The sequence below is a fragment of the Felis catus genome, chromosome C2 (assembly GCF_018350175.1).
Source record: "Felis catus isolate Fca126 chromosome C2, F.catus_Fca126_mat1.0, whole genome shotgun sequence".
NCBI lineage: Eukaryota > Metazoa > Chordata > Mammalia > Carnivora > Felidae > Felis > Felis catus.
This window is the reverse complement of record NC_058376.1, coordinates 150,279,095-150,347,343: the sequence shown is the minus strand read 5'-3', so window position 1 is coordinate 150,347,343 and position 68,249 is coordinate 150,279,095. Positions and strand designations below refer to the sequence as shown.

The 68,249-nt window shown below is 48.2% G+C and overlaps 4 protein-coding genes and 1 long non-coding RNA gene across 31 annotated transcripts in view; all 5 read left to right on the top strand.

The window, feature by feature from the left end:
- The window catches only part of RPL14 (ribosomal protein L14), a 5,450-nt gene extending 4,602 nt beyond the window's left edge, over nucleotides 1–848 (top strand). Inside the window, exons 6-7 of the mRNA XM_006936517.3 lie at nucleotides 35–88; nucleotides 518–848. Coding sequence (XP_006936579.2) covers nucleotides 35–88; nucleotides 518–796 — 333 coding nt within the window. The 3' untranslated portion in view covers nucleotides 797–848. The remainder of the gene's footprint in view (nucleotides 1–34; nucleotides 89–517) is intronic.
- Nucleotides 849–4,905: 4,057 nt separating this feature from the next.
- ZNF619 (zinc finger protein 619) lies at nucleotides 4,906–16,948 on the top strand. Of its 9 annotated transcripts, none has more exons than XM_045037813.1 (7): nucleotides 4,906–5,162; nucleotides 5,498–5,588; nucleotides 5,718–5,795; nucleotides 7,140–7,205; nucleotides 10,119–10,245; nucleotides 10,822–10,938; nucleotides 14,382–16,948. In XM_045037813.1, the coding sequence occupies exons 3-7, from the start codon at nucleotides 5,772–5,774 to the stop codon at nucleotides 15,755–15,757; spliced, it is 1,710 nt and encodes a 569-aa protein (XP_044893748.1). In that variant the 5' UTR covers nucleotides 4,906–5,162; nucleotides 5,498–5,588; nucleotides 5,718–5,771; the 3' UTR covers nucleotides 15,758–16,948. The 9 variants fall into 9 exon arrangements, with proteins under 9 accessions (XP_044893748.1, XP_044893747.1, XP_044893746.1 ...); XM_045037812.1 differs by having other exon boundaries at nucleotides 4,906–5,406; XM_045037811.1 differs by having other exon boundaries at nucleotides 4,913–5,162; nucleotides 5,710–5,795.
- A 365-nt stretch (nucleotides 16,949–17,313) lies between these two features.
- Nucleotides 17,314–29,661, top strand: LOC123380175. Its single transcript, XR_006585644.1, has 2 exons — nucleotides 17,314–17,471; nucleotides 25,558–29,661. It is a non-coding gene; the product is annotated as an uncharacterized LOC123380175 (long non-coding RNA).
- A 3,494-nt stretch (nucleotides 29,662–33,155) lies between these two features.
- ZNF620 (zinc finger protein 620) lies at nucleotides 33,156–45,228 on the top strand. 4 transcript variants are annotated; one of them, XM_045037823.1, is made up of 5 exons: nucleotides 33,173–33,613; nucleotides 39,111–39,248; nucleotides 39,409–39,582; nucleotides 40,195–40,308; nucleotides 42,492–45,228. In XM_045037823.1, the coding sequence occupies exons 3-5, from the start codon at nucleotides 39,549–39,551 to the stop codon at nucleotides 43,496–43,498; spliced, it is 1,155 nt and encodes a 384-aa protein (XP_044893758.1). In that variant the 5' UTR covers nucleotides 33,173–33,613; nucleotides 39,111–39,248; nucleotides 39,409–39,548; the 3' UTR covers nucleotides 43,499–45,228. The 4 variants fall into 4 exon arrangements, with proteins under 4 accessions (XP_044893755.1, XP_044893758.1, XP_044893757.1 ...); XM_045037820.1 differs by lacking the exon at nucleotides 39,111–39,248 and having other exon boundaries at nucleotides 33,156–33,613; nucleotides 39,429–39,582; XM_045037822.1 differs by lacking the exon at nucleotides 39,111–39,248.
- Nucleotides 45,229–49,986: 4,758 nt separating this feature from the next.
- Nucleotides 49,987–64,788, top strand: ZNF621 (zinc finger protein 621). Of its 16 annotated transcripts, none has more exons than XM_019810888.3 (5): nucleotides 49,989–50,104; nucleotides 51,653–51,738; nucleotides 60,718–60,871; nucleotides 61,443–61,547; nucleotides 62,992–64,788. In XM_019810888.3, exons 1-5 carry the CDS (start codon nucleotides 50,074–50,076, stop codon nucleotides 64,050–64,052), a joined length of 1,437 nt encoding a protein of 478 aa, XP_019666447.3. In that variant the 5' UTR covers nucleotides 49,989–50,073; the 3' UTR covers nucleotides 64,053–64,788. The 16 variants fall into 16 exon arrangements, with proteins under 16 accessions (XP_019666454.3, XP_019666447.3, XP_006936572.4 ...); XM_006936510.5 differs by having other exon boundaries at nucleotides 49,990–50,104; nucleotides 60,745–60,871; XM_019810892.3 differs by having other exon boundaries at nucleotides 50,063–50,202.
- Nucleotides 64,789–68,249: the final 3,461 nt, after the last annotated feature.

Genomic DNA, 68,249 nt, shown 5'->3' with positions numbered 1-68,249 from the left:
ATGAGCGATCATATATTTACTTCCTTTTTCACAGAAAGCCAAGATGACAGATTTTGATCGTTACAAAGTCATGAAGGCAAAGAAAATGGTAAGTTTTAAAATTGTTCTAAGATTTTTATATTCTAATTTTTTTTAACATTTATTTATTATTATTGAGAGACAGAGCATGAGCGTGGGAGGGGCAGAGAGAGGGGGAGACACAATCCGAAGCAGACTCCAGGCTCTGAGCTGTCAGCACAGAGCCCAATGCGGAGCTCAGACTCCCAAACCGGGAGATCGTGACCTGAGCCGAAGTCGGATGCTTAACCGACTGGGCCACCCAGGCGCCCAAGATTTTTATATTCACACCCTAAAGTCGGTAATTCAGATTGCCCAAGTTTGGTAGACCAAAGTTGAATTCATAGGGGTCTTAGACATAAGGCTTATTTTCTGTGCGTATACATTCTATACATACAGGATGGAAAAAATAGGTTTTTGTGTGCGTATGTGGTAAATAATTTATGTTGAAATTTTTCAGAGGAACAGAATAATCAAGCTTGAAGTTAGGAAGCTACAGAAAGCAGCTCTCCTGAAAGCTTCTCCCAAAAAAGCACCTGCTGCTAAGGGTGCTGCTGCAGCAGCTGCTGCAAAAGTTCCAGCAAAAAAGATGGCCGCTGCGGGCAAGAAGGCTCCAGCCCAGAAGGTTCCTGCCCCAAAAGCTGCAGGCCAGAAGGCAGCACCTCCAAAGGCTCAGAAGGGTCAGAAAGCTCCAGCCCAGAAAGCACCTGCTCCGAAGGCATCGGGCAAGAAAGCATAAAAGCATAAGAGGCTATTATAAATCCGTAATAAAGGTTCTTTTTGACACGCTGGCAAGTGTACTTGATCTATGACATAAAGTCTGTTGCCAGGGTCAGGATTATGGCGCAGATTGATAGGATTGTTAATGTTACCATTTAAGGGATGATGGTTAAAGTGTCTCTGGTTCCCTATCATTTTCTAACCAAAAGCTGGCTTTGGAGCCTCGCTGGGATTAATGAGGACAAAACTCTTCTTTGTTTGGTGATATTAATAGGCAAATGGTGCAGAGTAGATAAGGGAAATACAGGCAGTTTAGGGTTACCTGTCCTTTCCTGAGGGGTGGGGAGTTATCCAGGTAAGTGGGGATCTTCAGCTGGAACCTGAAAGAAAGCTGGTATAAGGAGAAGGGTGGCAGGAAAGTCAAGAATGTGGTGGACTGGCTAAAGACCCCAGAACAAAATGGCAAGTTGGCGTTTGATCCATGAGGAGTGCAATAGGCCATTGAGTGTTTTCCAGTGGAGTGATCCCTCAGATTTAGGTCACGTTGGACTGAATCTTAAGGGAACGTTTACTGGGAAGGTCAAAGGTGTGGTACAGATGTGGCAGTATTCCTCAACTTGACTGGTACAAACCAAGTAGCTGTAGTGCCATGTAGGAGGCCTTCATGGATTGGGCTGGAAAGAAAGCAAGAGCCAAATTGCTAAGGTTTTCTGGTTTGTACTTTGGCTCATTGCCTGTGGAAGAAAAAGCTGGAGCAAGGTTATTCACAGGATAGGTACTACACAGACTTAACCTGATAGTCTGGTAGATAAAACCAAGATGCTGACAACCTGCATTCAGATCCTGGCTCTGTCACTTAAGTGCTTTGTGTTTCAGGCATGTTCCTTATCCTCAAGCCCAGTTTCCTCCTATGCGGTGTGCTTCATGGAGTAGGGAAGTAAATGGTGATTGGACAGCCCAGTGACTGGTTCATAGGAGCGGTGGTAGTTATGACACAGCTCTTAAGGACAGATTTGGGGGTCGTGGGTATGTAAGCAGGCACTCAAGATGCCCTCGGGAAGGAGACAAATAGAGATTGGGAAGGAATGATCAGAGGTGGGAAACCAGGAGGGGGACATGGAAGCCACAGAACGCTGGGATTGTCAACATGAGAGGGAGAGGGCAGTGAGTGCAGAAATGTTACATAGAGTTTGGAGGTTTTGATTTTGTAGTTGGAGTGATGGACACGTTTGGATGCTTCTGGAAAAGCAGCTAGTTGGAAAGGAATCGGTGACAGAATGGAGCCTAAAGGAGGAGGGATTAAGTTATACATCCTTTGAAGAGGAAAAAGAAAATGGATTTAGGAGCTAAATTTGTAGTTTCGCTGTCAGGAAATCAAGGGTGTCTCTGATCTCTGAATTTCTCTGGAGTTTGAAAGCAAGGTGACATGTGCAGAAAGGGATGAGGGAATGTAGATTTGCAGAGAATGCAGGTTTGAAATTGTCCATGGAGGAGAGGGGAGAGTGCTTCTGTCAGATAGACCTTGATTTGGATGGCCCTTCACCTCCAATCCATGAGGTGCTCAGAGGATGAGTTTAAGGCTGAGAGATTGAGAACGCTTCAGGGTGGAGGCAGTTTTGAGCTGCACCTAGAAAAGGGTGCAATAGGGAACAGCAGAACTTGGAAATTCAGTCTAGGGAAACTGCAGGGAAGTGACTGAGGTATAAGGCACTTGAAAAGGGGTAGGAAAGTACAATGGGGAGCGGGGGTGGGGTGGGGTTGGGGAGGTGTGCAAATAATAAAGATTTTTTAGCTAGGTTGTAATCCTTGGGAAAATCCATCTGGCAGCCCAGTCCAGACTCCAGAGGGAGAGAGTGAGAGGGAGAGCAGGATGGAAGGGGAGATCAGGAAGTTACTAAAATACACAGGTACATAATAGTCCACTCTGATGATAGAGAATTGCACACTTGTCCAGTTACCTTATTAGGGAGGATGACATTCGGAGAGCATATTGATTTCAGAGTCTGATCCAAGCTTAAATCCTGTCATGCATCCCTAGCCCGTTCTTGTACTTCCCATGAGCCTCATCTGAAAAACAGGGACCCTGATAACCTGCTTTATACAACACCGTGGCAAGGATCAAATGAGACAGACGTAACCCTGTCCTCTAGGTAAAGTAAGGCAGTTGGATAGTTGGCTTTTCAGAGAGCCTCTGCCCCCTACAGCCTCCAGTTTCTAGGCAGTTAGCATCTCCCAACTGTGACAACCCACAGGAATTTGTCTTGAGTTCTATTTTCTCTAATTCACATGTTTCTTTACCTCTCAGCTCTTGGATGAAATTCTGTGTATCTTCTAGTGCCCAAGTTATTAAGGTTACCTGTAGGTCCGCCAGCTAGCTGAATTTTGTGTGTGTGTCCAGAATCAACCACATGAATACATTACATCATTAATACATTTACATTAGAATTGAAATGAAAGGGCCCTTTGATTATCTCCACTAACAACTATGGTATCTTGCAAAGGAACCACTGTGTATGTCCTTGCAGACATTTTCCATGCATTTATAATCTACATGATCTAGTTTTCATGTTTCAAACACGGATCTTACACTGCATATTCTGCAAGTTTTTTCCCTTCATACGTCTGGAGATCTTATCTACTCAGCCCCTGTTAATCTACCTAGTTATCTTCTGCATAATAGTTCCTGGTGTGAATGTTTGTGTGACCTATTGAAGTTCATTGCGGAGGTTTATTTGATCTCTATTGATAGACCTTAAGAATGGTGCCAGTTTTTTTTCTGTTATAAATAGTACTTCCGTGACTATCCTTGTACGCACGTCCTTCTGTACATGTCATTGTTTATTTGGGGCACATTACCAGTCAGTGCGCTTGCGGAGTTGAAGAATGCAAGTGTTTTTTATTTTAAAAAAAATTTTTTTAACGTTTATTTATTTTTGAGACAGAGAGAGACAGAGCATGAACGGGGGAGGAGCAGAGAGAGAGGGAGACACAGAATCTGAAACAGGCTCCAGTCTCTGAGCTGTCAGCACAGAGCCCGACGCGGGGCTCAAACTCACGGACCGTGAGATCATGACCTGAGCCGAAGTCGGACGCTTAACCGACCAAGCCACCCAGGCGCCCCATGCAAGTGTTTTTGAATCACTCTTCCTGGAGGTTCTACCAATTCAGACTTGCTCTGTCAATTTTGACTTCTATCAAGAGTGAACGAGGGCATTCCTGCCTGACAATCTTGAATTCCTGATATCTTACAATTTGCCAATCCAACGTGTGAAAAGTTCTTCCCCGTAATCTCCTTTTTTGCCACAAATAAAGTTTCCTTTGTGTGACAAACCCACCTGGTATAGTCTCTACCTGTAACTCAGCAAGGAATGAACTCATCTTAGTTCCGTTACAGTGCAGTTTGTGGGGCGAAAGGGACAGGGCACCCCTGGAAGGTGGGACAGGAGGGTGAGGGAAGGATGACAAGATCAGTCTGGAACATTTTGAATTTTAGGTGCTTGTGGATTAGCCAAGTAGAAAGAAACGGTAGGCAGGTTGATACACAGAACTCCAGCTCAAAACTACCTGCATGATGCCTGGCCAATAGGAAGCGCTGCTGCTGTGACTATTATTCTATCTGGACTGGAGAGATAGGGGCGTGTGTTCTAGGAAAAGTGGCAACAATAGGCAGGAATAATAATAATGCCATCAACAACAGTGCAAGCGCTTACTCTGACGGTGAGAACCAGAAGTTGCATGAGTTGACACACTCAATGCGCTGAGTTTATGAGTTCGAAACTACTGCCATTCTCAATTGAGAAACGGAGGCACAGAGTTTCAGTACCTCGCACAGGCCCTACAGTGGATATAGGTGGTGGCGCCGGGATCAGAACGGGGACAGTCAGAGCCGGGACTTGGAGGTCTCAGGGCGCAGTCCGGTAGCCGATGGGCGGAGAATGGGGCCAGGAATTCAGTAGGAGGTTAATTACTGCCGGCAGGCGTCACAACCCGCTCGCAGACCCACGCGGAGCGCGGTGCGGACTCGGCGTCCCCGAGGAGCTGGTCGCCCGCTGGGGCGCGGAGCCCCGGAGTCCGGGCGGGAGGACAGCCGGCACCCGGGCGCGCGGGTGGCGGGTCTGGCTCGGGACCATGGAGAAGACCAGCCTCCGGCCGTCCTAGAGCGGCGCTGCGCTGGGGAACGCCTCCGCCCGCGCTTCCGCCTCGGCGGCGGTGGGCGGGGGCGACCGGGTCGTCGGCGGCCCCTCGCCGTGCGGTGGCCCGCCCCCAGCCCCTGTCCCGAGGCTCGGGCGTCAGGGCCCACAGACATCGCCCAAGGGGCCCTTGCCCGCCGAGGCGCCACCAACCCTCCTGCCCCGAAGAGCTGGCCTGACGTCCCCCGGCTCGCGGTACCCGGGGTGGGGGGGGCGGTGACGCGTGGGGTCGCCCACTTCCCGCGGTGGAGTGTTCAGATTCGCGTCGGGTGTCCGGTCAGCATCGCCCCCTGGGACGTTGAGCGGCGCCCCCTTTCCCCGGGGGCAGATCACCACTTGGATTTTGCCGTGCAGCCCGTGGTTGGTCCAGGGCCCAGTTATCCTACCTTTTCTCCCAATGCGCATTTGGGATCTTTGCCACCATCGCTAGAATCATTCGGTACAAACTTACTGGTAATTCATTCATCGTGGGCCAGAGATTTTTCTTGAGAGCCACAAATCCACGGCAGCTCTTGACTCTCGCTTCTCAGACATCCTTTCGAGGAATCTTCAGCCTCGCCAGGCAGCTTTGTCGAATTTACACAGGAAACAGATTCAGCACCCCAGGAACCACTGGAGGAGGTGCGTTGAGAATACCCAGAGTGTCCTGGAAATATCATTTCCAATGAGAGAGGCAAGGAGACTGAGGGGGAAGAGGTGGGGAACAAGGCGTGGTCAGCCTCATTGTGATTCTCTCTCTTAGCTCCGCAGGTGCTTGCTTTTCCGAACAGAGAGGGCAGTGCATGAAGCCAGGGGTCATCAGCCATGCTCCAGACTCTGTGGTCCCAGGTGAGCTGAGCTTTCTTCCAGCTTTCCACATCCAGAATAGATAAGAACAGTCAGTACAGGAACAGTAAGTAGCCTGACCTGGTTAGTCCCATGCTTAGCTTTGCATCCATCAGTTGAGTAGGGCAGAAGAGGATGTGGTAGGGGAGGTGATGAGGGTGAGCAGGTAAACTTGGGAGGATCAAGTTGGTTGGGAAAGAGGGAGGCACCAGACAAGAAATTCTCCTAGAGGGGCCCCTGGGTGGCTCAGTCGGTTGAGCACTGGACTTCGGCTCAGGTCATGATCTCACGGTTCGGGAGTCCAACCCCACGTCAGGCTCTGTGCTGACAGCTCAGAGCCTGGAGCCTGCTTTGGATTCTGTGCCTCCTCTCTCTCTGCCCCTCCCCTCTCTCTCAAAAATAAATAAACGTTAAAAAAAGAGATTCTCCTAGAGAGTGAGAATCTGCATCCATGCAAATATGGAGCTTGCAAGTACGGTTCACAGATGAGCAGCTACCAAGGGGCATGCCGGAAAGGCTCCATCTTAGGCCCCAACCCAGATCTCCTGGATCAGAATCTACATTTGTACAATACCCGGGGAACGAATGGGCAAGTTAAAATTTGGGGCGTGCTCGTGTGCATCCCACCATACAGAGGAAGGCCACCTCCTGTGTTTAAACAGGTGCTCCCACAGGGGGAGTCTGCCGTGCCCATCGCAAAGTCCGGGTACAGTGAAACCACCGCTGGGAGCCTGTGGAGGGTGTGGATTGACGAGGGAGGTGGATTCTTGGAGGAATGCTGAGTGTGGCGCTGAAGCCAGTGTCTCTAGCCCATGTGCCTCCAGCTTAACCTCTAGGAGAGCCTGAATCCTTGGTTGGCACAAATTCATGCAGCACTGGAAGCTGTTCTCCTTCCAGGGTGTTCTTGGCCCTAGAGGATGATTGCATCCAAGTTTTCTCCAGCATCCTAGATCACGTAATGTGAAAGCTGGGTGTGTCATGTCATGGATGGGTCGTGTCATTAGAATAATAAGAATAATGTGTGCGTGGCTCTTTTTCTGGGGGGCACTGGCCATCTTCTTCAGTTCTGCTTAAGTGTCAGCACGTGAGCCAAAATCAGTTCCAAGTCAGGAAATGTTTAAGCATCTGTGGGGGGCAGTCTCTTCTCTCTTGGTGCTTTACGTGGTGCACAGCAGTCACTCAGGGTTGGGTTCCAGTAAGGAAACCCTAAGTGACAGCGGCTTAAACGAGATAGAGGCTTCTCTCCCACGCAAAAGAAGTTGGAGGGAGGCGGTCCAGGGATTTTGTGACAATGGTACTATTGTCACACACCCAGGCTCTTTATCTGTTTCTGCTTCGTCATCCTAGCACTGGCTTTCGTGCTCAAGGCTGCTTCATGGTCCAAAGTGGCTGCTTGATCTCCAGCTATCATGTGTGAGTTCCAGATAGAAGAGATGACAAAAAAGGCAACCCGCTCAGCAGTTTGCGCTCTTTCAGGAACCTTCCCCGAGAGTTCCCACCAGTTTTTATACTTGTGTTTTTCACTGGCCTCCCTTATAGTTGCCGGAGGAGGGAGCAGCTCCAGGTGAAATTAAAGATTCCATTATAAAAAAAGAAAGGGAGGGGAAAAAATAGACACTCTCTCTCTCTCTCTCTCTCTCTCTCTCTCTCTCTCACACACACACACACACACACACACACGTTTAGACAACTGCCAGTCTTATCTACAGGCTCCATGAGAAATGTTCCCCTAATCTCATCTGTAGTTGTTGTAAATGCTCAGGTTTCTGTGATGCCATTTGCCAGATGATATTTCAGTTCTTTATACGTATTAACTCACTCCACTCTTACAAGAGCCTTGCAGGAAAACCGAGGCAAAAAAAAATTTGAGTATCTCCTCCAGGGTCACACAGCTGATGGCTTGCAGAGGTGAGATTTGAAGCCAGGGAGTCTGGCTCCAGAGCCAGTGTGTCAACCTCAGCGCTATTGACATCTTGGGCCAGATAATTCTTCGTCGTGGGGAGCTGGCCTGTGCGCTGCAGGATGATGGGCAGAATCCCCGGCCTCTACCCACGAGGTGCCAGCAGCACCCACACCACGCCGTGGTCGGAACAATAAGAACTGTCTCCAGACACGCAATGCCATATCTCCCGTGGCGGGCATGTCCCCATTGAGAAGCGCGGCTCCGAAGCCTGTGCTGTTTGCACGGTGATGTGCCGCCTCGGAACCTACTTCCCGTGTCGGGGAATCACCAGCCCCGCTTCATCCTGGAGAAGGAGTAAGTGCTAGCAAGGGACAGAAGCAGAGCGATCAGAGACGGAACGGGATGCTGAGAAGCCGAGTGCTGTCGAAAACAAAGGAAGAAAGAATGCGCTGATCATTAGAGAGGGGTCTCAGAGGTGTGGAGGGGTAGAAGCATGATGTGAGGAAAGAAGGTCAGGGCCATGTTCCCAGCTGTTGAGTCTGAAGGAGATGAAGACAGAAGGTTAGTTACGTTTGGGGTCAGTGAACTATCTATTCTGCAGTGTCCACTAAGGTAGCTATATGTGCCTGTTTAGGTTAATTAAAATGAGGGGTGCACATGGGTGGCTCAGTCGGTTGGGCGTTTGATTTTGGCTCAGGTCATGATCTCATGGTTCACGGGTTCAAGCCGCATGTCGGGCTCTGTGCTGACAGCTCAGAGCCTGGAGCCTGCTTTGGGTTCTGTGTCTCCCTCTCTCTTTGCTCCTCCCCTGCTCGCGCTCTGTCTCAATGTCTCTCCAAAAACAAAATAAAAAAAGAATAAAAACAATTAAAAACATTTTTTAAATGAGGGGTGCCTGGGCCGCTCAGTCGGTTAAGCATCCAACTCTTGATTTCAGCTCAGGTCATGATCTCACGTTTCATGGAATCGAGCCCGGAGTTGGGCTCTGTGCTGACAGTGCAGAGCCTGCTTGGGATTCTCTCTGTCTTTCTCTCTCTGCCCCTCCCCTGCTCACGTGCACTCTCTCTCTGAAAATGAATAAATAAATATTTAAAATAAATAGACAAAAATAAAATTCAGCTGACTAAAATGAGAAATTCAGTTCCTCGGTCACACTAGCCACATTTAAACTTTCTGATCAAGGTGATACCTGGTTTCTTCAGTGTATAGATAATTATCTTTCCCTTGCAACTAATAAGAAATCTATAGGGCGACATTTAAGATCACACAACTATCCTGTTCATTGTCAAAATTTCCTCCTAGATTTAGCATCCATTAACGATTCTGGTCCGAACCAATCTTCACCACGATGTCTGCAGTCCTGTGGTACTTATGAGCTCTGTCTCTTCCACCCAGCAGATGCTACACACAGGTTGTTGACGTGACAGACTGGGGCAGAGTAGGGTGTAAGTCAAGGAAGAGACGTTATAGTGCCACTCTTTTGTATAAGTGGTCAGTTCATTTTGAAATGTTTGCCTCCTTATTCGACCTTGTATTAAGTGCTCAAAGAAAGAGGGCCCCCTTTTGTCTATTTCCAAGTGCTTAATATCACTGATTCCCATCATCTGCGATAGAGAGTAACTCTTCCTTCATACATGCGTTCTGACGATTGAGTGAATTGATGTAAAAGTAGTTGGCCGAGGACAAGGCACAAAGGCCTGAACAACCTGTGATGGTTTCCCTCTCCCCGGAGAAGGTGGAAATGGCCCCAGGGGACACAGCCAGACGCACCTGGTGCAGAGGACAGTGTTGCCAGGTCGGACAGAGCTTGGGTGATCTGGAAGCAGGTCCCTGCTCAGGGATGGAGACTGGCGCCCTGTCTCTGGAGCCAGGTATGTTAGGAGAGGAGGAGATAACACTGCACATCGCCTTCGAGAGACGGTAAGGCAAGACGGCAGAAGGAGGGAGAAGCACCAGAGTGAAGGGAACTCTGTGCCCTTGGAATTGTTCCTCTGTCTACACAAAGACATGACTGGGAAAGACCAGAGAGAACCTGAGTGGAGGGCCCTAATAGGGGCTCCAGGATGGATGGAGTCAGGGTAAAAGACAGATGGCCTGCGATGGTCATTTTAGAAAACATGCCGGGAAGATTGACCCAGCTCATGGAACCAGACGTGGGGTTGATGTGACCACCAGGCAGGCAGCAGCAGGTGCTGGAGGGTGTGCTTGGATTGGGGCCCCAGCGGTTGCACATTGAAAATGTGCTGAGGGCCGTCCGTGGCTGGGGTGCTGTGGCGGATCTCCTTGCCAGTGCAAGCAGGTACTGTGCGTGAACAAGTACTTGGGGCTCAGAGCCATGGACTCCAGTAGAATCAGGGCTACCCCGGAGCTCAGGCCCCTCCTGGACCCTCACACAGGGCTTGAGTGGGGGCCTGTTGTTTCAGGAGCCAGTGACCTTTGAGGACGTGGCCGTGTACTTCACCCGGAACCAATGGACTGGCCTGGACCCCATGCAGAGGGCCTTGTACCGGGAGGTGATGCTGGAGAATTATGCAAATATGACTTCCTTGGGTAAGTCCTCCCTTCCGTCTGAACCAGCTCTGCCCTCAAGGCCCTTGGCTTCCTCCTTGGTGGATCTGGGGTCTCCCATACCCCCAGGACTGATGCTTCCGTGAGCCGGGCTCCCTAATCCCTAGTTTCGGGAGTAGCTAATGGAGAGCGATCTGGGATCACTTTGGTTTTCAGCAGGACTTGCCTCTTCCCTGTTTCCTGGTGGGGACTCTCCTGAAAGGGGTTTTTGCTCTGGGCGCAGACAGCTGAGAAGGTTCCTGGTGGCCCCATTTTCATTGCTCCACTCTTCCAGTGCCCTGGAGTCCTGGGCCCCGTCTCCCCTGTGTGAGAGTCTCCTAGGACCCCCTGTACACGCTGTAACGACAGAGCTTTCTGTCCTCTCCGATGGAGCCAGAGTAAGACCCCCACCCCCACCCCTGAGCAGAACAATTTGAGCGTCCCTTAGATCTCAAGATTGTCTCAACACTGACCTCCCTTGGTGTCCTGCGACTTTTTCACCTGACAAAGCAGAAGGTGGACCGAGAAGGGTCAGCAGGGTCTCTCCTCAGCTTCCTGTTCCTTTTCCTTCTCCTTCAGGAGCATTTCCATTCCCCAAACCAGAGCTGATACTCCAGCTGGAGCGGGGAGAGGCACCGCGGGGCCTGGATCCCTGGACACCCACGGGGGGAGCGGCCCCGGGAGATGTCCGCACAGGTAAACAGGAGAGCCTGCCACTGTCCTCTTCTGCTTGGCCTCCTCCCGTCCGTTAACAATTCGGCCGGAAGAAGGTTTGGCTTCTGTCATACCCGCTCCTGTGGGCGTGGCAACGGTCACTCTCATTCAGAAAAGTGCCCCTTGCTAGCCTTCAGCCCCAAACTTGAAAAGACCCGTCCAAACATTTCATTTGCTGTTATTTTTCCTTGTAAAGCCACAGGGTTTCAAAAATATGTGGTGAAAATAGGCTTTGGGGGGGGGGGTCGGGTCAGTTTAGGAATATAAATGCAATACAGTAAGAACTTGTTTCTGTAAGAACGTTGTAGGTATGGGTGTGTATGAAACTGTACATGAGAATAGAATTATTAGGAACTCCTAAACCCTACAGATTAGCTGTCGAAAGATAGCCTGTGTATTTATTGGGAATGAATGGTTTCCCTTTTTGAAAGATACCATGAGAACCATCCAGAGATTGGGTGTTCAGCCTTTCTCACTCAGTTGGCCCTGTTCGCATACTCCCTCCATCCCATATGCTATTGCAAGTCTTAGAAACCAAATGCCCCTTCCTGATTCAGCCCCACTTCGGCCTTCGTCGGGGCCTTTGGGTTGACTCAGCACGTGCCGTCGTCTTAATTAGAAACCTCTCCCAGGAGCGCCTGGGTGGCGCAGTCGGTTAAGCGTCCGACTTCAGCCAGGTCACGATCTCGCGGTCCGTGAGTTCGAGCCCCGCGTCGGGCTCTGGGCTGATGGCTCAGAGCCTGGAGCCTGTTTCTGATTCTGTGTCTCCCTCTCTCTCTGCCCCTCCCCCGTTCATGCTCTGTCTCTCTCTGTCCCAAAAATAAATAAAAAAACGTTGAAAAAAAGAAATTAAAAAAAAAAAAAGAAACCTCTCCCAGCGGTCTGCCTGCAGTTCAGTGCTTCCCTCTGCCACAGCTACACGTCGTCTGTCTAGTCTGCCAACGGCTTTAACCCAGCACGGTCAGATAGAACACCGTGGAACAGAAATGTTCTGCATCTGCGCTACCCAATCTGGTAGCCCTTATCCTCATCAGCACTTGAAGTGTGGTGAGTGCGAATGAGGAACTGAATTTTAAATTTGGCTCCGTTTTAATTAAATTTAAGTAGCCACGGGCGTCTAGAGACTTCCTTATGTACAGTGCGGCATAAAACAATTACAGGAACAGCCTCCCCCTGCCTTTTTAGCTTCTGGATCAGTGGTTTCAAACTCCAGTGAGCATCCGAATCTCATGCAGGGCTTGTTAGAGTGTGGACTTGCTGGAGACCAGCTTTAGAGGTTCTGATTCAGCAGGACCGGGGGTGGGGGGCCCAGGAATTCGCATTACTGACAGGTTCCCAGGTGATGGTGGTCCAGGGACCACACCTTCAAGACTACTGCCCTTGAGAATCTCAAACCGTATCTTTTTTTTTTTTAAAGCTTATTTATTTATTTTGAGAGAGAGAAGAGAGCGAGTGAGAGAGCACAAGTAGGGGAGGGGCAGAGAGAGAGGGACAGAGAGAATCCCAAGTAGGCTCTGTACCGCCAGCATAGAGCCCAATACAGGGCTCAATTCCATGACCATGAAGTCATGACCTGAGCCAAAATCAAGAGTCGGATGCTTGGGGCGCCTGGTTCCCCAACTGACCCTTGATTTCGGCTCAGGTCATGACTTCATGGTCATGGAATTGAACCCCGTATTGGGCTCTATGCTGGCGGTGCAGAGCCTCCTTGGGATTGTCTCTCCATCTCTGTCCTCTCCTTCTCTCTCTTTCTCTCTCTCTCTCTGCCCCTTCCCTGCACTCCTTCTCTCAAAATAAATAAATAAACTTAAAAAAAAAAAAGTCAGAGGGGCGCCTGGGTGGCTTAGTCGGTTGGGCATCTGACTTCCGCTCAGGTGATGATCTCACCGCTCGTGAGTTCAGGCCCCATGTCGGGCTCTGTGCTGACAGCTCGGAGCCTGGAGCCTGCTTTGGATTCTGTGTCCCATTCTGTCTCTCTCTGCCCCTCCTCCACTTGTGCTCTGTCTCTTTCTGTCTCTCAAAAAATAAATGTTAAAAAAAAAAAAAAAAGATGCTTAACTGACTTAGCCACCCAGGTGCCCCTCAAACCGTATCATTTAAACTCTGGGTTGCATCTCATCATTGATTTGTGCTTAGCATTTAAAAATTACCCTGGAAGTTGGGGTGGGGGGTGCCTGGCTCAGTTGGTAGATGTGTGACTCTCTTTTTTTTTTTTTAAGTTTATTTATTTATTTTGAGAGAGACATTGTGTGAGCAGGGGAGCAACAGAAAGAGGGGGAGAATCGTAAGCAGGCTTTGAGCTGCCAGTGCAGAGCCTGATGTGGGGCTGGAGATCATGACCTGAGCCAAACTCAAGAACCGGAAACTTAACCAACTGAGCCATCCAGGCACCCTGAGCATGTGACTCTTGATCTCAGGGTCGTGAGTTTGAGCCCCATGTTGTGTGTAGAGATTACTTGAAATAGATTAATTAATTAATTAATTTAAAAGATTTGAAAAATTACATACTTGTGAAAAAACCCTAGTTATTCTAATAGAGAAGACCCCTTTAAAAACAAATTAGTCTGGGGGCACCTGGGTGGCTCAGTCGGTTAAGCATCTGACTTCAGCGCAGGTCCTGATCTCACAGTGGGTGAGTTCAAGCCCCACGTCAGGCCCCATGCTGACAGCTCGGGGCCTGGAGCCCTCTTCGGGTTCTGTGTCTCCCCCCCTCTCTGCTCCTCCCCTGCTCGCACGCTGTCTCTCTCTCAAAAATAAAATAAAAACGTAAAAAGAAAAAAAATTTAGTCTGGACTATACTAGACTTAAATAGACCAAAATAGTATAAAATCTGTCATACATGCATCACTCCTTTTTTTTTTTTTTTTTAACATAAAATCTACACCCTTTTCCTTTCAGAGGTAAGTGTCTCAGAGTACACGGTGTGGGTTTTGAAATCATGGTCCTCCTGTGGACCCTTCATGATCGGCAGTATGGCGCATTGTTTTCTCTCCAGCCGGGCTTAGGACAGAATCCTCTTTAAACCCATCCCACCCCTGGGCCTTGGGGTCCACTGTTGCACGCTGCATCTCCCAGCCCCGGGCGCTGGGTGGCCTGGGGCTGCTCACCCAGCTCTCTTCTCCACCTTAGAGATCTCCTTCTCCCCGTCAGCTCCCTCTTTCTTCACCGCTTTCCCTTCCAGCACCTTCTCCACCCCGCTCCTGTTACTCTTCACTCCTCTGGGTGGATAGCTTCTGCTGCCCGCGAGCGAGGCTTTTCGTGTCCAAATGGCCTGGCTCGCCTTCTCCGCCCCCAGGACTTTTCTCTCCCTTCCGGGCATCCTCAGGTAGCCCTGTCTCTCTCCCAACAATACTATTACCGCCTAATCCCTTTCCCGTTGTAGCCTTAGTAAGTGCCTCCTCTGTTTCCTTTTTTTCTCATGCCAGGTGGTAAAAACAAGACTGCGAAGGAGGAGCAAACCCCAAGGCGGGACGTTTCTGGAGCATCGGCGGCCCAGAGACCGGCGGTGGAGGGGCTGCTCCCGGACGGTCCCCAGCAGCCTCACCTTAAAGCCAGCTTGGAGGAGCCACCGCTGTGTGACCTGGGGGCGGACACGGGCTCACACGGAGGGGGTTTCACGGGCTGGCTGGTGCAGGGGTACAGACCCTCCGCCAGGGAAAGGGAGGAGCCAGCCAGCACACCGCAGGGAAGCGCCGGTGCCCGTGTCCTGACGAAGCCGGGCCTGCGCCGGGGACCGGCGGTTTACGCGTGCGGCGAGCGCGGCCGGTGTTTCGGCCTGCCTTCAGACCTGCAGCGGCATCAGAGCGTCCACACGGATGACAGGCCCTTCGGATGCAAGGAGTGCGGGAAGGCCTTCAGGTACAGCTCCAAACTGGCCCGCCACCAGAAGAGCCACACTGGGGAGAGGCCTTACTCGTGCCAGGAGTGCGGGCAGGCCTTCGGCCAGAATTCCCACCTCCGGCAGCATCGGAAACTGCACGGCGGCGACAAGCCCTACGAGTGTCAGGACTGCGGGAAAACCTTCAGCTACAACTCCAAACTCCGCCGCCACCGGCGGGTCCACACGGGGGAGAAGCCCTTCCAGTGCGAGGCCTGCGGCAAGGCTTTCCGGTGCAGCTACGACCGCCTCGTGCACGAGCGAATCCACACCGGGGAGAAGCCCTACGAGTGCCAGGCGTGCGGGAAGAGCTTCAGCTCCGCGTCGGTGCTCGGCCAGCACCAGCGAACCCACACCGGGGAGAAGCCGTACGCGTGCGAGGAGTGCGGGAAGGCCTTCGGCCGCAGCTCCGCCTTCCTCCAGCACCGGCGGCTGCACACGGGCGAGAAGCTGTTCAAGTGCACCGAGTGCTGGAAGACCTTCAGCTGCAGCTCGCGCTTTGCCGTGCACCGGCGGGTGCACACCGGGGAGAGGCCCTACGGCTGCCAGGAGTGCGGCAAGGCCTTCAGCCAGAAGGTCACGCTGGTCCAGCACCGGCGGCTGCACACCGGCGAGAGGCCCTACGAGTGCGCCGCGTGCGGCAAAGCCTTCAAGTGGAGCGCCAGCTTCGTCCAGCACCGCAAGCTGCACGCGCGCCGGGGGGCGGCGCCGGGGCCCGGGCCCCGCCGCCCCGCGCTACCCGCCCCCGCCCTGCCCGGGGCCGCCCCGCCTGCCCCACACCCCGCGCCGCGGCCCCCGCCCGCGCCTGGCTTCGTGCTGCGCCCCCGGGCCGCGGCGGCCGGCCCTTCGCCCGGGCGAGTAGCGCACGGCCTTCGGGACCTCACTGCCCCCGCGAGCCCGAACCCCTCGCCCCACGCCCGGTGAGCTCCCTCACGCTCTCCACCGCCCGCCGACCCACCCGCCCAGAGTCCTGTTGCCCCGGCCCCGCGTCTCTGTCGTTGCTCTCCTGGGCTCGTGTAAGTCGTCGTTGCTTTCCCAGTTCCACGTCTGGTCTCACCCTTAAGGACCGTGTTGGATTCCCCGCTTCCGACCCCTGGGTAGGAAATGGTGGCAGCTGTCCCTTGTGCTGTTCGGGATGGGCCGGTAGCTTCGGTCTGCACGTGCCTTCTCTACTGGATTTGGAGGAGTTTACAGAAGATCTGGGGGGTTTAGGGGCGCGGCATGCCAATGACACGGCCTGCTGTAGTTCAAGAAATTGGGGAGGGGCACCTGGATGGCTCGGTAGGTTAAGCATGGGATTTGGGCTCAGGTCATGGTCTCTGTTCCAGCCCCGCGCAAGGCTCTCTGCTATCAGCACAGAGCCTGCTTTGGATCCTCTGTCCCCCCTCCTCTCTGCCCCTCCCCCACTCGTTCTCTCTCTCTCCCTCCCTTCCTCCCTCAAAAATAAACATTAAAAACGGGGTGGGATGCAAAGCCCATGGGAGGTAATCGAAGGAGGTATGCAGTGATTGCTTTCAGGAATTAAGGAGGGCCATTTGGTGGGGAAATAGCAAGGCTCACTGTGTGGCATCTGAGCCTGGGACTTTTTGTTACCTTGATAATGACCATTATGAGGATCCTGTGTAACTAAGCAATAGACCGAGGAGATAACCAGTAAAAAGAATAGGAGGTGATGAGTCAGCATTGATGGCAATAATGTAAAATTACGTTCCTAGACTTGATTGGAAGGGGATGTGGCTTTTCCGTTGGGTTCCTTTTCTGTCCCTAGCCACATCTTTTTTTTTTTTTTTTTTCTTTTCTTCAGTGCCCACTCAAATGCGTAGGTACGGAAAGTGATTAGGGCCTGTGCATTGAGAGCAGATGCCTGGGTGTAGCCATCTCTCAGTTATACCTGGAGTGAACTTGTTGGCAACACAGCATCGAGCCTCAGAGGGAAGGAGAGAGACCTAACCCTGACCTGCTGTAGCTCCTGCCTCAAAGGAGAGTTTATTCCTAACCATACACATACTCTGATGTGTTCTCACACCTACTCCACATCCTCTGTGATACAATCTGAGTTTTTGATTTTAAGTTAATTTTATGATGAACTATTTTGAGAGCACCCAGAAGGGTTTATGGATGCAAATGTTACCAAATGGTATGATGCCACCGGTGTGGCTATACTTCCTGTCTAGTGGCATGGTCCTTCTCAGAATCATTGTTTCAGGACGACAGTAGCAACATGGAAAGGTACTTTAATTAACTAAGCAGGAATACAACACTAAGTAAATGATATATACACTGTTACTGTAACACCATAAAATGATGTCTGCAAGGGAGAGCATAAAGCACCGTTTTGGTTTTGGTCAGTTTTATTGAGATATACTTTATAGCCTTTACCCTTTTTTTTTTTAATTTAAAGTTTTTTAAATGTTTTTATTTCTTTTTGAGACAGAGACAGAGCATGAGCAGGGGAGGGGCAGAGAGAGAGGGAGACACAGAATCCGAAGCAGGCTCCAGGCTCTGAGCTGCCAGCACAGAGCCCGATGCGGAGCTCGAACTCGCGGACGGTGAGATCATGACCTGAGCTGAAGCAGGATGCCCAACTGACTGAGCCAGCCAGGCGGCCCGCCTTTACCCTTTTCACGTCTACAGTTTGGTGAGTTTTGACAAATGAATACAGTTGTGTAACCAAGATAAAAAAAATTTCCATCACCCTCAGCACAGGGAGAAATTTAAATGTTTGTGGGATGTTGGAGATATTTCTTTATTTTCTTCCTTTGTGCAATACACAGAAGTCAGGAGAAGAAAAGGCAGAAACCAAACGTATCTTCCCAGCTGTAGTTAGAGGTTCCAGAATATGCAAAGATCCCTCACCTAGAATCACCATTAAGAAAAGCAGTCAAAATGTAGGAAAATGATAATTACTGGCTTCTTTGCCATATTTCTCTCTCGTACACACAAAATTATATATATATATATATATTTATAGTATATATGTTATTGATATTTAATTTATGGTAAATGTAATATATATATAACATCCATTCTATTTCCCGCAAACACCATTAAACAGGGCCTCGCGGCTTCTCGGAAGATTATAGCATGGAAGGGTGGGGGTGAGAGACCTCAAAACTAGCCAAATTTCAGAAAAACATAACTTCTAAATATAGTTTGGAAGGGTGGAAGGTAACAGATTATAGATATTATAAGATGAGAAGAAAGCAAGGAGTGTAGGGAAAATCAGTATCAGCTCTGGGTTGAAAAATGACTTTCGATTCCTCACAGCTAATAGAGTTACGGGTTTCTGGCGGTGATGACTGGTATTCTCTCGTCTGTTTCTTCCCTTGTTCATGAATTCCACAGGCATTTAGAGTCTCCCCCATTGTTGCACAAATGTTACTATACAGCTTCCATAGCACTTACTAGGGGCCAAAAGATGAATAACGTGCCATTCTTTTTAATGCTGGGAACAGCGTTGCCAGGTTGTCTGGCACTTAGAAGGCACTTGTTTTGTTTTAAGATTTTATTTTTGAGTAACCTGTACACCCAACGTGGGACTTGAACTCACGACCCTGAGATCAAGAGTCACGTGCTCTTCTGAATAAGCCGGCCAAGCGCCCCAATAGTAGGCACTTGGTGTTTTTTTTTTTTTAAGTTCATTTATTTTTTTGAGAGAGAGCGTGAGCACATGAGTAGGGGAGGGGCAGAGAGAGAGAGAGAGAGAGAGAGAGAATCCCAAGCAGGCTCCTCACTCTGTGCTGAGCCCCACACAGGGCTCAATCTCACAGACCGTGAGATGATGATCTGAGCTGAAATCAAAGAGTCAAACACTTAACCGACTGAGCCACCCAGGTGCTCCAGTAGGTACTTGTTTTTTGACAAGGGCCATGTGTAGCTCACTGAAAGGACAGATATGTAAAAATAAACTCACATCACTTAAATTCCAACATACGGTTCTTCCAAGAGTTCTGTTTTCTCTGAAGGTGAACTGACTATGTCTAAACGTACTGACTCCCCCCGCCCCCCCGAAACTTATTATGTTAACATGAGCCTGAGGACTGCCCACTTCCTTTAGGAAAGGGATATGGGTGTCATATTACCTGAATCATTTAGTTCTGAGACTTTTACCTTTATCAGTGAGTTGGCTATGTTATTTAGGACTCTTTAAAATGAACAGAAGCCTGCAGCGCCTGGATGGCTCTGACTCTTGATTTCGGCTCAGGTCATGATCTCATGGTTTGTGAGTCCAAGCCCCGCATCAGGCTCTGCACTGACAGTGTGGAGCCTGCTTGGGATTCTCTCTCTCCCTCTCTCTGTCTCTCTCTCTCTCTCTCTCTGTCCCTCCCCTGCTCGCTCTCTCTCTTAAAAAAAAAATAAATAAATAACAAACTTATTTCAATTAGTGTAAGTACACTTAATTATAAGGATTCCTAAATGTATCCTGGCACCAAAGGCAAGAATGTGCAGCAGGAGATTTGGACCCTGGAAAACCCAAGCAGGAGCAACAGGCAGTCCCCACTCTTTCTTCACGTCTGATCCCTTCTCCCGTCTTCAGCTCTGCTGTCTCTATCCCCAGGCACACGGCAGAGGTTGCCCCAGACTTCATGTTTACAACTCTATCCTGGGACTAGCCCAAAGAATTTGCCAGACTGTGACAAATCCCTGGGAGAGAGAATCTGATTTGCCCAGTTTAGGTGTGTTCACTTCTCTGGCCAAGAGATTGGGTCACATAGTGTGGGTGAGGCTGCTGGGGTCCCACTCTGGTAAGGGGGAGTTAACTGGGCTAATCAGACACCAGAAAGATAGCTTGCTGACTTCTGAGATCACAACGTTTTCTCTTGTTTCCATTGTTCCGGGTCTCCCGGCAACTAAGATAACTGAGGAGAAGCTTCTGGATATTTTTTTCCCAATGCCTGGAAGCTTTTAGGAATTTAGCTTTGACAGCCCCCTTATGGGAGGTGTTGATCATCCTCCATTAATGTTTCTTGGTTCACAGTGCACTCGCAGTCTGTGCATTCAGATCTTTTTTTTTCTTTTAAATTTTTAAAAAGTTTATTTTCAAGAGAGAGGGGGAGACAGCGACAGCAAGAGCAGGGGAGGGACAGAGAGAAGGGGAGACACAGAATCCGAGCCAGGCTCCAGGCTTGGAGCTGTCAGCACAGAGCCTGACGCGGGGCTCCAGCTCACAAACCCTGATAACGTGACCTGAGCCAAAGTCCAAGGCTTGACCGACTGAGCCACCCAGGCGTCCCTTCAGATCTTTTGTGAATGGCTTGTGACTGGCTAGTCTGGGGTGGAAGAGCTGGTGGGGCTACAGGAAGTGAGGTTGTGAGTCTGGTTTCCCTACACTCTGTGCGTTTGGGATCAACAGGCACTTCTGGCCCTGGGCTGAGTGAGGCCGAATCGCTATGGCTCCCGGGCTTTTTCCTCTGGGGCCTGGAGTGTGTGTAGCCCACTCAGCAACCGCAAGCCTGGTGCCCTGGTTGGAGCTCTTGTCTGGTTCGACTCTGGTCGTAGTTGTTGGTTTTCCTTGTCTTTCCACAGCCACTCCAACATGGAAGCTGGCTGATGATAAAAACAAGGTGGCTGCCCGGTTTCTCCTTAGCTACCACTGCCGGGCCTCCACAAGGAATAGACTTCTGGCAGGTTCTCCCTTGCACCTGCCTGAACTGCCCCTGCCACAGCCCTCGTCCCCTGAACCGGAGATTTCTAAGTAGCACCTTGGGAGAGATCACGTTCTGTACATTCCCTGTCTCCTTTACCCTAACAGAGATCGGGCATGGTGTGGGCGGACCTCCTCCCGCAGTCCGGCCAGTCCAGTCTAAATTGCAACGCACTGGACTGTCCTCAGCGTTTAAAGTGTGAGGTCGGGCTAATTCTCTAGTTTCTGGCCTTCTCCCCAGGTTAGTACTCAAGCATATCAAGTCTTGCCCTGTTCACAAGGCCTCAGAGGTTAGCGGGAACAGAGACGGAGCACCGACTACCCACTGTTCATTAATCTTCACCGGTCCAGACCCTGGACTGGGTTCCGGAAATAGTGAGGGCTTAAGAGACTCAAACGGCCGTTGCCCCATATGACGCACACTGCGGGTCAGTGTCTGGCTTTTCGATCACAGTTGCACGTGGGACCCCCCAAACATTTGCAAAGTCGTTCCCGGCCTTGCTGCGGCCCCATCTGTGGCCAGCCGCTGAGGCCTGTGCAGTCGGGGTGGCAACGAGACTTCAAGACCGCCGCTAGACCTCTGCAACGCTGCCACCTGCAGCGAGAGGGCGCCGCTGTGCAAACGGGGCGCGGGGGCGTCCAGGACCGCGCACCACACGGACGGAAACGTCCAGACTTCCTAGAGGGGGAGGAGGGCTCCTCGCTGGTTCCTGGAGACCCCGAGCTCCCCCAGTGCGGGCGCGGCGGGACTCAGGAAGCCGATTCACTGTTACGAGGCCCCTCGGCCCTCGGTGGTCTGGGCTGGCCAGCCTTGACCTGGAAGTGCCTGGCCGAGGAGGCCCCTTACCTGCGCCCCGGCCCGCGGAGGGGGCTCCTTCGTCCTCGGGAGCACCTGCCGCGGCTCGTTCCCTGTTGCGCCTGGGTGTTGGCGTCTCCAGCTTCCCGGGGGACCGACCCGGTCAGCGCCCACTGCCACCCAGCTGCGCGCTTGAGCATCTTTTTCCTGCATTGACCCGTGGGCTCGCCACCACCTGCATTTCGTCCTGTAGCCCTTCTCGGTCCAGGCGCCCTCTGCCTTCTTTCTGTCCAGAGGCTGCGCCTCTTGGTCGTGGTGTCAAAGATGAACAAAGCCGGACAGGTTTTAACCAGTAATAACTATCGCAGGAGAGAAGAGAGCCCAGGGTGACTTGAAACTCGACCTTGGTACGGAAGTGACCGGACCTTTTAAAAGAAGAATGGTGGCGGAGGGGGCGGGAAGGGGTGGCTTAGTATGGCGTCAAGGATGTCATGTGGAGCCCATGAGGGCTTGCCCACCCGGCTCAGAGAAGTTTGGTTCCAGCACTCCCACAGAGCCTGGGAGACAGGGTCCCTATCTTCAAGTGTTGGCTGGAACAAACAGTACATTCTTTTGGCAGCCTTAAATTTTCTCAGTCTAAGAGGGGCTAGGGTCATCCTTGGGATGTGACCTTGAGCTGTTAGAGACTATTTTTTGTTGGTCTTTACAGGCTTAGTAGAGAAAGGGCTCGGGGAGCCTGGCTAGAGTTGGGTCAAGGACAGAGTCTTTGTCAATGGTCAGGGTCACCGAACACGTTCAGTAAAAACGATTTTCTACTCCAACCCAGGTAGTCACTTAAGCCAGGAGTTTCCTCCACTTGGTTCTGGAGAGTGGGGTGTAGCGGTTAATTTTGAGAAGCCTTGTGCCTTGCCAGCAAGTGGATGGAAAAATAAACTGAAGGAGCAGTTGTCACTGTGGGTGAGGGTAGGGGCCAGGCTCCCCTGGAGTGGTAGGACAGTCATTGTTCTAAGAGCCCAGGAGTCCAGGGATGGTGGGGAGAGATGGGCGAGCAGTGCACTTGTGGGCTGCAAGATAGGGGCAGTCTCACTTGGAGGGCTTCTGCTGTCTTAGATCTGAGGCTCTGCCTTTTCCAGAGTCAGAGAGCTGTGCCGGAAGCTGGGAGTCAGCAGCCATGCTCCAGAGAATGTGGTCTTAGAGGTGATCCTGATAGGCTTTCTTGGATCAGCTCTCAGAGAAGTCCGTACACTACTTAGGTCTGGCCTGGCTTTCCCCTTGCTACGTAGTTCTGGAAGGTGTATATGTGTCTATTCACAGGAGGGTGTGTTTGTTTGGGGAAAGCAGTTTGAGGTGAGATGAGATTATCCAGGGAAATATCTATGATTAGAGAGAGGACATGATGTTCAGAAGATCCATTTAGATGTGTAAGGTGGAAGCACCTGCCAGTAGAAATTTCTGGGAGCTATAAATTCATATCACTTTTTCTTAACGTTTATTTTTTATTTTTGAGGGCACGCACACAGGCGAGCTGGGAAGGGGCAGAGAGAGAAGGAGAAAGAGGATTTGAAGCGGACCCTGTGCTGATAGCAGGGAGCCCCATCGGGCTCAAACTCATGAACCGTGAGATCATGACCTGAGCCGGTTAAATGTTTAACCAACTGAGGCACCAGGCACCCCATAATCCATATCACTTTCAACAAATGAATCTACCAACAGGCAGGAAAACCCTTGTAGGGGACTACGTTCGCTCTGTAAATTGTTTACGTAGAATAGCATAAGTTAAGACCTCTTTGTTCATTCACCAGATATATACTGAGCACCCTGTGTGCAATGCCATGAACTAGGCTTTGGGAGTACCAGGAGAACAATACTAATAGTTACATAACGTACTGACGGAGCTCTTACTTTGATAGATTCATTCATTTAACCAACATTTATGGAGTTCCTACTTTGTGCCAGTGGTCCCCAAAACTGCCTTCTTGGAGCTCTAGGTTCTACTGGGGGACACAGACAACATATCTGTGAACGTATAATATGCTATCAGGGAGCGATCCACGTTAAAATGGAAAGGTAAGGAAGGGGACAGAAAGTGACAATAGTGCATTGAGTGAAGGGCCATCCTTTTTGAGCAGAATAGCGTGAGGGAGCGAACCAGGCAGAGGGAACATCAGGGTCCAAAAGTGTGACCTCTCAAACTATTTGAGTTTTTTAAAAAAAATTTTTTTTTCAACATTTATTTATTTTTGGGACAGAGAGAGACAGAGCATGAACGGGGGAGGGGCAGAGAGAGAGGGAGACACAGAATCGGAAACAGGCTCCAGGCTCTGAGCCATCATCAGCCCAGAGCCCGACGCGGGGCTCGAACTCCCGGACCGCGAGATCGTGACCTGGCTGAAGTCGGACGCTTAACCGACTGCGCCACCCAGGCGCCCCAATCAAACTATTTGAGTTTTTAAGCAACAGAAAGAAGGCAAGTATTTCATAAGTGCAATGAGCGAGGCAGGGTAGCTAGAGATGAGATAAGAAAAAGAGAAGGACAGAGAGGGAAAGGGACAGAGGGAGAGAGGCGAGCCACTTCTTGTGTGGCTTTGATATTGTGTCCTTGGGCATGGCCTCCTGCACCCAGAGTTGTAAAGGAAGGTCTCACTGAACAGGTGATGTCTGCTCAGAGATCTATGGAAAAGGAAGGACCAGGGGAGAGACCGTCAGGCTGGTGTGAGAGCAGACACAGAAGCCGTGAGGTAGGAGAGAGTTGGATTTGTGTGGAGGAGAGAAAGGAAGCCAGGTGACCAGACACAGAGCCCAGGAAGAGTGTCACACTGGCTGAAGTTGTAGAAATGCAGAGGCCAGATCTGTAGGACCTTAGCTCATGGGAAAGACTTTGGATTTCATCATACGAGCAACGGTTGGCCATTGAAAGGTTTTTGAGTGTTTCATGAAGACTTTATGAGATTGCTTGGGCTCCTGGGGGCACCTGCGTGGCTCAGTCAGTTAAGCCTCCAACTCTTCACTTTGACTTCAGGTCATGATCTCACGGTTTCTGAGTTCGAGCCCTGCATCAGGCTCTGCACTGACAGTGTGGTGCCTGCTTGGGGTTCTCTCTCTGCCCCTCCACAGCTCATGCTGACTCTTAAAAATAAATAAAACCTTAAAAAAAAAAAAAAAAAAGAAAGTCCGTTGAGGTTTAAGAGGCTAGTTAGGCTATTGCAGGAGACTCTTCAGGAAATGGTTGCTCCCTTGTTATAGGATGTATTGCTATCTGGGTCCAGCAAATTCCCTTTCTTATTTTCTCAGAATATTTTTAGCTGGTCTTTTCATCTATTCCTCCATATAAATTTCAAAATCCAGATTCTTTTTTTTAAAGTAATTTATTTATTGTTTAATTTACATCCAAGTTAGTTAGCATATAGTGTAACAATGATTTCAGGAGTAGACTTCGTAATGCCCCTTACCCATGCAGCCCATCCCCCCAGACTACCCATTTAGTCTGCCCCTCCAGCAGCCCTCTGTTTGTTCTCTATATTTAAGAGTCTCATATATCAAAATCCAGATTCTTTAGGACTTTGGAATAAAAATGACTTCCATTGGGATTGCCCTGATTTATGGATCAATTTGAGAAATGACAGTTTCATAAAATTAATGCTTCTAATTCAGCAACATTTTTTTTTTAAATCATTTGTTTAGGTCTTTTATGTTCTTCAGTGAAGGGGTATGTTTGTGTGTAAACTATAGCTCTTGTCCGGTTTCTAATTGATTTGGGGGATATAGTATTCCTTTTTCTTTTTTTTTTTAATGTTTTATTTATTTTTGAGGGACAGAGCATGGGTGGGGGAGGGGCAGAGAAAAAGAGGGACAGAGGATCCGAAGTGGGCCCTGTGCAACAGAGGGCGCAATGCAGGGCTCATACTCAGGAACCATGAGATCGTGACCTGAGCTAAAGTCACTCAACTGACTGAGCCACCCAGGTGCCCCAATATAGTATTGATTTTTCTCTTTTTAAAAAAATTTTTTTAATGTTTATTTTTGAGAGAGAGAGAGAGACAGAGTGTGAGCAGGGGAGGGGCAGAGAGAGAGGGAGACACAGAATCCAAAGCAGCTCCAGGCTCTGAGCTGTCAGCACAGAGCCCAACACGGGGCTCGAACTCACGAACTGTGAGATCATGACCTGAGACGAAGTCGGACGCCCAACTGACTGAGCCACCCAGGCGCCCCTGACCATCCAATTTTGACAGCTCATTCCTCCCTCTGTGCCTAGCTCAGGGCTTGAGTAGGAAGCTTTTGTTTCAGGAACCAGTGACCTTGAAGGACAAGGTTGTGTACTTCATCCAGAAGCGATGGGCCAGCCTGATGCCTGCTCAGAAGCCCCTGCCTGAGATTTGATGTTGGAGATTTATGGGACTGTAGCCTCTCTAGGTAAGGCCTCTCTTTCCTCTAGGACTCAGTCTCTGTACTTTGGAGTTTCCTGGTTCCATTCCTCTTGTGAGCTGAGGTGTCTCTCCTCAGTTGTTACCGTTGTTGTTTTAATGTTTCTTTATTTTTGAGAGAGAGAGACAGAGTGCAAGCAAAGAGGGCCAGAGAGAGAGGGAGACACAGAATCCAAAGCAGGCTCCGGGCCCCGAGCTGTCAGCACAGAGCCCAACATGGGGCTTAAACCCACAAACCACGAGATCGTGACTTGAACAGAAGTCGGATGCCCAACCGACTGAGCCACCTAGGCGCATTGGTTCTCTTTAGTATTAAAACAGACGTCCCCAACTCCCTAGTTAGAGGCTCTGCTCTGGGAAAAATGGGAAGTGAAAAGTTCCCTGATGCCCTCCTTAAACCTCATCCTTGTTTTCTTGAGAGGACCATCTTGGTCCTCCACTGCTACTCCTCTATTTTAGCACACACTCAGATAGGGCCCCATAAGTTCAGTTTCTTCCTTAGTAAGACAGTTGGGCTCTTGCTTGTTTTAAAAGTTTATTTATTTTGAGAGAGACAGAGTCAGTGAGCAGGGGAGGAGCAGAGACAGGGGAACAGGATCCAAAGTGGGTTCCACGCCGACAGCAGAGAGCCTGATGTGAGACTTGAACTTGCAAACTGCGAGATCATGACCTGAGCTGAAGTCGGGTGCTCGACTGACTGAGCCACCCAGGTGCCCCTGTTGGGCTCCTTCTTTAGAAGGCTCCTCTTTCCCTAAGGCCCACCTACCTTGTTCTCCTGGGTGGTCAGTTCCCTTTCCACTTGCTAAAAACAGAGGAGGGGCTAGAAGGAGTTCCAGAGTCAGGTCTGATTCCCAGCCCCCTCCTGTTCTGATAGCCCTGCGGGGGCACGGAGAGGTACCACGGGTCCGGACCCCTGGGCACAGGCTGACACAAGGGTCCTGAGAGATGTCAGTGCAGGTGAGTAGGAGGACCTGTGAGCTGCCCTCCCTACTCAGTCTCTCCCTTTGTTTTAATCATTTATCACCCAAAGGGGTTTTCTTTCTCAAATGGCTGCTGTGGGGGATGAAAATGGTTACTCTTTTTTTTTTTTTAAGCTTATTTATTTCGAGACAGAGAAAGAGTACGAGCGGGGAGGGGCAGAGAAAGAGGGAGAGAGAGAATCCCAAGTAGGATCTCTACTGTTAGTGCAGAGCTCGATGCGGGGCTCGAACTCACAAACTATGAGATCATGACCTGAGCCGAAGCCAGACGCTTAACCAGCTGAGCCATCCAGGCGCCCTGACAATAGTCACTCTTAAACAGAAGTGTTGTAGTGGGGCTCCTGGGTGGCTCAGTCAGTTAAGCATCCGACTTCAGCTCAGGTCATGATCTCGCGGTCTGTGAGTTCGAGCCCCACGTCGGGCTCTGTGCTGACAGCTCAGAGCCTGGAGCCTGCTTCAGATTCTGCGTCTCCCTCTCTCTCTGCCCCTCCCCTGCTCATGCTCTGTCTGTCTCTGTCTCATAAATAAATAAAAACATTAAAAAAAAATTAAAAAAAGAAAACCAAACAGAAGTGTTGTAGAACATTTGGCGAAGGCTCACTGGAGCACCAGCCCTGAACTGGAAAGGACAGTCCCCAGGGATGCATGCGTGCGAGAGTTCTGCACATTCTGCCACATATTTGTGTTGCCCTCCTCCCTCCCCGCCCCCCCCATACGTTTTTTCATGTAATGGGATATGTTAATGTTCTACTCTTTTCAACACAAAGGTGTATTTTAATTACAATTAGAGGAATATAGTCTTCCGTGAACTAGCCTGGGGGAACATACGTAACATTATCATTCATTGTTTCTATGAGAACATGTAAGGTCACTAAACGTTGAACGTTTTGAGGCATTCATGGTCATAACTGGGATGGAAATTAGCTTTCTTCATTTGAAAGAAGTCCATTAAGAAAGATTTTTTAAAAATCCAGAGAGTATTTTGTGGCCTTTCCTATTCTTGTCAGTCTATTCCAATTTCTCAAATTATACAGAGTTTTCATATAGCATTTCTCCTTCTAATTCAGCCCTACTGTTACCTTGAAGCAGTCCCTTCTCAGGAAGGACCCCATTCTAGGAAGGACTTAAGACTATTTTGGTGAGAAAACTTCCCTGCATCTACTGTGAATTCTCTTTTTGGGTTTCTATGTAGCCTGTTAATGACCTTCACAGGGGGATTCAGGGGGCTTTTCTTCCATTTGTTTATAATGGGTATGCAATAGGTAGAATTCAAGAGAAAAATCAAAATTCAAGCTTAGTGCATCCAGATGTAGTTTGAGTCAATCCCAGATCATCTCTAAGAAAAACCATTAAACTGTAGGAAAAAAGACAATGATTTTGATTTCTGGAAATTATATTTATTGGCTGTGTTTTCCTGTAGTGATTAGGAAGAAAACTTTTTTTTTAAGTTTATTTATGTATTTATTTTGAGAGAGAGAGAGAGAGAGCACAAGCAGGGGAGGCTCAGAGAGAGGAGAGACAGAATCCCAAGCAGGCTCTACATCGTCAGCGCAGAGCCCCATGCAGGGCTCAGACTCGAACTGTGAGGTTGTGACCTGAGCTGAGACCAAGAGTTGGTGGTCACTTGACTGTGCCACCTAGGTGCCCCAGGAAGAAAACTTCTACGTAGAGAGGATCTTTGGTGCAGCAAGTAGGGGTCCAGGGAAGCTAGGGACGCACCATGTTTTTTCACAGTCTGTAGGAGAGAGGAACCCCTGAAAAACCATTGTGTTGTAGCCATTTAGAGCAGGAGAGAAAAATATGGGATCTCTGGGGTCCTGTTTGGTGGACAGGAATTTGCCCTGCTCATGACCCATCATATGGGGACAGGAATACTGGGAAGGCTGAGACTCTGTGCCTTGAATTGTTTGTACTAGTCCTTCGTGGGCCGATGGTTTATTTATAAAGAACTTGATTGTGGGAGTAAATTTCAGAAACCTATTCTGCAGTGAGTTAGTGGTTTTTTATCAATGACAAGACAAGATAGAATAAGAGCCCATCTAGAAGAATGCATTAGATATTATACGGGAAAGATAACATCTTTGATGGAGAGAAAAACTGTACAGAAAAACTGTACAGATAAGAAAAAAAATGTAAATGATTGCCTCCTCAGCACTTGACCGAAAACGATTTTTTTCAGGTACTCAAGGACTAATGGAATTAATTTTGGAAATAGGATTTAAGCTTACAGTCAGAACAGGAACATTGGGTAAATGGTAGCAAAATGAAAGAAGATAAGCTAACTGAGCAGGAAGAAAAGGAATTTCCTTGAAGAAAGTTCAAGTCCATAAAAGCCAGGCCAGGCAGATATAAAAGGGAGCAGGGAATTCATACATATATATAAAATGTGTGTATATAAAATGTGTGTGTATATATATGTATAATGTATGTAATGTATAATATACATGTATATAAACTGGCCCTGAAGATGTGACTAAACATCATTATTGGAGCATGTGCTCAGCGACAGAAGGAAGAATGAGGAGGACATAGTGTCCAGAAAAGCATGGGTCCACTGTGGGGAAATTGTGAAGACTCACTATGACAGTTGTGCAACAGGACTGGAAACTTGTGTCCTCATACTGTTAGAGTGGGCAGTTAGTTAGGTTCTAACAGGATACTTGGAGGCCAGCCCCGAGGAAGTCATGGCCAGCTATTGGGAAGGTCAGAGGCCTGTCCTGGCACCACTCCACCACAAGCCAGATCAAACCAGACAGACCCAAGATGGCGGATGCCATGACAGGAAACTCCTGATCAAATTAGAAGAAGAAGCTCTAAACACTGCTTCCTTCCCCAGGTAATGAATATTACACCCCTAGTTAACAACTGTCAATCAAAGATAGAAACTGAATCCCCTGGGCATGCAACTCTCCCTCTCTCTCTTTCTCTCGCCCACTCTCACATCTTGAGTGTACTTTTCGCTTTAATAAACTTTTCCACTTGTGTCACTTGTCTACTGTGCTGTGTGTCTGTCTTTGAATTCATTCTCATGACAAGACCAAGAACTGTCAGCAACTCCTTCGGGTCTGGCTGGGTCAAGGCCCCAGGGCCCGGGGTCTCCCCAGTTCACCAGGCAACAATACCAAGGAGGGTTTGTGGAAAACCTAGGCTATCATAAAGTCGAAGCAGTGAAAAATAGAAAAGCAACTAGGAATTTTGAAAAAGTTATGCAATATAAGAAATATAATCTTTGTATACCATTTGGCTCTGCAGTGAGCACTGTTTACATGGCATAGGGAAAAAGTCTTTCTGAGTTGCTGGAATGAGATAGAGATATTGTTGGGTGACATCTGGGCACTGCAATCATTATTGCCACCTGACAGATTCTGGCTGTGTTGCAGGGACCAAAAGGGCCCAGAATGTGTAAACATTCCTTGACATAGAAGTGCACACATTTGTGTGTAAATTCTGATTAGCTTACCTTGAGTATAAAAGCATGGCTCACAAAAGATGAGTTTCTCCAACACAGGAGGACCCACTTGAGGATCCTCTATGTGTAACTTGAGCTGCATCTGTCGTCTGATACACTGGGTATATACCAAGTTCACCTGGTATGCCAGGACCCGGTAAGGCTCTGCTGAGCTGTGCTGCACCTTCTGCTTTCTGTGGTTACCTTATTTCCCATAGGATTTTGTAAAACTTCGCTAGTTAAATCTTCCCTAACCATATGTAAATGTTGCATGAAGCTTTCTCAGGACATTTGTCATTTGCTAGCCTATAGCAGTGATAATTTGACATCGTTTCCATCAGTTTCAGATTTCTTTTGTCTTTACTTTTTTTGGTATAAGTGTTCAGATAAATGGACATTAAATATTCTACATACGCTTTGTAAAATCTTTTAAAACATTTTTTTTATGTTTATTCATTTTTGAAAGAAAGAGGGAGGACTGGTCCACAAGTAGGGGAGGGGCAGAGAGAGAAAGACACACACACACACACACACACACACACACACACACACACACACACACACACAGAATGTGAAGCAGACTCCAGAGAGCCCAACGCAGGGCTCCATCTCACGAACTGTGAGATCATGACCTGAGCCTAAGTCAGACACTTAACCGACTGAGCCACTCAGGTGCTCCTTGTAAAGTCTTAAGTGTGTTGTATGTAACGCTTTCCTAAGAAAATGCTAAATGAAGATGTTCACACAGCCATTTTGCAGAGTTATTAATGAAAAAAATGACTTTTTGTGTTAACATCAAATGTTGAAATAATTGTGTTTATCTCAATAAAATTTGTGTTCTGGCATAATTTATAATAGAGCTTAGAAATGTATAAAATCTTTCCCACGGAGATTAATAGTATGATAGTTTGACTTACAATAAGTGCCTTAAGTCTTTTTGTTTTTAAACACATTGCCTCATAGGGAAGATGCTCTTGTGTTTTTTTTTTAAGTTTATTTTTATTTATTTTGAGAGAGAGAGAGAGAGAGAGAGCGAGCGAGCAAGCAGGGGAGGGGCAGAAAGAGGGAGACCGAATTCCCAAGCAGCCTCCGTGCTGTCAGTGCAGAGCCTGATGCAGCGCTCGAACTCACGAACCGTGGGATTATGACCTGAGCCAAATGCTTAACCGACATCAAGCCAGATGGTTAACTGACAGAGCCACCCAGCTGTCCCTGCTCTTGTTTAAAAGTCCTTAATACAGACTGGCTGGGTCCAAGGACCCAGCAGGGGTCCCACGGGACCAGCCAAGAGGGTCCTTGGCTTCACCCAGAATGGAAATCAAATGTGAGCCAAGACAAGATGAGAGCAGAGTTTATTGAAGACCACAGAGACAGAGTATAGATACATACAGAGTGTCTGGGTGACTCCAAAAGGAAAGGGAAGGAAAATGAGTCTTGGCTTTGCTTGGAGCCTGGCGTTTATATCGAAGACAGTTGTCTTGTATACCTGTCTTCTTAGTAATCCAGGAACAAAGACGAGTATTGAAGTGTCCTCCCTAATTCACTTACGCCCTGGAACCAGGGGTCTTGGTGAGTCATTGGTCCTGGAAAACTTTCACATGACTCCACTTGGTTCTTAGATGTTATCTGTTGTGTTGGAAGACGCCAGAGAAATTAAATCCTTGACCTTTACAAGGAGGACGTACATTGTTCTATAATGCCTGCAATAAGGGAGGGATGTAGGTTGTAACAAGAATAGAAGCAGAAAAAGGAGTGAAAAAGCAGCTTTCACGGGGTCTCTTTAGTTTCCCTGTCTCAGCCTGATCCCAGATCCTTTCCCTGATTCCATGTAGCCATGTGATTCTCCTTCCTCCCCGCCCCAGGCAGAAATCTGGAAGTGCGTTTTCTCAAACTGGTGAACCATAGATGTCCTTCTTTCAGGGATACCATGCAAAGCTGAAGGGGCAGGAATGATCCACCCAGTTCTAGAAAACGGGGATTGTCAAAGCATGCATACTGAACCTCTAGGCTCCTCTCCTTGCTCAGCTTCCAGAATGCTCAAATCATTCCTTCTAATCTTGGAAAACAGGGAGTGGAGCCAAGGCTGAAGATCACCTGGCTCCTGGGGTCCCAAACAGACCAGGTTCGGCCACTCACCCACTGACAAAACCCACGGACAGCCTCCAAGAAGAGCTTCTTGAGATAGGGTGGAGACGTTTGCTTGGATTGCAAATATGTAATGAAGACCCATCACGGAGGCTCTCCTATTGGCAGGTCTATCTGTGCAGGGGCGTACCCTGACAAGTCTTTGAAGGCTGGCAGGGGACGAGCTATATAAAACATTTAACTTAATATGAGGGACACAGTATTCACAGGGAAGGCTGCTGAGCCATCAACTGAAATCTGTTTCCACGCGGGGCCTTGAACATACATCCAGGGATAGGGTGGGAAAGGGGTCTAAGGCTAAATGTTAATAGGTGTTTCCCTAAACGGTGCCACATAGTGGCAGTCCCAGCAGCACTTGTATCTTCAAAAGCAAAAACACAATTAGAAAACCAAACAACTCGCAAGCACTTACCGTGTGCCAGGAACTACTATAATTACTTTGCCAACCCACTAACTCACTTAATTATTAAACCTCAAAAGCCCTTTGAAGTCGGTATCACTATTAGACCCATTTCGCAGATAAGGAAACAGGTAAAGAAATTTGCTGCTCCTCCCACAGCTAAGAAGTGGTACAGCCAGGTTCGTGGACCTAGGTAGTCAATGCTCTCAACCAACACCCAGTTGGCTGTTGGAAGTGATGGGTCCCACTCTTCCCCCCACTGCAGCGCAGCCACAGAACCCAGGCAGGCTTTGGCACAGGTGGAGCAATGGTCCCTTCAATAGCCGAAGGGCTGCCAGAAGTGGCAAACGCCAAGGAACCCTGGGTGATTCCCCGTCTGTGGCCTGTGCAACTGGTCTGTGGCCCGAGCCGGCTAGACGACATCTTCCGGAGGAGCTGCCGCGAGGGGGCGCTGCAGGACCCGAGCCTGGAGCCGGTAACTCTGGCTAGACGTTTCCCGGAGTAGAAACCGTGGCGGTGGCCGCCGGGCTGGGGAACCACGGAGACCGGGAAGTTTGCAGCTTCCTAGAGAGGAGGGGAAACGGCCCTACGCGCTTCCGGCGGCGCGGGTCCTAAGCTTTCCCGGGAGCCCTGGCCGACCGCCTTCTCGCGCGTTCCCTGCGTCCGGGGCGCGCGGCATCAGCGGTCGCCTGGGCTCCGCGTCCCGGGAACGGGCTAACGGGGTCGCATCCCCGCGGAGTTCTTCAATGCTCGGTTCTCCGATCCCTGTGCCTCTGTGGTGAGGGGGGTTCCAGGACGCAGGGAGCCCCCGGCGGACGGACGGCGTTTGCGGGGTGCCCGGCAGCAGCTGTCCTGCCCGTCCTTTATTTTCTCTTCTGTCTCACCTCGAACCCCGAGGGCGTGTGAAACGGGGACCCCAGCCATGCTCCAGATCACGTGGCACCAGGTGAGCGAGCCTCCTCTCCGCCTCTGTCGCTCCCCCCTCTCCCCTCCCGTAACCGGCCCTCCCACCCTCTGATGTCAAGAGAGCAGCTGTCAGCCTGCATCCGGAGCCTGAGTTGTGCAGGTGTTCCGGGACTGGGGTCCTTGGACCCAGCGTGGGTAGAAACGAGACGGGACCCAAAATGTAAAGTCCCAAGAAAGGCTTTATTGGGGCTTATGCTCGAGCGCAGAAGAGCAGCACAAAGGGAAGAATCCTCAGGCTGACTCTCCGAGGAGAGGTCTGGGAGAGTTTTTTTTAAAGGTACTTCGGTGGGAAGGGGGGGCTGTCTACGCATGTAGGGGCGGGCATTTATTAGCACCTGCGCACTTCAAGGTCATGTTTCTTCATGCATCGCGTGCGTAATGATCGTGTTGAATCTGGGCCCCTGGGCATGATTTTTAGTATTATAATGGGGGGGAAATCGTGGAAGTTCGGCACTGGGGGTGGGGGGGTGAGGGGTGGGGGTGGACCTGGCTGGGTTTGCTCCTTAGCTGGTGCTTTGCTCTGCGAGCAAAGTAAAAATATCCGGTAGGGAGTTCTGCAAGAAAAGCGCTGACAGCCGGCAGGCGGCGGGGAGTTTCACAGGTGCACATGGGGCTTGTTCCCAAGGTTCCTTACTGTTTCGCAGGCTTGTATCTTTCATTTGCATCTGTCACCATCGGGTGTGTTTGGACAGGGGAGGATGAGTTGAGAGGGACGGACAGATGAGAAGGCCCAAACGAAGACACGATCAGGATGGAAAAACAAGTGTAGGGGATTGATTGGGATAGGCTGAAAAGTAGAAATTCATTAAACGGGAAATTTGCATCATTGCATACAGTGAGGACCCTTTTCACCTCTGTCCACAAATTGAAGTCCTTCCATGGATAAAGTAATTCTAGTATTGTCATTAGTTTTTGGTAGATTCCGCTGGATGTTTACATAGACATGCCATCTACAAATGAAGACAGTTGTCTTTCTTTCTTTCCTGTCTGGATACCTTTTATTCCTTTTTCTTGCCTAACTGCACTAGCTAGAACCTCCATTTCAATGTTGAGTAGAGGTGGTGAGAACAGGCATCTTTGTCTTATTCTTGACCTTAGGGTGAAAGCATTCAGTATTTCACTATTAAGAATGATCCTCACCATAGGGTTTGTTTTGTTTTGTTTTCTGTAAATGCCCTTTATCAGATTGAGAAAGTTCTCTTCTATGCCTAGCTTGCTGCAGGAATGGATGTTGAATTTTGACACATGCTTTTCCTATGTTGGTTTAGAGGATTATATGATTTTTCCTGTTTTAGTTTCTTAATGTGGCAAAGTACATTGATTTTTTTTTTTTTTCAAATATTCAACCAACCTTGCACTCCTTGGATAAAAACTACTTGGTCTTGATGTATTATTCTTTGACTATATTTTGGATTCTATTTTGTTAAATTTTTGTGTAGAATTTTTGCCTCTATGTTTGTAAGAGGTATTGATCTTCGGTTTTCTTTTCTTGTAATGTCCTTGTCCCATAGAATGGGAAGTATTTCATCCTTGTCAATATTTTGGAAGAATTTGCATAGAACTGATTACATTTCTTCCTTATGTGTTTGGTAACCAGTGAAATCATCTATATGTGGAGTTTTCTTTTTGATAAGTTTTAAAATACAGTTTCAGGGGGCGCCTGGGTGGCTCCGTCGGTTGAGCGTCCGACTTCGGCTCAGGGAATGATCTCGCAGCTTGTGAGTTCGAGCCCCGCATCGGGCTCTGTGCTGACAGCTCAGAGCCTGGAGCCTGCTTTGGATTCTGTGTCTCCCTCTCTGTCCCTAACCCGCTGGCATTCTGTCTCTGTCTCTCTTAAAAATAAATAAAATGTTACAAAAAAATTTAAAATACAGTTTCAGTTCCTTTGTAGCTATAGGGCTATTCTGTTTCTCCTTGAATGAGTGTTGGTAATTTGTGTCTTTCAAGGAATTTGTCCGTTTTACATTGTGGACATTAATGGCATAAAGTTGTTCATAATAATTACTATCCTTTTATTATCTGTAGTGGTCACCTTTTTTATAACTAATATTGCTAATTTATTTCTTCTCTTTTTTTTCTGATTCATCTGACCAGAGATTTAGAAGTTGCATTGATCTTCACAAAGAACTAGTTTTGGTTTTGCTGATTTTCTCTCTTTTTCTGTTTTATGTCACTGATTTCCACTTGGATCTTTATTTTGTTTGTTCTGCTAAGTTTGTGTTAAATTTGTTTTTTCTCTCGATTCTAAAGGTGAAGGTCACCTTTCTCTAGATTCCAAAAGGTGAAGGTCACCTTTCTCTAGATTCTAAAGGTCACTGGCTCAAGACATTTTTTCTTTTTAAATTTTGTAACACAGGCATTTAACACTATAAATTTCTTCCTAAGTACTGTGTTAGCACCATCCTTCATTTCGGTACATTGTGTTTTCATTTTCATTCAGCTCAGAATACTTTCTGAGTTCTTTGTTTTATTCTTCGATCTATGTGTTATTTAGACGTGTGTTATGTAGTTCATAAATATTTGGCAATTTTCCTTGCGTCTCTGCTATTTCTAGTTTATTTATTTCTTTAAAAAATTTTTAATGTTTATTTTTGAGAGAGAGACAGAGGTGAGCAGGGGAGGGGCAGAGAGAGAGGGACACACAGGATCCAGAGCAGGCTCCAGGGTCTGAGCTGTCAGCACAGAGCCTAGGACGGGCTTGAACTCACAAACTGAACTGTGAGATCATGACCCGAGCTGAAGTTGGACGCTCAACTGACTGAGGCACCCAGGCGCCCCTCTGTTATTTCTAATTTAATTCTGTTGTGGTTAGTGAACACTCTTTGTATGACTTGATCCTTCTGATTTCTTCTTTATAGCCCAGAGTATGGTCTACCTTACAAAAGGTTCCTTGGACACCTGGAAAGAATGTGTATTCTGCTGTTGTGGGTGGGGCGTTCTGTAAATGTCCGTTAAGTCAAGTTGGATAATAGTATTGTTCATGTTTGCTATATCCTCGTTGAGAGGGGTTATTGAAATTTCCAGTTGCAATTATGGATTTGTCTATTTCTCTTGCAGCGTCATCAGTTTTTTGCTTCATGTATTTCGACGCTCTGTTGCTAACTGTAGAAACACGTAGGATGGTGGGGGTTTTTGTTTATGCTTTTGTTTTTTAAGTTTTATTTATTTAGGTAGTCTCTATAGCCAACATGGGGCTTGAAGTCACAACCCCGAGATCAAGAGTCGCATGCTCCCGGGACTGAGCGAGCCAGGAGCCCCGGCATGTAGGATTGTTAGATGCCCTGATTCCTTTATGGTTATGAACGACTATCTTTCTCTCTTAATATCCTTTGCTCTGAAATCTACATTACCTTAAATTAATATAGCCACTTCAGCTTTTTTTGGCTAGTGTATTTTTTCCCATCTTTTTGCTTTTAACGTATTCCTGTCTTTATTTGTAATATGCATTTCTTAAAGTCAGCGTATAGTAGGCTGACCTTATAATGTTTGCCTGTTGGGATGTTTAGATTATTAATGATGTGGTTGGATTTGAGTCTGTCACCTTCGTATTTGTTTTCTAATCGTCCCATCTGTTCTTTGTTCCCTTTACTCCTCTTTTCCCACCTTCTTTTTTATTTATTTATTTATTTATTTTTTACTTTTATTTATTTTTGAGAGACACAGAGAGACAGATCACAAGTGGGGGAAGGGCAGAGAGAGAATGAGAGACAGAATCTGAAGCAGGTTCCAGGCTCTGAGCTGTCAGCACAGAGCCCGAGGCAGGGCTTGAACCCACAAACTGTGAGACCATGACCTGAGCTGAAGTTGGACGCTCAACTGACCGAACCACCCAGGTGCCCTTACTTCCCCCAAATATTCTTTAAAAACAAATTTTTTTTTAAGATTTTAAAGTAATCTCTACACCCAAAGTGGCACTCGAACTTACAACGCTGAGATCAAGAGTCACATGCTCAGCTGACTGAGCCTGCCAGGTGCTCCCCCCCAAAATACCCTTGAGTGTTTTCTGGAATAAAGTTCAATTACTTAGGAATACATTTGATCCTTTTTGGTCTTGATTTTTATGATTTGGTACTAGGATCTGGAGCGGTGCATGGCCTAGAAATAATTATTCTCCACGACTGAGGCAAGAGTTTCCTGAGAGCTCTATTCAATAGCCCATGAATTATGGATTTTTTCCAGTGGAAATAGGTACTTTTACTGGCCCTGTGTGAACACCAGGCTTTGTGCCCTTCAGTCTTTTCAGATGAAAAGGGCCCTGGTCATTGTTCTGTTGGATACTCTGGGGAACCCCTGCCCATAACCCCCCTGGGTTTGCTTCTCTGTGCAGCTCTCTCCATGGTGTCCTGTCTCTAAACTCCCACAGTCTTGGTCTCCTCAGAATCTACCAAGGAAGCTGCCGGGCTTTGCCTCGTTTCCCCTCCCTGTGATGCCCCCTGGAAACCCTTCCAAGACAAGCTTGAGGAATCTTAGGGCTCACCTCTTTATCTCCCATCTCTCGGGGAATGTTGTCCTTCATTGCCATCAGATGTCGCTAACCTGGGAACCTGTTTGACGTAATTTGTCTTGTCTCGGTTTAGGCAGGATGAACCCGATCCCTTTGACTCCATCTGGACGGGAAGCAGAAGTTTTCACTCAGCATTTTTAAAAACGTTTTCCCGTTTGGGGCGCCCGGCTGGCTCAGTCAGTAGAGCGTGTGACTTGCTCTTGGGGTTGTCAGTTCAAGCCCCACGTTGGGTGTAGGGATTACTTAAAAAATATATATATTTAAAAAATAAACAAAGACTTAAAACAAAAGAAAATGTTTCCCTGTTTGTTTTCGCCGAGTAGTCTGTTGCCATCTCGACTCCCCAGTCCTCTTGTGTGTGTTGTTTTTCCTGCTCTGGAAGCCTTTAGTTTTTTCTTTTTTTTTTTTAAATGTTTATTTATTTTGAGAGAAAGAGAGAGGTTACAGGGCGAGCAGGGGAGGGGCAGAGAGAGAGGGAGACAGAATCCCAGGCAGGTTTTGCACTGTCCGCATGGAGCCCAGTGCGGGGCTCAAACTCCTGAACCGCGAGATCAGGACCTGAGCTGAAATTGTCAGTGGGACGCTTAACCGACTGAACCGCCCAGGCATCCCTAGGTTGGTTTGTTTTGTTTTGTTTTGTTTTGTTTTGATGTTCTCATTTTTCCACGACTGCTCAGTGATACGCCTCTGTGTAGGTATTTTTCATTTACTGCCTTAAGTACTGTGTGGCTCCTCACTCCTCCCTGGTGTTTTTAAACGGATGGAATATTTTATCAGGTTTTAAAAAGCAGAGCACACTTTAAAACTCCTGAGCTCATCTCTGGTTTTGTTTGCTTCCCCCTCTGCCGGCGGTTAAGGTTCAGCTTTCTCTGCCTCTCTAATTTAGTTGCTATTCATCCTTCTGAAATTCTGTTCATGCGCCGAGTCTGTCTGACCCTTCTCCTGCTGGGCCGTTGTGTTATTGTCACTTCAGTGAGATTCGGGAGGGAGTGAAGTGCTATGGGCTGTGTTTATACCGCTGCCCCCTGTGCACGGACACGCAAAACCCCTGGAAGGGAACCGCAGGGGCCGACAGGCACGTAGACCCTGGCCCGGCAGAGTCAGCACAGAGGTGAGCAGGAGAAGGAAGGGCTGTTGGTGGGGAGGACTGCAGGGCGTCCTGGGCTGGCCTGCGGCTGAGGGCAGTGCTGCCCCCTGCGGGGGGGAGGGGGCCCCCGAGAGCTGTCCTTGGCAATGCCACCTACCCCGTGGGTCTCTGCCCCGATACTTAGGCTCCTCGGCCCTCACACAGGGCTTCAGCAGGAACCTGCTGTCTCAGGAGCCAGTGACTTTTGAGGACGTGGCCGTGTACTTCACGCAGAACGAATGGGTCATCCTGGACCCTTCACAGAGGGCTCTGTACCGGGAGGTGATGCTGGAGAATTATGCAAATGTGGCTTCCCTGGGTAAGGCATCTCTTCTCCTTGCTGTTTTCACCCTCTGCCCTTTGTGCGTCTGCTTTCTTTCCTCCTTAGACGTCACGGCCTCTCTGACCCTCACGGGCAGTTGCTACGAAGGCTGAGCTTTCCCGGAGGCTCGTGGGTGAGGAGAGTTTCGGATTCTCAGGTTTTGGAATCCACTGTCCCTCTGACCCTGGGAAGGGGCTCTGTCCCATGCATGGAGGGAAGGGAGAGCTCAGCAGGGCCCCTGGGCCTCTGTCTTCCAAGTTCTCTGACGAAGATCTGGGACTCCTTCATGTGAGTGGGGGGAAAAGTTTTTTTTAATGTTTATTTATTTTTGCGAGAGAGGAGAGAGAGAGAGAGAGCGAGCCAGCAGGGGAGAGGCGGAAGAGAGGGAGAGAGAATCCCAAGCAGGCTTTGCACTGTCAGCACAGCACAGAGTTATTCCAGGACTCTGCCCCCCTTTGTGGGAATTTTCTGTCCTCTAAGATGGTGTAGACTGACTTCTCTTTGTTTTCCTCCCTGGCTCGGCGAACGAAGAAAGGTAAAGACAGCCGGGAGGGGATGCTGCTCTCTGATTCCCTTCACCTTTTGTTCCTGTTTCTTTCTCCCCGGCAGCTTTTCTATTCACCAGACCTGTTCTGGTCTCCCAGCTAGAGCGAGGGGAACTGCCATGGGGCCCGGAACCCTGGGAACCTGCGGGCAGGGAAGTCCTCGGAGGCATCTGTCCAGGTGAGCCTGAGAACCTACCAGCTGCCCATTTTGCTTAGGCTGCTTGCTTATTTTCCCATTTCAGTGCGTGCGCAGAGTGTTTCTTCTCTTGCGCGACTGTTTTCTTTCCTCTGGAATCATGACGTGGGATTCTGTGTTCATAGTGGTAGCCGCCCCCCGCCAGACGAAGGGCCGGTCTCTTCCAAGGAAGGTGTGGCTGCGGGATGCCTTTGCGTGTTTGTCTTTGCCTCTCCGCCTCACCGCCTGCCAGGGGATAGCATCTGGCTCAGCAGCTGTTGAACCATGACAGCCCTTTGGGGTCCTGTCTCGTGGAAACAGTTAACTTTTCCACCGGTTTGTTTTTGCGGAGACGAGAATGTCAACCACCTCGGAGGGAGAATAGGCTTCTGCGGCCTATCTGACCGTCTGCAGCTTCAGAATATATTATTTCTATGGGGAAAGTTTTTTTTAATGTTTATTTATTTTTGCGAGAGAGGAGAGAGAGAGAGAGAGAGCGAGAGAGCCAGCAGGGGAGGGGCGGAAGAGAGGGAGAGAGAATCCCAAGCAGGCTTTGCACTGTCAGCACAGAGCCCAGTGTGGGGCTTGAAGCCACGAACCGCGAGATCATGACCTGAGCCGAGACCAAGAGGTAGGCGCTCAACGGACTGAGCCACCCAGGCGCCCCACATGTTTTTAAAGTAAACTCCGCACCCAGCTTGGGGCTCAAACTCGCAACCCCGAGAGCAACGGTTGCGTGCTCCGCCGACTGAGCCAACCGGGCACTCCTCTATGGAAAATGAAATTACGGGTTCCCAAACACCGACGTAAGTAAAAAGAAAAAACAAAATTGTATAATTGAAAAAGTTATTGGAAGATAAAGAAAAATTCGTTTTCCTAATGGGAATGGGAATTCGTTTTCCTAATGGAAGAACGCAGACATCAGCACATCAGCACGACACTCCCCCTCCCCCCCCGCTGTTTCCCTTGCATCAGCGGCCACCCGAAGTACGTCACCTTCCCTACACTTAGAAAGACTTTTATTTTAATAGCTGAACTCTCGAAGCAAAACTTGTTACAGAAGAACAGTGGACGACTTCCTCATTTCGAAAGGTGTTGACCCAGGAATTAAAAGTAACGACACACCGTATATTTTTGCCTCTGATACTCCGTTTCACCCCTCCTCCGCCTATTAACATTGGGGGGCTCTTCAGACTTCACAGGGAGTGACCATTAATAATGCCCAGCTCCCCAGCTGCCCTCAGCCTTGTGTTAAGGTTGTGCCCTTTGGGTGTGATCCCAGGACTTCAGGCTCTCTGGGTAAACAGTGTTTTCTAAACTGTTGGCTTCTTGACGCGCGAGTTTGCACTGGCCCAGTGCTGAAGGCCATGTTAGCCTGCAGAAGGCCTTAGCGGCAGAGGGAAAGTAGCCTTTGGTTTTCTCCGTCTGGTTGGTTTTAGGATTTCACGTTCCTGCTGTCGTATTAAACCCTACATATGGCCCGTGCAGCATTGTAGGGAGAGCACAAAAGTCATCACCAGGTCCTGTCCATCCTTAGAAGGGTTCTTCACATGCGCAGCACTCGCCCGTTTTAGAGGCAAGGCTCCACCTCTCCCATCCTCCCAGCTGCCGTGGGGTTAGCCGGACCCGGTCCCCTCAGTCGCACCGTGGGGGCCTGCTGCTTTGCTAGAGCCAACTTGGTGACAGAGACCACTCTCTTCTCAAAGATTAGGACGTGGACAGTGTTGTAAAAGATGAGCAGCCCTTCAGGAACTTCCGTTGTGGGACCCTTTGCAGTTTGAGGTGCTTGGCCTGTCCTTTCTTTGATCTGCTGGATTTCCTCTGACCTCGGGGTCTCTAGTCATCCCTTCTCTGTGTCTGCCCTCTGACCTAACCTGTTCACTTGGGAGAACACCATTGGTCTTCCTGCCCGGCTAGGTCACAGTCTTTGCCGTTCTCTAGCCTTTGTCCTTTTTATGGGAGTTCCCCCCGGCCTCGCTTGCGTCCACCCGTGGAGTCTTCGTTTCGCCTGTGGCGCTCTGCTGTGTGGTGATGTTCGGTAGCCATTTTGTGTGCATGTTAGAAAATGGCCACACAGGGTAGATTAGAACCGCTTGGCCCCGTTTCCCCTTCGGCACAAGTACTTTCTTTCTGCGATATCAGAGGCTGACACTTGTGTATTTTTTTGTTTTTGTTTTGTGATACAGAGCTCTGTAGCTCTGAGACCAGAGCTGAGAAGGAAGAGTCGAGCCCAAAGGAACACATTCCCGAAGAAACGGAGTCCCACAGACTGACGTTAGGAGGGCTACCAGGGAACGTTCCCCAGCACCTGGACTTGGGGAGCAGCCTAGAGCAGCAGCCTGGTCACTGCATAGCCAAGAAGACAAAGTCCAAGAGGAGAGCTTTCACAGATGGGCCAACCAGCTGTCGCGAGGCCTACGCCGTGGAGAGTGGGGAGAAGTGTGAGAAGTCTGGGGAAAATGTTAGCGTCAGCACACGAGTGTCTACAGATCAGACTGTGCCCGGTGGTCAGGTATCATACGAATGTAGAAGATGTGGCAGATATTTCAGTCGAGTGGCGGATTTTCAGGGATGTCACGCCAACGAAAGGTCTTTTAAATGCAAAGAATGTGGAAAAGCCTTCCGATATAACTCATTACTTATTCGGCATCAGGTAATTCACACTGGAAAGAAACCATTTAAATGTAAAGAATGTGGTAAGGGCTTAAGTTCGGACACGGCCTTGATTCAGCATCAGAGAATCCACACTGGAGAAAAGCCCTATGAATGTAAGGAGTGCGGCAAGGCCTTCATCAGCAGCTCTGTCTTCCTCCAGCACCAGAGGTTCCACACGGGGGAGAAGCTCTATGAATGTCATGAATGTTGGAAGACTTTCAGTTGTAGCTCCAGCTTTATCGTCCACCAGCGAGTGCACACCGGGGAGAGACACTACGAATGTAAAGAGTGTGGGAAACGATTGAGTTCCCCCACAGCCTTGACTCAGCATCAGCGCATTCACACCGGGGAGAAACCTTTCGAATGTAAGGAGTGTGGGAAGGCCTTCAGTCAGAAAATCACCCTGGTCCAGCATGAGCGGGTTCACACTGGTGAGAAACCGTACGAGTGCGAGGTGTGTGGGAAAACCTTCAGCTGGTGCGGGCGATTCACCCTGCATCGGAAACTACACACGCAGAAGGTACCCGTGCAAGAGTAGGGCTGTCCGCAGCTGTGGGTGCCGTGCCTCCTTGTTTCTCCCCACTCTCATGCTCTTCGTCAGTACGCTCTTGACAGCGAGGAAAGAAACAAACCGCTAAGTCACGAGTGTACGAGGACGGGTAACTGGCTGATACCTCGCGGGGTTAGTGGTGTCACTGAGTGTCCCGCGAGACGGATGAGGGAGGTGTGGGAGGACCTCCATCAGAGAACACCACTGTGAATTATCAAGAGTCCAGGCTTAAAGAGGAGACGGCAAAAAGTTTCTAGAGAAAACAAAAGACCGGGAATGTGAATGCATTGGATTTCATAACAGCAGTCTTGAAAGTTAGAGGACCACGGTGTAGGCCTTCAAAATTCAAAGGGAAAATAACTTCCACCCAGAATTCAGTATCCCCAAGTGTGAGTTTGGTATAAGGTATTTCAGATCTTTTAGATTTGGAACGTTTATGTCCCATGCATCCCTTCTCAGGTGTGCGACAGCAAACAAGGGGTCACTCAGAAAAGAAATGGACACCCTGTCAGTGTCTTTGTATTAGGAGTCCCCTAAACTCAGAAACAGAGGGCCCTTGTCCCTGTGGAACCATGTGCATGGTGGCGGACATTCCTAGTAGGGTGCACATTTTCAGAGACCTACCTCGGGTGCAGGCCCACCCACACTGCTTACTCGTCAGTTACTTCTCACTACTCAGTTGCAGCCCGTGCCTTTGCAAAAGTTGGGGTGTATGTACCCTTTGAGTCAGATGCAAGGCCCTATTTATCATACACTCATCTATCTCACTGCTGTTCTGTATCATGGAAAAAGTGACCATTGTTTTTGTGTTACGAGTGGAAACAAGGTGAGGTGTCCATGTGTTCTGTTGTAGCATCCCTCTTTTGCGAGCCGCTTGACTTTACCCGATGCGGGAAGCAGAGTCGTGGGTAACAACACCGAGACGGGCCGGCTTTGTTCGGAGTCTTGGTGAAGTTACAGACCCAACTAGTTTCCTTAGTAAAATCTGCTGACAGTCTACCTCAGAGGTTTGTGTTGAGGATTCACTGCATTAATACATGTCGGAGTGCTTAGAACAAGGACTCGAACGTAATGAACAAAAGTGTTATTTATTATCATGATATCATTGCCGAGCTTTGCCGTCCGTGTGCACCAGTGAAGCCGTCACCATGGTCAGGATAATAAACAGCCATAACCCCCCAAACATTGCTGATGCCCCTCTCCTAGCTTCCACAGCAGTTGCTGATCCGCTGTCACTTTGGATGAGTTTTGCTTCTCTAGGATTTTATATCAACAACATATTGTATGTACTCTTACTTTTGGCCTGGTGTCTTTCACTCAGCATCATTATTTTGAGAGTCACCCATGTTGCATATGCATTGTATCAGTGGTTATTTTCTTTCTTTCTTTCTTTCTTTCTTTCTTTCTTTCTTTCTTTCTTTCTTTCTTTCTTTCTTTCTTTCTTTCTTTCTTTCTTTCCTTTTCTGTCTTTTTCTGTCTCTCTTTCCCTCTCTCTTTCCCTCTTTATCTCTCCCCCTCTCCCTCCCTCCCCCTTCCTTCCTTCCTTCCTTCCTTCCTTCCTTCCTTCCTTCCTTCCTTCCTTCCTTCCTTCCTTCCTTCCTGGCAGTATTACACTATAGATATACAAAAATTTGTCCATTTATCTCTTGATGACCATTTGGGCTGTTTCCAGTCTTGGGTTATTATAAATAAAGCTGCTATGAACATTTGTGTTTTAAGTCTTTGTAATGACATATGCTTTTATTTCTCTTGGGTAAGTAAGAGTAGTAGAATGCCTGGGTCATAAGGTAAGTATATATTTACATTTTAAGCATCTTCAAAACTGTTGTGCAAAGAAGATGTATCATTTTATATCCCTGCCAGCATTGTATGAGACTTATATTTCCAGTCCATCTTTGGCTATGCTCAGTAGTGCCTTTTTTTTTTTTAATTTTAGCTATTCTAATATAACTATAATTTAGCTATTCTAATATTTACATGTGCTTCTTTGCCTTCCATTATGTCTTAGGTCCAGTGTCCATATCTTTTGCTTGTGTTTTTATTATTGGGTTGTTTTCTTTCTTTTCTTTTCTTTTCTCTTTTCTTTTCTTTTCTTTTCTTTTCTTTTCTTTTCTTTTCTTTTTTTTTCTTTTCTTTTCTTTCCTTCCTCTTTTTCTTTCTTTCTTTCTTTCTTTCTTTCTTTCTTTCTTTCTTTCTTTCTCTCTCTCTCTCTCTCTCTCTCTCTCTCTCTCTCTCTCCTTCCTCCCTCCCTCCCTCCCTCCCTCCTTTCTTTCTTTCTTTCTTTCTTTCTTTCTTTCTTTCTTTCTTTCTTTCTTTCTTTCTTTCTTTCTTTCTTTCTTTCTTTCTTTCTTTCTTTCTTTCTTTCTTTCTTTTTTACATTTATTTATTTTGAGAGAGAATGAGCACCCAAGCAGGGGAGGAGCAGAGAGGAAGAGAGAGAATCCCAAGCAGGCTCGTGCTATCAACACGGACCCTGACGTGGAGCTCCATCTCACGAATCCTGAGATCATGACCTGAGCTGAAATCAAGAGTCGGATGCTTAATTTCTTAATCGCTTAATCCAGATGCCCCTCAAAAATTCTTTGTTTTTTTGTTTGTTTATTTTGATGGAGAGAAAAAGTGTTAGCAGGGGAAGGGCAGAGAAAGGGAGAGAGAGAATCCCAGGCAGGTTCCTCACTCAGTGCAGAGCCTGCCTTGGAGCTCAATCCCATGAATGTGAGATCATGACCTGAGTCGAAATCAAGAGTCAGAGGCTTAACTGTGAGCCACCCACGCACCCCTGGGTTGTTTTTATTGATTTTTGGAGATCTTTTTTGGAGAGGAAAGGTCTTTATAGATTGTGGATACAAGTCCTTTTTCAGATATGTGATTTCTAAACGTTTTCTCCCAGCATGTGGCTTATCTTTTGATTCTCTTAAATCTTTTGAAGAGCAGAAGAGTTTAATATTGATGAGGTCCAATATATTAGTTTGTTCTTTTATGGATTATGCTTTTAGTGTCATATTTAAGAAATCTTTGCCTTACCCAAGTTTACAAAGATTCCCCCCCCCCATTTTCCTTCTAGAAGTTTTATATATTTATTTAGAAAGAGCGTGTGTGTGTGTGTGTGTGTGTGTGTGTGTGTGTGTGTGTGAAGGGCAGAGAGAGACAGAGAGATAATCCCAAGCAGGCTCCTTCCTGTCATCATGGAGCATGGTGCAGGGCAGGGCTTGATCCCGCAAACTGTGCGATCCTGACATGAGCTGAAATCAAGAGTTGGATGCTTAACTGAGCCACCCAGGTGCCCTTCCTTATAGAAACATCATAGGTTTTATGTTTAGTTCTATCTTCAAAAATTTTTTTTATTAAAAAAAATTTTTTTTCTAGAAAGACAGTGGCACGAGCAGGGGAGAGAGAGCAGAGGGAGAGAAACTTAAGTGGGGCTCAATCTCATGACCCTGGGATCACAATCTAAGCCAAAATCAAGAGTTGGATGCTCAACTGAGCCACCCAAGTGCCCCTATTACTGTAGGTTTTCTAAGTGTCAAAGTCATACAGTGTCAGTCGTCCTATTTGTATTTTGCCAAAGTTGTTTTGGCCATTCTAGGTCCTTTGCGTTTCGTGGATTTTAGAATGTTTGTCAGTTTCTACAAAACATATCCTGGGATTTTGATTGAGATTGTATGGAATCTATAAATCAATTGTGGGGGAGAATTCTCATCTTTATATAGTCTTTTGACTCAAAAACATGGTAAATCTCTCCATTTATTTGGATCTTTATTTCAGCAGTGTTTTGTAATTTTTACTATATAGGTTTTCACACCTTTTTCAGATTTGTCTGTCATTTTTTGATGCTATTATGATAGTAAATTTCCAAATGTTCATTGATGATATAGAGAGATGTAACTGATTTTTGTGTTTTGACCTTGTATCATGCCACCCTGCACGACTCAGTTATTCTGATAACATTTTTAAAAAAAATCTGTAGGATTTTCTAACATTGAAAATCATGCTCATAAATAACCATTTTACTTTTTTCCAATTCTGGGTTTCTTTTTTTTCTTGCCTTATTGCTCTGGCTAGTGGCTGGGGATGGTGTGTTGAGGTAGAACCAGTCCCTGTGGCATTGGCCAGGTGAGGGACATCCAGTTCCAGACTTTTAACTTTGCTGAGGCATGAGCAGACTCCCTGATAGCTGTAAGGGCCCAAGTGTCCCATCTCTCTGGGTTCACCTTGCTGCCTAGCTGCCGGCATGTCAGCACTGCCTGTACTCCGTCCCTCTGGTAAGGCTGTTCTGGGAAAGAATGGGACCCCTGTTGCTCGCTCCCAGTTTTCTTCTCTGGTTGCCCAGGATTCCAGTTATTCTCATAACTTGGGGATTTTTATTTGGGTCTACCGAAGCTTCCTTATTATTCTCCCTACACTGTAATACCAGATAGAGGAACTCCATGTCCAATATTGTCCCCGTTCAAGCTAGATCTAATTTTTTTTTTAAATTTTTAATGTTTATTTTTGAGAGAGGGAGACACAGAATCCAAAGCAGGAGGCTCTGAGCTGTCAGCAAAGAACCCAACGCAGGGCTTGAACCCATGAACTGTGAGATCATGACCTGAGCCGAAGTTGGATGCTTCACTGACTGAGCCACCCAGGTGCCCCAAGCTAGAGCCAATTGTAGTAACTGGCTAATACTTTTTAAGGGTCTGTGATGTAGGTTGTGTGTGTGTGTGTGTGTGTGTGTGTGTGCGCGCGCGCGTATGCACCTGTATATGTGTACCCATCTCTAGATTCATGGTCGATGTTCATTTTGGTAGGTTTAGAGAAGGGACAGTGTGAAAATAGAAGTCCTCGTGCTATTGTTCCTGGAAACCTAATTAATTTAAAACAGTTGTACGTAAGCTTTACAATAAAAATACCGTAAGTTTTGTAAAATACATGGTTTCTTTGATGGGCCAAATCTCAGGGTTAGGCAGCCTCCATGTGGTCCCCAGTGATTCTAATCCTTGCATCCATGCCCTTGTGCATCTTATCTAATAATGTATTATGACTGACCTGTATTGGTAGTATATTGAGGTGATGACTTCCAAAGTGAGGTCATAACACTAGCTGGCCTTGGCCTTGTTTATTTTTAATTTCATTAAAAAAAAAAAAAATATATATATATATATATATATATATATATATATTTAAGTAAACACTACACCTAGTGTTGGGGCTCAAACTTACGAGCCTGAGATCAAGAGTTGCGTGCTCCATCCACCGACTGAGCCAGCCAGGTGCCTCTGGCCTTGGCCTTTTGGACTGTGTACCTTAGGTGGAACCTTGCAGCCATGTGGTGAGGACACCCAGCTGAGTGCAGAAGCCTATGTGGGAAGGGACTGAAGCTTCATACCAAGAGCCGGTATGAATCTGCCAGTCATGTAAGGGAGTCATCTTGGAGGCAGAGCCTCCAGGCTCAGTCAAGCTTTCAGGTGAGTGCAGCCCCAAGTGACCCCCGAATGGAACTTTATGAGAGATCCCAAGCTGTTACCTTCCAGCCAGACCACTCCTGAATTCCTGGTGCACAGAGACTTTGAGAAATACTGTGTATGGCTTCCAGCCACAGAGTTTTGGGGGGTAGATACCTATTGTACTCTCCGGGACGGCACTTCCTGATGCTATAGTTGGTCAGTAACAGCCTAATTCCTGTGGAAGTGTGACAGCACTCAGCCGGCCTTACGGGTTAACTTGCTTCAAGTTAACACTCCTTCCTTGCTGACCTCAGGCCCTTGGCCTGTAACAGAGCTAATTTACTTTGAGATTTGCAGACCACTGGCCCTGAGGAGTGAAGAACCAAACCTGCCCAGGCCCCAGAGGCCCGCAACTCTGAAGCCACCTTGGCTTTCTGAGGAGTCCAGCAATTTTTTTTTAGGTCACACAAATGATTTTACCAACCTCCCCTTGTATCTGTAGACCTTGCCCTCCTTTGCAGAAAGAATAGAGCACTCCAGCGCATCTTGAAACAAGAACCAGACCCCCACGCACAACCCTTGAGCACTGACTATGTTTGTAGCAGGCATCTTCAAGTCAGCACGTGATCAAGAAATGCTAGAGGCCACTGCACTCCCTTCGCTGATTAACTACCCCAAACCTCTTAAAGACCCCCTGGGCCAGGCAGAAACCTGGGTTTGGGGACAAAAGCCTGCCTTCTTCCCAGATTGCGGGCCTTCTGAAAAAAAGCTCACATTCCTTTCCTCCAGACAACAGGCAGCCAAACTTGGGTTTGGTAACAAAAGCAGAAAGTCCTGTGATAGAGCCAGACATCCAGCTCCCGCCAGTGGGAGGCGGCGCGTGTCAGAAAATGTGTTCAACAGAAACATCAAAGTAAAGGTCTGTTGGCTTTGGGAACCGTAGTGGTCACTGGAGTACGGCTACCCAGTGATTTCAAAAGCTTGGTCATTGTATTAAGGGCACTGATTGGCCGACGTTCACGGGTGTCCGCCACCGATTGGCTCATGGTTAGAACCTTGGGCTGCCATTGATTTGCTAACTTTCAGCAGCAACGGGGAACCACCCAAGCGAGGCGGTCATTGGATGATTTGCAGAGCATGTGCACTGAACCAGTTATGCAGATTAACGGTAATTACTTGAATATGAAAAACGTAATTTTAATCTGTTAATTCTCAATTCTTTTAACTTCACTAAGCCAAACCTGCAGGAGAGACTATTTGTGGAAGGTATGGTTTTTTTTTTTTCCAGCCAATGTTTACATTGAAATTATGTAAGTGCCAGTTACTGGGTGATAAAAATAGCTCTAAACTCCAGATTTGTTGGTAAATTTGGAGAAGCTAAGCAGAAGGCATTTAAGCCAACACAGAAGAACATCATTTAATATCGGACATGCCCTGTATACAGAGGATGCCTGGCAACCTTAGTCACCATTATTTTGGTAGTTAAATGAGTCTGTCCTAAAAGGCACCCCACACGTGCAGGCCCAGGAAGAGAGAGGGCTTTAAACGGGAGGATGGAAACCACAGTCTTCCTAAGGGCGGCCCAGCTTGGGCCTTTAAGAGGGGACACCCGGAGCCAGCCTCCCCATACCATCACAGCCCAGGTGAGCCTCGGAGTAAAGCCGGCCGACAACTGCCGGGCATTCCGTTAACTGGAACCCCACGTGGGCCTAGAGGAGGCACCGGAGCCGCGCGGCCCACGAGCGAGGAGGACGTTAATACAGTTGCGGCGGGAGTAAGACCCAGGCAAAGAACGCTCCGGCCGCGGCCAGCCCGCAGCTCCGCCTCTTCCGCGGGGCGGGGCGGGGCGAGTCACGTGGGCCAGGCCGCGGAGACCACCGAGATGGGCTGCCTCCGCGAGGCCTAGAGCGGCCCTGGGGCGCCCGCGCCCACTTCCGCGTCGGCTTGCAGCTGCCAGCTTTTCCGTGTTCCGAGGGGGAGAGCGTGGGCTCCGGCGAGTTCTACGTGCCAGGTCCGCCCGGCCCCGGCTTAATCGCTTTTCCTGGCGGCTCGTCAGCGTCCCCCTCCCCTAAAGTCGGGCCCGGTGTCGGCTCATCCCGCTCCCTGATGCGGAACTCCGGCGTCCGGGCCTCGCAGAAGCCGCCCGAGGTGGCTGCGCGGCCTTCTAGAGCCCTGGTCCAGCCCCCTGCCCACCGAAGCGTGATCCTCTTTTCTGTCCCAAAGAATTTGGCCCAACAGCCTCCCGCGCCCTCTACTGACGTTTCTGTTTGGGGGTCTCTGATTCCCTGGGCGGAGATCCCGGTCGGGTCTCCGGTCAGCATCAGCCACTGGAACACCGAGTATTTATTTTACTGTTAATCCGCATCTTGCCATCTCTGTCCCTTCTCCTCTCCATCGGCTCCGCTTTAGGGGCAACGTCATGGTTCCTGTAAGCGCGCTTTTAGGTTTGTTCAGACCGAACACCGTAGGGATAGGATTCGTCTTGGATCCCTCAGTCCATTTCGTGTGAATGGTCTCAGGAACGTTCATGGACTGAGCAGGCAGATGGAGAATTGTCCTGAGGACCAGAGCAATTCATGAGGTTGTTGAGGCCATCGGCCACAAGGGGGTCTGATAGAGTCTCCTACCAGTGCTGGAAATGAGACTGGGAAGGCTATAGGCCGCTGTGGGTGTTGCAGGACAGGGTCCATTGCACTCATGGCTCTTCTTCTCTTAGCTCCTAAGGTTCTTGCTTTTCCAAATCAAGAAGACAGTGCTCGAAACCAGGGGACATCAGCCATGCACCAAACAACTTGGCCTCAGGTGAGCTGAGCTTCTTTCAGTCTTTTAAAATCACATTAGCTGTCCGGTAATCAGGAAGGGACCGAGAAGGTCCGACTTGGCCACGCTATGATTTCCTCCTCAAATTGATCTCCACCGCCCTGGCTGTAAATAGTGGTGGAGGAAATCAGACTTTTGTGTATGAGTGATGAGTTTGGATTGTGTAGGGTTAAGTGGGAAAAGAGGCACCCAAGCTAAGAAGTTCTCTCTGAAGGTGGAAATCCAGGTCATGTGGTGCACATAAAGCTTGCCTGCTGACATCCAAGAAATTTCTCTATTGAAAAGATTGTCCCACAGACCGTAGAGGTATCCCAGAGAAACCAGCATTGTTCCTTCCATAGGCACTTTATAAATGCTAGGGGCACAATATTGGATAACAGACAAGTTTCCTTTTCTCAGAAGATACTGCTGGCAAAATAGTCTTTAAATCAGTAATTACATGTTGCTAAAGTACGGTGCTTCGAAAGTGTAGTCTACATCACCTGGGAAGTCATTAGAATCGCAAATTCTCACGCCCCTGCCCTAGACCCAGGATCAGACTGCAGAGGAGGGTGAGTGGGGCCAGGAATCTGTTGTAACAAGCTCTTCAGGTGATTCCTGTGCACTTACCTTTTCTAATTTGAGGAACCCCAAAGAAGCTCCCTCTCAAGGTAATAGGGAAGCCCTCATGGAGGAGGTAACATGAGGTTGAGATCTCAAGGATGAGATGGAAACAGTTTTGGAAACTACTGAGGAGACAGCTGAAGAGGAGCTTTCTGGAGAAAAGAATGGCAAAGGCCCTGAAGTCAGGGAGAAAGCCGGGTGTACTCTAGAAACAGGGAGAGATCAGAGAAAGTAGTTCACTGAGGCTGGAGAGGTAGGCTCATCTGTAAAGACTTTGGTTTTTATTCTGAGTTCAGTGGGAAGGCACTAAAGGATTTTAAGCAGGGTAGGTGAGATGGTTGGATTTATTTATTAAAAAGATTTTCCAGGGGCAGTTGGCTGGCTCAGTCGGTTGAGCATGCAACCCTTGATTTTCAGGGTTGTGAGTTCAAAACCCCATGTTGATTACTTAAAAAAAAAATTTTTTTTCCCCCAGTACTATTGGTGAGTTGGTTGTAGAAGGGTATGAATCAGTTAGAAGCATACTGTAGTCTGGGACGCCTGGGTGGCTCGGTCAGTTAAGCATTCGACTCTTGTTTTCTGCTTAGCTCATGATCCCCTGGTTTGTGAGATCAAGCCTGCACCGGGCTCTGCCCTGATAGTGCAGAGCCTGCTTGGGATTCTCTCTCTCCCTTTCTCTCTCTGCCCCTCCCCTGCTCATGCTCTGTCTCTCTCTCTCTCTTTCAAAATTAAAAAAAAAAAAACATATTGTAGTCCAGATAAGAGATAAATATTGTCTTTTTTTTTTAAATAGACTTTATTTTTAGAGAAGTTTTGGGTTTATAGTAAAATGGACTGGAAAGCACAGAGAGTTTCTATATACCCCTTGCCTCCATAGATGCATAGGATAGCTCGTTATCTTTAAATATGTATATAGATCGATAGATAGATAGATTGATTGATTGCTTAAGTAAACTCTGCCCCCAATGTGGGGCTCAAACTCATGACCTCAAGATCAAGAGTTGCATGCTCTACTGACTGAGCCAGCCACGCTCCCTTAAGAAATTTTTTTGAGTGTAAATTGACACACAGTGTCACCTTAATTGAAGTGTACAACATAGTGATTTGACAAGTTGATACATTATGCTATCCCCACCACAAGCATAATTACCATCTGTCACCATGTAACATTGTTACAGTGTCATTCACTATATTCATTATGCTGTATCTCTTATTCCTGTGACTTATTCATTCCATAAATGCAAGACTGTGTCTCCCACTCTCCCCTCACCCATTTTGTCCAACTCCCCACCTCTGCAACCATTAGTTCTCTGTATTTATAGATCTGATTCTTTTTGTTTATCATTTTTTTAGATTCCACGTATGAGTGAAATCGTATAGCATTTGTCTTTCTCAGTCTGATTTATTTCACTTAGCATAGTACCCTCTGTCTCCATTCATGTTGTTTCAGATGGCACGATCTCATCTGTTTTTATGTCTGCATAATATTTCAGTGTGCGTACATGTGTGTGTGTGTATCTCACATCTTCCTTATCTGTTTGTCTATTGATGGACACTTAGGTTGCTTCCATATTGTGGCTATTTAAATAATGCTGCCGTAACATAGGGGTTCCCCAATTTTTTTTTGAATTAGTGTTACTGTTTCCTTTGGGTAAATACCCAGTACTGAAATTATTGGATCATATGGTATTCTATTTTTATTTTTTGAGGAACTTCCATATTGTTTTCCACAGTGGCTGCACCCAGTGCACAAGAGTTCCTTTTTCTCCATATCCTTGCCAACACTTGTTATTTCTTATCCTTTTGGTTTTAGCCATTCTCACACATGTAAGGTGATACCTCATTGTGGTTTCGATTTGCAGATCCTGATGATGAATAATGTTTTTGTTTTTTGTTTTTTGTTTTTTGTTTTTTAATTTTTAATTTTTATTTATTTTTGAGAGAGAGACAAAGCACGAACAGGGGAGGGGCAGAGAGAGAGGGAGACACAGAATCCGAAGCAGGCTCCAGGCTCTGAGCTGTCAGCACAGAGCCCAACGCAGGGCTTGAACCCATGAACCATGAGATCATGGCCTGAGCTGAAGTTGGACGCTCAACCGAGGGAGCCACCCAGGCGCCCCTGATGAGTAATGTTGAGTATCTTTTCATGTGTCTGTTGGCTCTCTGTAGGTGGTCTTTGGAGAAATGTCTATTCAGGTCCTCTGCCCGTTTTTTAATCAGATTTTTTTTTCTTTTTTGGTGTTGAGTTGTATAAGTTCTTTATATATTTTGGATATTAACCTTTCAATGGATATATCATTTGTAAATAATCTTCTCCCGTTCAATAGGTCGTCTTTTTGTTTTGTTGATGGTTTTCTTTGCTGTGCAAAAGCTTTTTATTTTGGTGTAGTCCCAGTAGTTTATTTTTGTTTTTGTTTCCCTTAGAAGACACATCTAGAAAAATGTTGCTGTGGCTGATGTCAGAGAAATTACTGCCTGTGTTCTCTTCAAGGGCTTTTATGGTTTCAGGTCTCTCATTTAGGTCTTTAATCCAGCCTGAATTCATTGAAGATACTATCTTTTCACCATCGTATACTCTTGCCTCCTTTGTTACAGATTAATTAATATAACTGTGGATTTATTTCTGGACTCTATTCTCCATTGGTCTATGTGTCTGTTTTGTACCAGTACCATACTGTTTTGATTACTACAACTTTGTAGTGTATCTTGAAATCTGGAATTATGATACCTTCAGCTTTGTTTTTCTGTCTCAGGATTGCTTTGGCTATTCTTAGCCTCCTCATAATCAACATTGCCCCACCAGAGTGGTACTTCTGTTACAATGATGAACATACCTTGACACATCACAGTCACCCAAAGTCCACAGTTTACATTAGGGTTCACTCTTGGTGCAGAACATTCCATGGGTTAAAAATGTATGACATGTATCCATCATTATAGTATCATACAGGGTAGTTTCAAGGTTCTAAGAATCCTCTGTGCTGTACCTGTTCATCCCTATCTCCCTGGCAACCATTGATCTTTTTACTGTCTCCATAGTTTTGTCTTTGCCAGAATGTTATGTAGTTGGAATCCTACAGCATGTAGCTTCCACAGATTGGTTTCTTTCACTTCGTTATATGCATTTAAGTTTCTTCTATGACTTTTCATGGCTTGATAGCATTATTCTTTTTAGTGCTGAATAACATCCCATAGCCTGGATGTACTACGTTTTATCCATTTGCCTACTGAAGGACATCTTGGTTGCTTCCAAGTTTTGACAGTTGTGACTAAAGCTGCTGTAAACGTCTGTGTGCAGATACAAGTTTTCAACTCATTTGGGAAGATCCCCAGGAGCATGATTGCTGGATCATATGGCAAGAGCATGTTTAGTTTTGTAAGAAACTGCCAAACTGCCTTCCAAAGCGTCTGTACCATTTTGCACTCCCACCAGCCGTGATGAGAGTTCCTTTTGCTCCCCGTCCTCTCCAGCATTTGGTGTTTTCAGTGTTCTAGATTTTGGCCGTTGCTGTAGGTGTCTAATGGTATCTCAGTGTTTTAATGCACATTTTCCTGTTGACATATGAGGTGGAGCATCTCTTCATATACCTCTGTGCCATCTGTATATCTCTGCGAGGTGTCTCTTCTGGTCTCTTGCACATTTTGTAATGGGGTTGTTTGTATACTTTTGGCCTTTTCAACTATTTTCTCCCTGTTGGCCTATTTTCTCACTTTCTTATAGCATTGCCCTATTTTTTCTTTCATTTATTTTTTTTATCTTTCTAAAGTTTATCTATTTTGGGAGGGAGAAGGAGAGTGTGAGTTGGGGAGGGGCAGAGGGAGAGTGAGAGAATCCCAAGTAGGCTCACACTTGTCAAGGCAGAGCCTGACACGCTGCTCAATCCAAGAACCGCGAGATCATGACCTGAGCTGAAATCAAGAATCGGACGCTTAACTGACTGAGCCACTCAGGTTCCCCTTTCTTTCAGTGTTCAAAAGGAAGATTTGGGTGCCTGGGTAGCTCAGTTCGTTAAGCATCCGACTCTCGGTTTGGGCTTAGGTCATGATCTTAAAGTTTTGTGAGTTCAAGCCCCGTGTCAGGCTCTGCACTAACAGTGTGGAGCCCGCTTGGGATTCTCTCTCTCTCTCCGCGCCCCCCCCCCTGCCCCCGCTCCCCCGCTCATGCTGTCTCTCTCGAAATAAATAAACAAACTTGAAAAAAAAAAAGAAAAGGAAATCACAGTACAATAAAAGATCTAAATCAAGGTCTCAGAATTTCGTATAAACACTAAGACAGAAATCCAAAAGTATCGGTATTGCATCTCAGATTTTCCCCATTAATTTAAAACCTTAAATTTACAAGCCTAAGAAGTCATTAAATGAAACTAGAATTAACAGACATGCCAAATGCTTCCCTTTTAGCTGTAGACACAGCTCCCATATTGAGTTTTACCGAAAAAAACACGTCTTTAAATGTGTATCCAGGGTTCAGTGTAATGTGGTAAAAAAGCAACATTGAATAGAATTTGACTGTATTAACCTAAATACACTTACTGCTTATGTACATCCTACAGTGCAGCTGAGAAAAGCTGAAAATTGTTTACCAGTGGTAGTTTCACTCAATTGTTCTTTGATGAATGTTTGGCTTCGAAAGAGGAAGCATAAATCTGAGATATTGGCTTTTTAACTAAGGTTTAATTCCTGCTCATCTTTTCTTTTGAAACTTCTTTTCTTCAAAATGTTTTGGGTAGTCTTCTACATTTACTTTTCCAGATGACTTTATTCTTCTTACTATTATTAAAAAAAATTTTTTTTAACATTTATTTATTTTTGAGAGACAGAGAGAGACAGAGAATGAACAGGAGGAGGGGCAGAGAGACAGAGAGACACAGAATCCGAAGCAGGCTCTGGGCTCCGTGCTGTCAGCACAGAGCCCAATGCGGGGCCCGAACCCACGGACCGGGAGATCATGACCTGAGCCGAAGTTGGATGCCCAACTCACCAAGCCACCCAGGTGCCCCTATTCTTATTATTTTTAAAATTAGGCTCTACGCCCAGCATGGGGCTTGAACTCACAGCCCTGAGGTCAAGAGTCACACGCTCTGTGAACTGTGCCACACAGGTGTCCCTCAGATGACTTTAAATGACCTCTTTTCTCTGCACAGATGTCATTGATTTTTTTTGGTGGGGGAGTGGATGTTATTGAATTCCTAGGCACAATTGGACATAATTGTCCAATTAATTAATTATTGGACATAATTGACTTGTTCATAAATTTGATTCTTCCGCTTTGGAAACACTTTCTCCTTTACTTACTTTCAGTTCTCTTTATCTTGGTCTTGCACATTTTTGTTAGGTCTAATCTTAGCCATTTGTATATGAATGGCATCTTATGTTCTTCCATTTTATCTTCTTCTTCTTCTTTTTCTAAGGATTTTATTTTTAAATTTTTTTTTTCAACGTTTATTTATTTTTGGGACAGAGAGAGACAGAGCATGAACGGGGGAGGGGCAGAGAGAGAGGGAGACACAGAATCGGAAACAGGCTCCAGGCTCCGAGCCATCCGCCCAGAGCCTGACGCGGGGCTCGAACTCACGGACCGCGAGATCGTGACCTGGCTGAAGTCAGACGCTTAACCGACTGCGCCACCCAGGCGCCCCGTGGATTTTATTTTTAAATAATCTGTATATCCATCACGGGGCTTGAACTCACAGCCCTGAGATCAATAGTCGCATGCTCCGCTGACTGAGCCAGCCAGCTGCCCACCATTTTATCTTCTAATTGCTAAGGTATTTAGGAAAACCAGTGATTCCGGTTTACTTATCCTATCCCTAGATAACTTAATGACTTATTTTGTCAGTTCTAAATATTTACCATTTGTGGGGCACCTGGTTGGTCAGTCGCTTAAGCCTCCAACTTGGGCTCAGGTCACGATCTCGCAGTTTGTGGGCAGCTCATGGTAAGGTATCCGTCCACTTTACAGGAAATGCTCTGGCATTTTCCTTATGGTGGTATTTGCTGCTGTTTCCTGACCCTCTTCATAAGTTTAAAAAATTTTATTTACGGTCAAACCATTTTTGAAATTCTTTTAGCAAATTCATATTAAGCATCCAGTATCTGCCAGGCACTGTGCTGTGTATTAGCGAGCCGGTGATGAGCAAAACAGAGTCCTTGCCTCATGGACCTCCGTTCTGCTGGAGAGGGATCGATCATGAACAATATAGTTTGTTGGGTGATGAGAAAGGCTGTGGAGAAAAATAAGGTGAGGTACATAGGGGCCATCCACAGGAGGAAGAAAAAACGTATATGTAACCCAACTACCTTAAAGCAGTATGTTTTCCTCTAATTCTAGGCAGGTTCCCCCCCCCCCCCCATATTCTGGAACCCTGGGATTAATGTGGTAGGAGCTGGAGAGGACGGGGGGAGGAAGAGATTGGTGGTGCCAGGCTGGGAGGAGGAAGTTGTGGGACGAGCCCTGGAGGCGTTAGGAGGTGAGGTTTGACTTGCCGTAAGCGGAGGTGAACTTCGGTTCACCTGCGAGCCTGTGCTTGCTGTCCTCAGAGGCCTTCCCGCCTCGGTGAGCGTGACTACTTCAGGCCATCATGGTTCTGCCTAGTGGGGGGATCTGGGGCTTGGATTTGGGGGGCCCTTCGGACCTCGTCCTCGCCCAGTTTAAAGGCCGGCTCTTGCTTTGAAGAATGTCCACATTTGTTGTTCTTTCAGTGTGTCCTTTTGAACCAGGTTCCCTCCTTCTGGTTGTTTTAAAAGGACACCCTCATAAGGACCCAGCGTAGAGTGGCCACCAAAGCAAGAGGGCCAGCATTCGTCCTTGGGATGCGTTTCCTCCCGCTTCCTCCAAGAGCAGTTAGGGCTCCTTCCCTTCTCCCTGGCCCTGATGCCAGTGCAAGGCTGCTGCCCGGAGAGACGGTGGTGCACAGAGAGGGGCTTCGCCGAGCCGCCTGGGGGGAGGCGTTCCTGTTTTCGGTGGCTGAAAGAGCAAAGCTGACTGCATAGGGTCCCGCATGTCTCCCTGGAGGCGGATTCGAGGCGAGAGGGCACAGAAGTCACGAAACCTCCTCCAACGTGGGAGTCTGGTTTCTGTGGTCCCTACACCCCGACTGTGGAAGCAGAGAAAGGAGCCAGTGGCCACCATCAGGGACGGCCCTCGGGCTCTATGGAAGATTCAGAGGCTCTGGCTCGCAGGGTGGCGTGCGGGGTTTGGAAATAGCCGGCCCCTCCGTCCACACTGGGGGAGGGAGTCCCCGTGGCTTGGTGGGAGCATGGTAGAGATGGGTAGACAGGCGCGGTTGGGAGTGAGGAGTTTGAGAAGCTGTTCTCCAAAGATGGGGCAGCACCCAGTAATGCTGAGGAGCAGGGGTGAGCCGTGTTTTAGGGGAGGCTCGTGAGCCCAGTACGGGAGGCAGCTCAGTGTGTGGGAAGAGCCCAGGTTTGCTGTTTGACCGTCCGATCTGGGCTGAAGTCCCAGCTCAACCAGTTCCTGGCTGTGTGGTGTTGGGCAGAGTCATTAATCTTTCTCAGCCTTCGTCTCATCATGTGAAAATGGGCTTAATAAATCCTGCCTCACATAGATGTTTTCAGATGAAGTGAAATACATGTTTTGAAAATACCCACCTAAGAGCCTGGTGCCTTGGGTCTTCATCAACAAGAATTGATGCCCCTCATCCTTGGGGAGATGGCGGGGGCTGCAGGGGGAGGCAGAGAGCGGCCGTCTTGGCAGATGGGGACGGAGCTCGAGACTGGGGGATGAATCTTTCTCAGAGAGGGGGCACTGCTGACCTTCTCTGGAGACGGGGGGTTCAGAGAAGAGGCCGGAACAGGCAGGCTGCAGGTTGCCTTGGAGAGAGCTTTCTGACCAGCCAAGGGGGTATATAACATGCTGGAAATAGCTTTAAGGTGTGCCTCCTCTCGGCACTAGTCGGACGGCAGGGAAGGCTGAGGAGACGCTGTGTGCAGGGAACAAAAGTGGGCTGAGCTTGTTTGGGTGGGTGGAGACAGGGTGAGTGGCAGCGGCCGGCAGGGGCCGGTGTGTACAGAAGCGGGTGGCAGGATTGTGGGTACAAGAGGGTGGGAGGTACAGAGGGACGGAGTCAGGAACGTGGGGGTTGATGCCCTAAGCAGGCGGGGAGCCCCCACTGCCAGGCTGCGAGATTGGGAGGACAGTTTGGGCCCCCAGAGCCGTGCGGAGGGGAGAGTGTTGGGGTGCTCCCTTTGGAAGTGGAGCGGTGGCTGAGGGCTTGCCCCTGTGGGGTGCCAGGTGCTGTTCTCGGTAGAGCGGACCTTCCATGTGGCTCAGAGTTGCAGATCCTGGGAGGTCCACCGCCTCCCTGCAGCCCAGGTCCTTCTTCTGCCCCCACTTAGAGCTTGACCGGGGACACGTTGTTTCAGGAGCCGGTGACCTTTGAGGACGTGGCCGTGTACTTCACCCAGAATCAGTGGGCCAGCCTGGACCCCATGCAGAGGGCCCTGTACCGCGAGGTGATGCTGGAGAATTATACGAACATGGCTTCCCTGGGTAAGGCCCCTCTCCGTGGTCCTTTGTGATATTTCAACATCTTCCTCCGATGTTTTGGGGCTTTGAACTCCTGAGGTTAATTCTGCAGTCACGAGCTTCTGCAGATGTCGGGTGAAGAAATCCCTGGTCCCCTCACGTGTTGAAATCAGACTTCCCTATATGTCCCAGGGCAGGGTGTGGTTCTGGGCCCTGAGCGAAGGGACTCTTGTGTCCCAGGTGAGCCCTTGGTTCCTCCATGCTGCCAGTGTTCTGGGGATGTTGGTTTTCTGCCTATGGGGGAGTCTCCCAGGATATCAGCACCTGTGTTCTTCCTGAAGGCATCTCTTTGTTTAGGTCAGGGCGAGATTGCAGTTTCTCCCTGAGGAGAATTGCTGTCTCCTTGGCCTTACCTTGGAGCACAGTGTGGAGTCCTTCCGCAGAACCCCCGGGTAGCTCACTGGGCATTTCATTCTTCCTCCCCCTGCCCCCACCCCCCCAACCTGTTGTAGGGTGGGCCAAGAGAGATCTCAGGAAAACTCTGGAAGTCTCCCTTCGACTCTCAACTTGTTTGTCCTTTTTCTTGCTGGAGTAGCATTTCCATTCCCCAAACCTGTTCTGGTCTCCCACCTGGAGAGAGGGGAAGCGCCATGGGGCCCAGATCCCTGGGAAGCAGAGGTTTTGAGAGGCATCTGTCCAGGTGAGTAAGAGGACCTAGCAGTTTCGGTTTTGCCTTCCCAGTTTATTTTACATTTTTTATTTGTTTTAAGTAGGCTCCACACCCAGCGTGGGACTTAAACTCATGACCCTAGGATCAAGAGTCAGAGGCTCCACGGACTGAGCCAACCAGGCACCCCTGCCTTCCCAGTTTATTGGAAATGGTTCTTCTGCAGCAGAGAACATGGTTCCCTGTTCTTTATAAGGCACTACTCCACGCACTCTCTGACCTCTGCCCAGTTTCCAGCCCCAACCTGGGAAAACCAGTCCCTGGGAATGCATGGCCACTGACCTCCCACAGAAAATCCGTGACCCAGTAGCTCCTAAACCACTTCTTTTCTCACTTACCAATGGAAATACTTAATTGTATGCCAATTTTATGCCAAGAAGTAGATTTCAGCCATACTTTAAGGAAAGTATGATTCTGTGGGTCAAACTGAATTATTTGTGCCACAGATGTGACTTCTGTTTTTAGGCCTTCAGCAATGATAAAAAAAAAATGCCTTAACTTTCCTTTTTAGTATTTAAATCACCCGTAATTTGTGTAGGTCATGATCGTTAGGTCTGCATTATATTTGTCTCACATACAGCTGTAGAGGGAAAGGCAAGGACTGCTCCCAACCACTGCACCCAACACATACAGACTAAAATTTACCTGAGACCGCTCGCTGGTCCTGGGAGTTCTCGATTACTTGGATTTTCTTTGTTTTGGAAGGAAGTTTCCAGGCCTCACTTCTCTCATCTATGCTGTGATTTTGTAAACAGTAGTTCTTCTAGCAGAAATGCCCCTGTGGCCTACAGCTCTCCAGTTCAATTTGTGTCCCTGTGCACTTTCTGAAAGAGTCTTTTGTCCCAGAATATTATGTGGAATACTTAAAAGTCACTGGGCCAGTATTTGGAATTTAGGGTGGCTTCCTGGCTTCCAGGTGGGACGTTGAGCTCCAGTGTTTTTGAGTTTGGTTTGCAGCCTGCTGGCCCTCTGGTCGTGCGGGAGCTGCCGTCGTGTCTCCCCGGGAGCCCTGACTTCCTTCTCTCTTCGGCATCTCTCCCTCTCTCCCCTTCTCTTTTGAAACATTTCCATTTCTTGCTGATCTCTCTTACCTCTTCCATTCTGTTTCCTCTCTTTTCCCACCTGCTGCCTTCACCCTGTCCATTCTGGAAGCCTTCATCGTGCCCCTTTCACCTGCCTCAGTCCACTTCCCAGCCTTCCTCACAGGAGGCACTTCCTGGTCCGTTTCCAGGGTCATTGCTTCTCCAGCCATACATTGTTGTTGTCCTTTTTCTCTCTCGTCCTCCCGTGTGGGTGCTTGTAGCCATTTCGTGAGAATATTTTTTAAAATCACGTTCCACAAGAGAACACGGGGAGCCCTGGATCCTGTTCCCCTTCCGGTGTGGTAACCAGGAACACCTGTGGTTTCTTTGGGCAGGTGGGGAGTCCCGGATCAAGAACGAAGAGCCGGCTGGAAAGCGGGAAGCCTCTGAAGAGGCACAGTGGCACAGAATGCCAGGAGGAGGGCTTCTCAGAGACGTCTCCCAGCACTTCGACTTTAAAAGCAAGGCGACGTGGCAGACTTTCAGCCTGAATCCGAATCTGATACTTCGGGGGGGAATGAAGTTCTATGAGTGTAAAGAATGTGGGAAAATCTTCAGGTACAACTCAAAGCTGATTCGGCACCAGATGAGTCACACCGGGGAGAAGCCCTTCAAATGTAAGGAATGCGGCAAAGCCTTCAAGTCCAGCTATGACTGTATTGTCCATGAGAAAAACCACATCGGAGAGGGGCCCTACGAATGCAAGGAGTGCGGCAAAGGTTTGAGTTCCAACACGGCCTTGACGCAGCATCAGAGGATCCACACTGGAGAGAAGCCGTACGAGTGCAAGGAGTGTGGAAAGGCCTTCCGCAGGAGCGCAGCCTATCTCCAGCATCAGAGATTGCACACTGGGGAGAAACTCTATAAATGCAAAGAGTGTTGGAAAGCTTTTGGCTGTAGGTCACTCTTTATCGTCCACCAGAGGATTCACACAGGGGAGAAGCCCTACCAGTGTAAGGAGTGTGGCAAGGCCTTCACTCAGAAGATAGCTTCCATCCAGCATCAGAGGGTCCACACCGGGGAGAAGCCCTACGACTGCAAGGTGTGTGGGAAAGCGTTCAAATGGTATGGCAGTTTTGTTCAGCACCAGAAATTGCACCCTGTGGAGAAGAAGGCCGTCAAGGTTCTTGGGCCATCCCTGAGGAGTCCCCAGTGCCCCTCTTCAGCCCTGTCTGCTGTTCCTCTCCAGGGCCCATGCTCTGCTCCAGCCGTGGCCGTGCCTTCACTGACCTTTCCACATGCTGTGCTCGTCCCTACCTCTGGGCCTTTGTTCATGCTACTGCCCGCGTCCGGAATGCCTTCCTCGCCTGTCCAAATAGTGCATGTCTTCCAGGGCCTTCCTCCCCCTGTGAAGCCTTCCCCAGTTATTCTGACCCCTTCCCCACACCCGTCCTGAGCTTTATCTCGGCACCCTTGAGGCTCTTAGGCCCAGCACATCTTCAGCCTCGCTTGTTTTGTTTGTATTTTTTTTCTCTGTTTACATGCATTACAGTTGTTTCGGCATAAACTCCATTATAATCTATATATATTGAAAGACTATGTTTGTAGATTTTTCCTCCGGTAGAGAGTGTAACCACTTGGCTTTTGCACTGGCCTCTCAGGCTTTCGCAGGAATGGCTGGATCCGCACTGTGGGGGTGCTGATGTTGGAAGTGCTGGTAGGACACTTTGTTGCATTGGAGTGTCTGGGAGAGAGCCCCGCCCCCGCCCCCGCCCCCGCCCCCGCCCCCGCCCCCGGCTAGGTCATTGTGATTGGAGCCAGGCAGCCCCCGGGGAAGCCAGGAGGCTGCCAGGAACTTGGGGCAGGCTGGGAAGAGCGCTGCGATCTGCTTCCAGCAGCGGACTCAGAAATTAGTGCAGATTGCTCAGCGGGCTAAGGTGGTCCATTAACAGAACTGAGGTTATGTTGCCCTCGGCGCGGGTCATTGAGCGTCTCCTGTGTCTGTGCAAAAGGTCATGTGAAATAACCAGTGGAAAACAACCGTGTGTATGCAGTAACAGCGATCATTTATGTGACTGAGAGCAATCATGTCTTTAAACACAAAACGGTTTTTTTTTTTTTCCCCTGTAGTTTTGCTCTGGAGATCTAGACGTTTCTTTTTAACTTTTCCTAAGTAAATATACACCAAGGTATTCGTCTTCGTTCCATGTGTTGTGTCCATTTTTCCCAGTGGGCATTCTGGTTTTCTGTTTGCAAGCTTTGGCTCCTGCGTTCTGTGTGCTCCAGATAGCATGAATTGTAAATATGAATTTGGCGAATTATGAAAGCAGTAGCATCAGCGTAAAGCCAACTTGGGGGAACTCTGAATAAGCCTCTAAAGTTATTTTCTAGACATAGAGGGAGCTGTGTGATGGGTCAGTGGCTAGGCTTATGTGATAGGTCAGTGAAGCAGGATTTTGGACTGCTCTTAGTTTGGGCCTTGATGGTGATCTTTTACAACGCTGCAAAGGCCTGTATGAAGCAATTTCTGGAGAAAGAATTTGAGTCCTGCATTATCAGCATTAATTTAAAGTAACTCCTTAAACATTGATGGAAGCAGTCATACATTTTATTCTTTTCTGTCGCTCTTGCTACCTAGATGTTTCTCCACAGCAGTTAACAGAAAAACCTTTAAATTAGTGGCTCTTGAACTTCACCGTGTGTCTGAATAACCTGGTGTAAAAAGAGTAATTTTCTAGCCTAACTCCCAGAAGTTCTAATTTTGGATATCTGAGCTGATGCCTAGACATACATTGAGAGAGACGCTCTAAGCAGAAAATGGCTGTGGGCTGTTTGGAGGTTGATATGTTGACACAGGGTTGGGGGAGACTGCCTGATTTCACAGTGGATCTTCAAGAGAGAGACAGAGAGACCTCTAAAAGCAGGGCAGGTGGTGTTGGTTTAGAAGGAGAGAAAAGCAACTGAAATATGGCCAGTAGGGAGAGAAAGAAAGAAAGAGAGAGAGAGAAAGAGGGAAAGAAAGAAAGAGAAATAGAGAAAGAGGGAGAGAAAGAAAGAGAAAGAAAGAGAAAGAAAGAAAGAAAGAAAGAAAGAAAGAAAGAAAGAAAGAAAGAAAGAAAGAAAGAAAGAAAGAAAGAAGCAAAGATGTCTGATGTGGCTCTGAGGCGTTCTAGAAGTCTCCCCTGCCAGAGGCTTGCAGGGGTTGACATTGGCTACCTTTTGCTGTTTGCTTCTTGGCTGAAGTAATGAAGAAATATGTTCGTATTATAAGTTAATTCCCCTCCAAGGAGCTCTTGGGTTCAAGGTAGCACAAACTGGCTGCTGGGAACGATCAGGAACTGAACAATGGTAAGAACAGTATACAACAGGGTCTGGGATGTGACAAAAGGTGGTGCTCAGAGCAGTGTTTGCAGGCTTGGATGCGTTCTTTAGCAAACGAGTTTGAGACCTTGAATTCAGAAAGCTGGGGATGGTGTTTGGTGGTGGGAAACAAATTAAGCAAAAACTAAAGACAAGAAAAACAGACCCAGAAAACCCAAATCAAAGTTGGCAAAGATCAAATCCACAGCAGAGTTTTTAGTGAAAATGGTAGCTGGACATGTTAGCATCCATGGCCTCCTGAAACCCCAGTAAAACGGTAAATGGTTAACAATGAAAAGGCACAAACTTACAAGGACGTTGAAAATAGGATGCCAACAGTTTGGAGGCTGGAAGGCGGGTGAAGAGTTGTGACTTTGAACAGCCGCACTGGGGGATGCCGAGCAGCCGTCCTATGTGGCAGATTTCCCACAGCGACTTGGGAATTGAAGATTCACGTTTGTGTGGAGGTGGAGGGTGCTGGTGGGGCTACAAGAACAGGAGAATTTGCTAAGTCTTTGCAAAGCACTAAGATTCTCAGGTCGCCCCATCCCTCTATTCTCTGGAGCAGTAAAACAGTTTTGGAGGTCATGGGTACGATGCCGAATGTCAAATGCTTCTCCCTCCCTTCTAGCCTTCTGCCCCCGCTTCCATCCAGAATGCTGCCCACTGGACTTGTGTACCTGCTCAGCTGGAAATCAGAAGAACTTTCTTTGGGAGAGGAAAGAGCGATGATCCTGACACGTCCGATTCCTCAGTGAAATGGCTCTTTAGACATTCCAGCTGTGCACATACAGCTTCTTAGCCAGGTTCCCCGTGCCCAGCCCCCCCCCCCCCCCCAGCCAGCTTTTTATTGCTCCGTTCTTAGATATAAACAAATAGCCAAGGATGTGAAAGAGGCCGGGGCAAGGGAAAAGAAAGCCCACTTGGAACAGACTGTGTGGGAAGAAGCAAATGTATTCTAAGCTTGGAGAAGAGGTTTGCATCTATGAAACAGATGCAAACCTTTTTGCTCCAAAAAAGGGAAATTCAGAGAACCGAAAAAGACCTCTTGAAAACTAACCGTTGATACCAGAAATGAGACTGAGAGTAAGCACCGGAAAATACAGTCAAGGAAATCACCCAGGGAAGCATAGCAAAAAAGAGGTGAAAGCAGCACAAAGAGGGGTGCAGTGTAGGTGACCTGACAGGCGCTAAGAGAGAGAGGAAGAGAGAAACAAATTCTGCTTCTGGAAATGCTTCTGGAAGATTGCCCAGAACTGAAGCCTAGGGTTCCATGCCTTCATCAGCACATGTTAAGGGGGAGCACCAGGTACTTGGAGTAAGGTTACCCAGCCTCAGGCCCCCATGCCTCTCCTGGCAGGAACCAGGAAGGACTCCAGACCCATACCCCAACCTCCAGTTCCCCAGCCTTCTAGTCCTGAGCCCGGGGGCCGTCTCCGCACGCACCACAGGCACCACAGGCTTCCCCCAGTCGCCGCGAGGAGCCCTGAACTCCCAGGATAGCGCAGCGTCTTGCAAATTTAGTCCTCTAGGCCTCTGTGCATTCCCCCTGTTGTCTTCATCTCTTACTTCAACTCCTGAAAACCTTCCTTTGCTCTGTTCCCTGAAACGGCCCATCCACTGGTAGCAAAATGTCCCGTACGCTCAGCCTCTCAGAACATTGTCTTTATCTTTGTGCTCTGGTCCAAACCTGCCTGTTCTTGAGGATTCTGCTTCCCCAACCCGACAGGGTGGCCCCTTTTCTTTGACGCTGCTGATACCGGATACCCTGGATCCTCTTTGTTTCTCTTTGCCCGTTCCAGACCATTCTCCGCCCCTCTGCTCTCCTAAAAACCACCTTTGAATCTCCTGTCATCAGGCTGTACTGCTGGGCTTCTGGGTCCCATGCCATTATTCCTGGAAGCTTTTAGCTGCCGGCCTGCTGTCATTCTCTTCAATGTTCTTCTTCTTTTTTTTCTTCAAGTTTATTTTGAGAGAGGGAGGGAGAGGTAGAGAATCCCAAGCAGGCTCCTCGTTCTCAGCTTGGAGCCTGGTGTGGGGTGTGGGGCTCAATCGCATGAACTGTGAGACCACGGCCTGAGCCGAAATCAAGAGGCAGACGCTTCACTGACTGAGCCACCCAGGCGCCCCTGTTCAACATTTTTCTTAATTCCTGGTGATTGCAATAGCTGATCTTTCCAGTACCTCACCCTCTCCTCTCCTTTCTGGTCCTCCATTTTACCTCAGCCCCTCCCCTGATCAGATCCTAGACCTTGTTGCTACCGAACACGCACATCTTACGGTGCCCTCAGCA

Bases quoted from the DNA above. Each gene is read 5' to 3' on its own strand.
- ZNF620 (XM_045037820.1), top strand. From the start codon at position 33,590: ATGCTCCAGATCACGTGGCACCAG. The intron at 33,614-39,428 runs GTGAGCGAGCCT...GCCCTCACACAG, and splicing joins TCCAGATCACGTGGCACCAG to GGCTTCAGCAGGAACCTGCT. The intron at 39,583-40,194 runs GTAAGGCATCTC...TCTCCCCGGCAG, and splicing joins TGCAAATGTGGCTTCCCTGG to CTTTTCTATTCACCAGACCT.
- ZNF619 (XM_045037813.1), top strand. From the start codon at position 5,772: ATGCTCCAGACTCTGTGGTCCCAG. The intron at 5,796-7,139 runs GTGAGCTGAGCT...TCGTCATCCTAG, and splicing joins TCCAGACTCTGTGGTCCCAG to CACTGGCTTTCGTGCTCAAG. The intron at 10,939-14,381 runs GTAAACAGGAGA...TTCTCATGCCAG, and splicing joins CCCGGGAGATGTCCGCACAG to GTGGTAAAAACAAGACTGCG.
- ZNF621 (XM_019810888.3), top strand. From the start codon at position 50,074: ATGTGCACTGAACCAGTTATGCAGATTAACG. The intron at 51,739-60,717 runs GTGAGCTGAGCT...GCCCCCACTTAG, and splicing joins ACCAAACAACTTGGCCTCAG to AGCTTGACCGGGGACACGTT. The intron at 60,872-61,442 runs GTAAGGCCCCTC...TTGCTGGAGTAG, and splicing joins TACGAACATGGCTTCCCTGG to CATTTCCATTCCCCAAACCT.